This window comes from Papaver somniferum, chromosome 6 (genome assembly GCF_003573695.1).
Source record: "Papaver somniferum cultivar HN1 chromosome 6, ASM357369v1, whole genome shotgun sequence".
NCBI lineage: Eukaryota > Viridiplantae > Streptophyta > Magnoliopsida > Ranunculales > Papaveraceae > Papaver > Papaver somniferum.
The window spans coordinates 96,387,961-96,456,852 of record NC_039363.1 but is presented as its reverse complement, the minus strand read 5'-3'; the positions used below and the strand labels follow the sequence as shown (position 1 = coordinate 96,456,852).

Below are 68,892 nucleotides of genomic sequence, written 5' to 3'. Positions count from 1 at the left end.
GATGAAAGAGATATTCTTACCTTAATCTAAGCTTCTGCATATGGCTTTGTTCTCCACCTAGTTCACAGGTAATGCAACAAACTTTTTGATAGTTCCTAAAATACAATAACATAGGATTTAAACTAGAGTGTCAGGTCAGATCTTAGGCTGTTACTGGTACATTTGAAACAATAAAGATACATTCACCGAGATTTTTCCAATGAGAAATCTCCCGACTGAAACAAATTTAGGAGTTCAATTTTGTACACTTCATTAACGAGTGTACACATAACAAACTTATTTTATTGGTTCATCAAAACAAAGTGTTATCTCATTTTATTAGTTCTGTTTTTATTTTATTGTACACATAACAAATTTATTTTATTGGTTCATTAAAACCAAGTGTTATCTTATTTTATTAATTTAATTTTGTTTTATTTTAATTTAAGTTAAATCGAAAACAGTTAATAATATCTGATCTTATCCTGAATCGCGTTTAAAATCTTAGAAAACAACAAGATTTAATTTAAATCTAAATTATATGCATCTAGGATTTTAAGAAATAATAGAACTACAAAATACTAGTGAAATCTGTAGTATCTTCTATGTGGTTCCTTAAACCTAAGATGCTAGGACTTCTCATGAATACAAGATAGTCCAGTTGATCCAAAAAACCGTGGCGTGTAGCTATTTTTTAGTCAATTCTAGAACTGAAAATGTATTAGAGATCTCCAGTCAATTATTATGTAAATCGTTACTATTTTAAGAAGAGGAATGATGAATGAGACATGAAATAACATCAAGCGGTTTTTAAATTCTTGATTGAGTTTTAAATTTACCTTATAAGTTACAAAATGTTACAGTTTGAATATCTTGAACGGTTTGGGACCTATAAAATCTATGTGAGGCCTATCACTTTCCTCATCCAACCTAGAGAAGGGGATAAAGGGTGTCTAGATTAGGTAAAAGTATATAGTTACCCTCAAAATTAAAACTCAATCCTAAGCATTATCCTTTTAAATTTGAAACTCTTTCAAAATCAAAACCTACTCAAATCATTTCCTTCACAAACTAAAATTGAAATCTGACTTATCAATCGACTGTGACTATACATCGATCGATTTAAAGGAAATTTCATCATCCGTTTTTTAAAAAAAAAAATTCAAACTAAACATCGTCGATTGCAACTCATTACTCTTAATTATACTTGTGATTGATTTATCCATTCAAGATTGAAAATTACAACAACCTTGGCTTACTGTGTTTGCCCATAATTGGTCGATGTTCATGCCCATATTTACCGATTCCTTTGATAATCAGTCGATATCCATGGACACATCAACTGATTGTCCTGAATGTCGAAAGAAAATTTATCCAGAGTCGAATGAAGTTAATTCCCACATAAACCGATTCTGGTAGTGAAAGAGATAACCAGTTTTCTATGTATTTTTTTTTGCTAGAATCGGTTTATGTAAATGTTCTTATAAACCGATTATATAGCCTTTGATTTCTTAACTTCTAAGCTTGTAATTGGTCCATACAAATATCAACATAAACGATTCTTGTTTGAAAAAATGCTCAATTTTTTGGTATACTTTTTAGCGTAGAATCGGATTACATGAGCATTTGTATGGACCGATTCTTTTAAAGTATTGATTTGTATCGATTTTTGTGTGTGTATCGCGCTTACCAAATGTTACAATAGGTCTACGTGGTTGGTAATATATGCACCAATTCTGGTTGTTCTTCGTGAATTAAAATATCAACCCATAATCGGTATACGAGTGAATGAACATCCACCAATTCTGGGTTGATTTTTTGTCATAAAAAAAATCAAGATTTGTCATGTTTTGATGATAAATTAACGTTAGGTGGTTTAGGGGTTAACTTGATCAAACATCTATTAATCACCCGAATTAACACTAATTAATTAGGGATAATGAGCCATTAAGGAAAATAGTTCGCTAAGAGGTTTTCATTTTGCTTCAAAACATCTTATTTTGTCACGTAGTGATAGGCCCCAAATAGATTTTATAGGCCCTAAATCGTCCAGGTTGAATATTGGCGATGGAATTTGACATTTAGGCGAAAATGAGTCGAATAAGAATAAACTTATAAAGGTTTAAAGATTTGACATTTTGAAAACCCTATAATTAGGCTTTGATTTAGATATCATAACATTTTTTAAAATTTAACTTCAATTTAAAGAAAGGAAAATCCAAAAGTATAAAATGAGATAACCCATTGTTTTGAAGAACCAAAAAGATTGATTTGTTACGTGCACACTCCTTCAAATTTAGTGGGACAAAACTCACCCCTATTTTTCTCTTGGTAAGCCCCTGGGGATGTCTGTATCGGGACATTCTCGGGATATAATTTTGGTGTGTGCGCGTTTGAATTGCAGCTATGAGGTTAAGTTAAACTTCCTAGTCTTAGAGAAAATAGCACAACATATTTGATGAGAGCATACAACAATTGTTTAGCTTCTATTTTGTATTTTCTTGCTTCAAAGCTAATATTTTTTCTTATACACACCATAAAATAAAGGGATCTAGCATCCTCAGACGGTCAACATAAAAGATAATCGATTTTTATATGAAGCCACTATGTCGAAGATAAATGAAAATCTTGGGATTTCTTAGAGAAACTAAGTGGACATGTAAAAATGAATAACTCCAAAGATAGTAGATATCACCCCATAGCTTAAAAGTTGTTCGCAGAACTGGATATACCAAGAGCATAGATTATGTCGGTGTTACACGTAGTTTTTAAAATCTCATGATTTACGATCAACTCTTACGATTCGCTACAAAATTTTCCCGAATGATCTGAATCTTAATTATGAATTGAATCTACTGTGTATCTGCGATTTGCATTATGGCTCGTGCATTTCGTATCTATTTATATGTCATACAAGTCTAAGTCCATGCTTTCCAAGTAATTTTTATTAAAAAAATAAATTTTTGGAGAGATTTTGACTCGTGCGAGAGCATGGTATTCTAAACTTAATCAAGTGCCCAACTACTAATCTGGACATTACATTGTGTTATTTTTTTTCTTCATTATATTCTCATATCTATAATACCAACAACATATATCTAGACTTATTAATCTATAACCCCATTATGTATATGTTTATTTAGAGATTTATCATGTATCATCGATTTACGATTAACCAAACGATTCGATTGGCGATGTGATTCGCGATTAAGAACCTTGATGTTGTGTATGTATACACTTTCTGGCAAATGTATCTAAAACAATTAAGCTTCAATGATAAACCTTTGTCATGACTTAATGGTGTTAAAGTTCCAGCAGAAACTGCAAAAACTTCAGGGTACATGTCAGGTGTAAATGCAATTAAAAATAAGGAAATGACTAAATACAACCTGTAATTGGGTTAAATACAACCCACATAAATATATAATTAGCTAAATACAATACAAATTAATTTTAACAAATTTTTTAAATACAATCCATAGCATGTTGACCGATATAATTGAATATTTTGCCATTTCTTAGTATACGTTGAAAACTAATCTCCTACCTTCATGATCCCAACTTTAGAGTGAGAAAATCACAATATGAGAATCATGTTCCATATATATGAAGTTGCTAACGAAACAACAAAACTAACCAACAGAAGTTTTACCGGAAGAGAAAAAAGTGTGAAGAACAAGTTGTATAATCAATATATAGGTTTTCATGATTTTGAATCATGTTTTTTGATGTTTTTATTCCCTTCCAGGAAAATAAAATTAGATAGATTAGTTAACTGATAATTCATTTAAAGAGTAAAATTTTACAAGATAATATCGTTTTGTTCTAACAGATATCATGTAAAACTATTATAAACCATCTAACAATATAAAAGATATATTTCGTGTTATAGTGATACATGTGATATAACGTATATAAATACAATACATAACTCACACCTCTGCGTGTTCTTAAATTTGAAATTATTTAATGTTATTTACGTTGGAACTTCTAAACAGGAAACAAAACAAATGCAACCATTCTCATACAACAAGGGTAGGCACTCTTATTGAGTCATTTAATCTTCAATGGTTCTTGTACAATAGAAAATGTTATGTAAAGGTAAAACAAATATTGATATTATATCATATATATATATATATATACTCAAGTAAAAGAATTTTCTCTTGCACATTTAAGATAGAGTCCATTATCTTGAGTTGCTTCATCGGTGTGAATACCTTCGCTCTCGATTCATTTAGATCGTAACCCCAAACAACAAATGACTAATTCTGTTTCTGTAACCAACTCACTTATCGACCTCCCGGGTCAATCTTTAGATCAGAGATAAAATATAACAAAGGATATTCCAATTGATTAATTTAAACTACTTTGGCCAAAGATAAAGCCAAGTCAAAGATTATCGACATAATAAATCTTGGTGAACAAGCTTTACCCAAGCAACTTAACAAGAATAAGTAACTAGACAATATGTTAGGTCTTTACACAAGCCTTGTGTTTATCAAGATAAACTTCTTGCTGGATCCAAGAGAATCAAGTGCCCAAGAAGTAACACAAATATTAGAAACCAGAAAAGAAAAGTCTTCAAGTCTTCAATCTTCAAAGTAACCGCTGCACAAAAACACATAATGAAGTCTACTAACGGTGGTTGATCAACAACTCTAACCAGAGATCTTGAATCACGAGAATAGTCAAAACCCCAAACACACTTGAGCGACCATACATCAAAGGAGAATGGCCATAGAATAAACAAGTTTGAACTATCAAGGATAACAATACCATTAGTTCTCTAATAAAATCAATTAATCAAAAAAATCAAACAATAATACGACTTAGTTTCCCAACAACAGTATTACTAAAAGCTTCTTGATCATAAAGAAGACTTTAAACGAAGGAAACGCGAGATGTTTCACCTAATTAGATTGCTCTTATCTCTTAACAAGTTGGCTCCCCACATTATCAATCAAGATGTGTGTCAAAGGATGAGTTTGTAAGAATACAAGCTCTATTATTTATAGTATTATGACCAAGGCTTGATTAGAAGGCAAGGTCCTTAAGATATGTAATGAATCCGAAATTAACAAATACCAACTGTATTGCAACTATTAAACTGACATCTCTCATAGATGACAATCATTATTATCTAGCACATATTCATTTACTTTTACTAGTATAGTAACTAGAGATATGCAAACCCCTGCGAAAGGTAAGCATATATTTTCGATATCTAAATATTGAAAAATCAGATTTAGGATTTTTCCTTGAGTATCAAAGGAAGATACTTGAACATTAAGATGTTAGAGTTTAGCGCATGTTAAGATCACTACGTAGACATTTATTAACATCCTTAGTCTTACCTATGTACATTCCCAGTTTAGGAAAGATCCCTTTTTGGGATTGGTCTTAGAATCGATCCTTGAATCATCTTTTCAACTAGGAAACAAGTTTCGCTAGCATACTTCCTTAAACTGTGTAATTGAAATTATTATCAAATATAATCCTAAGGTATGGATTCACCTGGAAGTTCAACACACCAAATAATAACGAATTACCAAATAATACAATTTCGATAATACAAAGTTCATAGATAAACTACACTTCGTGACTCAATATACTCAAGTTATAAAAATAACTAATATATCATTCCTTGATACTTTGATCATTGTATAATGACCAATTCATCAATCTAAAGTCATTGTAAAAGAACTTCACTTTTTGTGTTATGTTTTCAATGAATATGGACTTGAAATGACAAAAAATAAAAATAAAACAACTCAAGTTTGTGATTACTAACCTCAAAGTAAAGTATGATGTATGAGTTGTTGTCGATATGTCTTCAGGTTCTTCATGAGTAACAAGAGATAGTCTCAAAATTTCTATGTTCCTAGTCTAACCTAACGAAGTTTATTCTAATAATCAAACCAAGCAACTCCGAGTTTTGGAACCAAACTTGACATACTTGGCGGGTTCGACTGAGCAGTGCTCTAACACCTTGTATTTCTGCTGGAAATTTCTTCGTAGGTTCAAAGTGAAGTCTATTTACGTAGCATAAGGTTCATAATAATTATTACCTTTGTTGGAAATTCAGGATCGACACAAGTGGGCGTTCATAAGCAAGAGCCAATACCTGGTAACTATATACTTGTATGATTCATTTGTTAACAAGCTTAAAAGAGAAAGTGAATCCTTCAATTATTCAAGTGCTCCATGTTGGTACATGAAAAATAATATCCCCTATTTGAAAGCCCAGGCCTATCGGATCCTTGGGGACTTGTGGATTAATCTCGAGTCCAAAAAAATACCCATAAGGAAAGAGGATAAAGAGGGTATTGGCCAAAGAGTTAAGGTTAACATATGAAGAAAAAAATGGAAGTTAGGTAAAAAGAAAGTTAGGGATACATGTGTCACTATGAAGTAAGGGAGAGAAGTGAATAAAAGTAAATAAAATGGTACTAAAGAAATGATTTTCTCACTCTTACTACTCTAGGAAAAGGTGTAATTACCGTGAATTGGACCAACATGCTTTTCTCTAGTTTACCCTTAAAATATTTGAAAACTACAACCGGAAACTTGGTTTCTTATCTAGCAAGATGCACCTGACAAATGTTAATGAGGTTCTGGTGGCCGGTGTGTCGCGTAACGAAGATGAAGTAGTAATCAAGGACGTATGAGACAACAATGAAGAGGACTGATGGCGTGCGCCATAGTCACAAACCCGATTGTAAAAGAGAAGGCGGCAGTGGGACTAGAAGTAGTTTCTGGTAAAGTCAAAAAGCAGGTGAACCAAGACGCGATTCGATCAAAACAACATTTACAAAATATGCAGAAAGAACTAAAAGGTTGCATGCATCATCGTCGAGAGCTAAGACATCTGATAAAGAAAGCAGAAGGATTGAAAAGGCTACGACTAAAGTTACTCCCCCGAGAAAAAATTGGAGGCGACGAGGTTTTAATAAAAGAGAATTTCTCGCTCAGAATGTCAGAAGACGCAACCGCTAAGTATTTGGAGGCGAACTATCATCGGGTTAAGAAACAAGACATCTGTAATTATATGGATCCTCCTACTCATCTGAGGTAGCTGACTATCAATATCCTTAAGAATACACTTCATTTAAGTTCAAAACATATAACAGGTGAGGAAACGTGCGAGATAACTTTGGTCGTTTCTTATCCATAATGAACGCTTACTCCTCCAACAAAAGTTTGTGGTTGAGGAACTTCTCAAATCACTCTCAGATAAAACTTTCCCATAGTATGATAATCTAAAGTCGAGAAGCATGGAATCTTGGTCAGCAAGGTCCTGTTATTCTTGAGAACGTTCTACTCAACTAAAATGAATATGTTACCACATCTAGGAAAGTGTACTCAGCAAGTGGGTGAAGAAGTTGGAAAGTACAAAATCTCTCCCTTTAACGTCACTTAGACATTAAAGAAGAAATCTTAGTAAAAAATTGTGTCCGAGGAATGACGATCACACTTAGATGGAATATGGCTAATTTCAAGTTTCAACTTTCGTTGACTTAGAAGAGGCATCATTCCGAAAAACCGACTGTGTTGACATCTTAAATCTTTGGAATATCGAACATGCCTGACAACATTCGCATTAATGCAACATCGACTCATATATTTAAAAATCGGCAACCAAGTAGCACAAATGGGAGAAGGCACCCACGTATCACCCATACCAGTCAAACTCGAGTTGGAGGTTTAGAGGACCAAGGACCTCCATAATAGTAGGATACCTCCCCTCTCCTGCAACAAAGAACATATCATGGGTTACTCGAGAAATATATCGCGAACAATGATGTCATATTTCCACCTCTCGCGACGGATCTTAACAAATTAGATAAAATAATGTCCGATATTACCACTATAATCAGCGAGTAGACCACGCGACACTGGAATACTAATTCCCCAGAAGCATTGATATTTCAACGAAAGTGTTTGCTAGAAAAATCGACAATGGTAATGAACAATCAACGAGAACCTGCTCTATCAGCATCAAGTCATGATGATTTCGCGTGATCCTAAAGAAGAGATGTTGGATACCATGAGAAGAAATAGATGATGAAAAATCCTAAGAAGTAACAAATGGGAGTGTTACATTCGAGAACAAGGAAGGTGTGGCGACCAAATTCGTGCAAACAAAATTCAGCAGTTCTTCAATCCGAAAAGCATCAAAAGGAATAGCGGCAGATACGACAGGGTAACCTTATATCCTAACTCCAAAGCGGTGTGATTATTTTTACTGAGACTGTGTCTTATTGAGGTTCCCAATCTCCTCCCAAATGTGAAAATGTGACCTAAAGCCCAATTTCTCGCAGACGTGCGTTCGGTACTAATTAGGAATCCTTGCGAGAAGAAATCACAGAAGAAGAATGGTTGTCCGTTTTGAAAAAGTAAAAAAGGGACAATGACTATCTGTTCCTTTGGAACAACCATCCATTTTCCATTTCGATCAAATTTAAAAAAATGGACATTCATTAGCCGTTTCCTGACCTTTTTCGGTTTATACTTGATTACGATCATTTTACTTTTTGGGCTTCATTAACACACGTAATAACACTCCCTTACACTGGCTCGGGCGAAATAAAAACATTGTTCCAAGTACAAAGAGCTTGTTGTGGTATACAAGAGAACATTTTTAGGACGCATGATATTCACCAAAAATAATATTTTTGAATGTTTTCATTAATTTTAAAATAGATCATACACCGACTGATTACATATTCTGAATTATATACCTAACTCACTTTTACAGGCGTCGCGGGTGTACTTATCATGTGCAACGATCCTTTAAACCGTTAGGTGACCTTAATGGCCAAGTGATGTTTCGGGAGGGTTTACAAGACGTATATCCACAAAACCTATCATCATGGTGTAGTTGTCCGAATATTCATCTCCATCTTGAGGATCACGATATGATTCTTCCGGATTATGGTCTTGAAGGTTGTCCTTTATAAGTATGTAGCATTTATAATACTTGAATACTTTACTTGTTGTCGCACAATACTTGTGTTTTTTCCTCTCCTTCCTACATGAAGCAAACAAAAATGAAATTAGTATTTCATAAAGAGAATGTTTCAAAAAGATATTTGGTTAATTAAAAACCACCTACAACATCAGCAATCGTAAAACCTCCTGGCGCATTTTGGTAAAGTGGTTTAATTAAATTTTGGTAAAGAGGTTTAATTAAATAAACGTTACCATTGATTCTTGAGTTGATGAAACTCCTCAAAAACTTTTGGACTAACAGTTAAAACCCTGAAGAACAAATCCAATAAAGGAATCAGAGGAAGTAGTAGTTTACAACTTGATTACGATTTCTAGTACTTCCACTACAATAAATAAACTAAAAATGTAGGAAAACTTGAGGAAGAGCACTGCAAAAATTTTGTTCTCCTCTATATCTAGGGATGAACAGAAACCGAACCGTAACCATAAGAACCGAACCGTAACCGCACCGAACCGATAATCCAACGGTCGTTTACGGTTTTAATTTTGATAACCGTTAGATCTTCGGTTCGGTCAATGGTTTTACCATATAACCGAACCGAAACCGCATCGTATAACCGAAATAATATTACCCATTGATATAAGCTGTAATTTTATTAGATTTAAAATACACAGGGATATAATTATTATCAGATTTGGGAAATCCTAGGTTTTGGTCTTCATGATAATGGAATCCTAGGCTTTTAATTTGGGGGTTTTCATGATAATTGCAGGTTTTCAGAGAAATTAATTATTGTTACAGAGTTGTTAGAAAGAAAAACGAAGAAAAGAAAGCTTGAAGGCAGCAGCTAGTAGAATTATTTTTGTTTCTATTTAAACTTTGTTCTTTAGTTTTAAGCTTAAGCTTTTTTTAGAACCTTTATGTTAATTGTATAATGATTGAGTTTGTATGTATGATGAAATGAAGCTTGAATAACTGTAGGAACTTAAAGTTGCAGATTTGAAACTTTTGATTTTTTCTTTTTTAATTTTGGGATTTTGGAACGGTTAAAACCGAAAAAAAAATCCGTAAAAAACCGTATCTAGTCGGTGCGGTTAAAAATCGAACCGCAATCCTAACATTTCGGATACGGTTTCAGAGTTAGTAACCACACTATAAACGGTTAGGTCAACAGTTTTACCCATAACCGCACCGTGTGCAGCCTTATCTATATCTATTTGCAAAAGGAGCAACCATTGTCCGTTTCAAAGAAGATTGACCGGTCAACATAGAGGAAACGAACAATAATTGTCTGTTTACTCCAAAACTTGTAACTATTAACTGTTTTACAAAGAACGAGTAATGGTTTTCTATTTATTTTCTTCCAAATCGTCTATCCATTGCCTGTCTGCAATGGAACTATAGAATCGTCGTAGGGGCTGGACTCTTTCCAAGATGACGTGGAAAGGAAATTGGGGAATGGTTTGAGAAGAGCCACTGGATCCATCTAACAAAGACATTTTCTTCCTGAAAAACATTTTCCCCCGTTATACCTCACAACAATAATTATATTAAAAAACTCTCTCTCTCCTTCCTCTCTCACTCCTTATTCCTCAACAAAGTCATCACTAACAACTCGTCCATGCTCAGTTCAGGTTGATTTTGGACCGGATCTGAGCAGATTTTTTCATTATTTCTTGTTTTCTCAGTGATTTAGTAGTGTTAGCTTAGTTGTTATTATGTTTTCTACTTATCTACACCATTATGGTGGTTTTATCTACTCTTTTGAGGTTTATATTCGCTTTAATGACGGTTCTTGGTTCTTGGGTTGGGTTTTAAGATCAATAGTGATGCTCTCCAACAAAGAAATCTTCATCTTTGTTGTCTCCGACGGCGGAATCTTCATCGGTGATTTCTTTGACGACGGAAGCTTCATTACAAGAGATTTGAGCACATCACTCCTATTTTGGGAGCACATCTTTCTGAAAAAGAAAAACAAACTAAATGGTTGGAATTTAATTCCGGGAAAAACTATTCTTTCTCCCATTTAATCGGATCTTATTCATTGAATGAAAACTTATTCATATTTGTACTTGTCTTACTTCTGTAATCCTTCTCGTTCTCTTGTCGGATTTCTTGGTATTATATCAGTATTGTACTTTTAAGATATGTTATTTTTACTTTGTGTTTTATGATTTTCGATCTTAAACTGATTATAACCTAAAATTTTATAACCTCGAATTTCCATTAATGAAAAAGTTCCTTGTGTATCAAGAAAGTTCCTTGTTTACCGAGACAAGCGTACATGATCTGTAGTTTGACTCGTAGCTTGCTCCTTGCGGGGATGTCGAGCGACCAATGTGTTGTTTGTTTCTGAAGGTGCAGCGGGTTCTTCCGCCCCATTATTCTTTTTAAAAAAAGGGTACCTAACTCAGCTGGTCATCCCTGTTCTCTAAAGTTTCATGCGTTCCAGGAGGTCCCAGGTTCGAGGCCCCAATGGCGTAATATTGTAGAAATTAACATGGAAGGTAAAATTAGTTTTCCTCCCTTGTAACACAATCTCATCCTCCATCAACTTCGGCTCCCCTGGCTAGGTTACCAATGAGGCTCGCTGGTAAGCTAGCACAACAACACGTTCAATTAACATAATAATACGTTGTTAGAGCTTAGCTTGTTAGGCTTCCAACTGGTTATGTAATACTCTTTATCCAACAATAAAAAAATTTTAAAACATTAAAAATAAAAGTTTATTCTGGTTCTAAAGAAAACCAAATATATTAGGAACCATTAACAACCTAAAAGAAAGAGGGGACTAGTCCAGTTTTTTTTTGTATCCTAGTAATATCTCTCTTCTTCTTCTCTTGAGAGCTTCTAAAATGCGGAGATTTTCTTCTTCTTCAAAAACCCAGCTCTGCAATCAAAATTACAAAATCGTATTATCCTCATTCAAACTCATTGACAATCAAAATTCCATTATTAATCCTCTTGCGAACCAATCACACCATTTTCCATCAAAACCCCAACATTTCTCCACTGTTTCTCAAAACCTCGCAAAGGACTCAACTTGGGTTCAAAAGTTTTCAACTTTCTCGACGGATGATAACAATCGAGAGTCCCAAGATTCAATTTTCTTGAAAACAAGCCGAACTTTCAAAAATCGCACAACTCTGATCCATACACTGCAGATGCAGAAACGGTATATAATATTCTAAGGAAATTTCATACTAGAGTTCCAAAATTAGAATTAGGTTTGAATGAATCTAATGCCGTTGTTTGTTCCACATTAGTTGAAAAGGTATTACGTAGATGTAGTGATGCTAGTAACTTAGGGTATAGATTCTTTTCATGTGCATCAAAACAACCTGGCTATACACCTAGTTATGAAGTGTATAAATTTATGATTAAGGTTTTAAGTTAAATGAAACAATTTGGTCCTAATTAAGGTCTTATTGTGCCTCTTCCTTTTTGAAGGATCTTAATTCGACGAAGTATCATGCGCTTACTATTCTTTCAAATAATAATCCATCAACCTCGTATTAACATTCGTTTTGAACCCCATCTCGCGAAAATTATCAGTCCTAGCTATTCCCATGAATATTATCCCCATGACATTGCCATCTTTTTTGGTCGCACAGCTCCCTAATCCGGAGGGTGCCATCCATTTATATTCCCCCTGATTTCCCCTTCAATGAGGTTAACCCTAACATGCATGTGTATCTCCTCCCATCCAGTTATTACGACATTCAGTTGTTTTCGTGATTTCTTATCCCCTTCGCCGATATGGCTTGTGGTTACGAAGTCACACAAATGCAGAAAACCCCCGGGACCTAGTCCATCTTTGAACACCACACTGTATTAAGCCGCTACAGACACTATCCTACTACCAATGAACTTCGGACTGTAACGTAGTTGAGCCCTAATCAATTTCACACTGATCAAGGTACAGTTGCGCTCCTTACGTCTCTGAACCCCAGCAGGATTCTACGCACTTGATTCCCTTAGATGATCTCACCCACAACCAAGAGTTGCTACGACCCAAATTCGAAGACTTGATAAACAAATTTTTGTCACACAGAAAAGTCTATTGGAATAGATAAATTTGTCTCTCAGATAAATACCTACGAGTTTTGTTTCGTCATTTGATAAATCAAGGTGCACAGGAACCAATTGATTAACCAGACCTATATTCCCGAAGAAAAACCTAGTATTATCAATCAGCTCACAATAATATTAATCGTATGGTAGCGAAACAAGATATTGTGGAATCACAAACGATGAGACGAAGATGTTTGTGACTACTTTTAATCTTACCTATCGGAGATAAATCTCAAGTAAATCTTAGCAAAGATAATACTCAATCATGATAGTAAAAGTAAGATTAGAACACGCAACTACACAGAAAATAGTTGGGTCTGGCTTCACAATCCCAATGGAGTCTTAAAGTCGTTAACCTACAGGGTTTCATGAAAAAACCCAAGGTTAAAGGAGAATTGACTCTAGTCGCAACTAGTATCACACAGGAGGTGTGGGGATTAGGTATCACAGTTGCTAGAGTTCTCCCTTATATAGTTTTCAAATCAGGGTTTACAATCTAAGTTACCTTGGTAACAAAGCATTCAATATTCACCGTTAGATGAAAACTTAATTATATTTATGTTAATATCTTTCAACCGTTAGATCGAACTTAAGCTAATATGTTATACACAAATGAAATGTACCCTCATTTAGGTTACCGTACCTAAACGTGTACACCATGTTGGCTCAACAGTAGTTAACCGAGGTTAGCTATATAAACACTCTCATATCAACCTTATTCATCTTAACCATAAATAGTTTAAATGACTCAAATAAAACTAGTTAAAAAGTTGTTCAATTTCTATATTCTCATAGAAGTATAGAAGAACACAATTGAAGCAAAATAGGGTTGATTCACTCGAATCAATTCATGAACAGTATAGCCACGGTTTGCAAAGAATGCATTACTTAATATATAAATGCATTTGTTCATGTCACAACCGATTTTAGAACTTTAACCACTCAAGTATGCAAATGGGTACGCATACTTGAATATCCGGACCAAGTTTGGTTTTCGCCAGTATACGAACGGGTACGCATACCTCCAAACCCAGCAGAATTTTCCGGACATGAACCATACGCCAGTATGCGTACGAGTACGCGTACTTAGGTACCCGGACTTCGCAAACCAACAGGTAGGTATACGGGTATGCATACTATGGTTGCTGGACATGGATCACATATATGCAAGGGTGCATAACATGTCTATAATCCAATGTTGGTTAAGTGTTCTAAACTCTATTTCCATCATTGAAACTTTCTTAGAGGATGATAATAGCCGTTTTTACATACTATTAGCATCAAAGCAATTTTCAAGATATTGAAATAATCATAACGAAACATTCCAAGTCTACACCAAATGATTGTATCACACAAACCATGTAAGATGTTACTAGGCGATTTTCACATGATCATCTTTTGACTTTCGTCAAGAATATAAGATGAACTTGGTTAAAGCAAAACCTTACCAACACATATTTTGAGAAATATGTAAGCGAGTTAAACTCAGCTCGAAATCTCAAATGTGCATAATCGAAAAAAATATAGTAATACGACTTATGTCTCAATATAGGAGATATAGTAGAAATAGACTTTCCAAGTGATAGATGAGTTTTAGTCTCCACATACCTTTTGTTGATGAAGTTCCACAAGCTCTCCTTAGTAGTTCTTCGTCTTCAATTGATGAACGTCGTGAAGTATAATGCTCAATTACACAATCTATCCTAGTCCGAGACATCACTATAAGTAGACTAGAAATCAAGACTTATAGTTTTTATCACTAACATTGACAAACAAGGTTGAGATAGCAACGCTTGCGAGTTCGACCGAGCAGTGCTCTAACATTCCTCTTGTGTCTGTTGTGACCCTACGAAAAATCTCTGATAATATGTGTGATTTTATTGAGAATGTTTTAGGGATACTTTGAGTGGCCATGTAATAGACCCGAATGAGGGGTAAGAAAGATAAGACAAGTGTAGTTCTGCCAGCATGGGATAAGTTGTTTCTTTTCCATCCAGAGAGATTCTCATCAAAATTTTCATTCAAGTAGTTTAAATAAGATACTCTATTACATTGTTGTAATATTTTTATGCCAACATATTTCTCCTCTTACTTCATTCTTGAGACCCCCAGAGTTTGAATGATCTCTTCATCATATGAATCAGGCACACTTTTTCTGAAATTGAAAAAGCGGGGGTACAACAACCGCTCCCAATATTTTGATTAGCAATTTTTGTGGACTAAGTCCAATGTACTTTCTAAAGAATCAACTAGACAGTCAGACTCAATCTAGATAAAAGTATATCAAAGAGTTAATATCTCGATCTCTCGATTTGATCTATACTCAAGCAAATAGAAATCTGCGAGTCTTTATCAAATACTAGAGAGATAACTTGGATGGTACCAAAGACCAATATCCAACCTTTGGTTGGATATTCTAATTGATTGATCCTAACGCACAACCTGTTATATTTCAATTATATAACAAAATATAATGCGGAATAGAAATAACACAGACACCAGAAATTTTGTTAACAAGGAAACCGCAAATGCATAAAACCCCGGGACATAGTCCAGATTGAACACCACATTGTATTAAGCCGCTATAGACACTAGCCTACTACAAACTAACTTCGGTCTGGACTGTAGTTGAACCCTAATCAATCTCATACTGATTCAAGGTACATTTACGCTCCTTACGTCTCTGATCCCAGCAGGATACTACGCACTTGATTCCCTTAGCTGATATCACCCACAACTAAGAGTTGCTACGACCCAAAGTCGAAGACTTTAATAAACAAATTTGTATCACACATAAAAGTCTATGATAATAGATAAATCTGTCTCCCATAGATAAACCTAGAGTTTTTGTTCCGTCTTTTGATAAAATCAAGGTGAACAGTAACTAATTGATAATCCGGACTTATATTCCCGAAGAACATCCTAGTATTATCAATAACCTCACAATAATCTAAATCGTATGGTAGCGAAACTAGATATTGCGGAATCACAAACGATGAGACGAAGATGTTTGTGATTTCTTTTTATCTTGCACTATCGGAGATATAATCTCAAGTCAATAAATCAATTGAACTCGTACGATAAAAAATGGAAAGATCAGATCGCTCAACTACAAGACAAGTAGTTTCGTATGGCTTCACAATCCCAATGAAATCTTTCAGTCGTTAACCTACAGGGTCTCGAGAAGAAACCTAAGGTTAAAGGAGAACCGACTCTAGCAAAACCAACTAGTATTACACAGGAGGTGTGGGGATTAGTTTTTCCAGTTGCTAGATGTCTCCTTTATGTAGTTTTCAAATCAGGGTTTGCAATCTAAGTTACCTTGGTAACAAAGCATTCAATATTCACCGTTAGATGAAAAACCTGATTCAACCAAGCTAATATCTTTCAACCGTTAGATCGAAACTTAGCTTGTCACACACAAATGAAATGTATTCATTTAGGTTTGAGTAACCGTACCTAAACTTGTACACTTAGTTGGTTCACAAATAGTTAACCAATGGTTAGCCATATGAGCTCTTTCATATTAACCGTATTCATCTTTCTCATAACTAGTTCAAATGACTCATAAGAACTAGTTGATAGAGTTGTTCAATTGATTAGGTCTTTATTCATAGACACAATTGAAACAAAATCGGATTGATCCACTTGAATCAATTCATGAACAATATACCTACGGTTTGCAAAGATTGCATTCCTTATAATTTATTGTTTTAAGTTCATGAACTACCGATTTGAGAAATAACCAGCTTGGGTACGCGTACGGGTATGCGTACCTTAGCTACCGGATTTGAGTTGGATTTGGTTTCCAAACTCAGTATAAATTTTAGGGTATGAAAACTTCCGTGGGTACGCGTACGGGTATGCGTACCTAAGGTGACTGGTTTACTAGTTTGCAAACTACAAACTCAGCAGAAATTTTCGGTATGAAAACTTCCGCTGGTATGCGTACTCAACCTGTCTCCTTCACCAATACCGCATGCACACATATGCACGCACTTGGTTTCCGTCACATGGATTTATACACTAATGTGCGAACACACTATATATGCTTATATCTATATATGGTAATCTAAACTCTACATTTCAATCATTGAAACATTCTTCTATAATGTTATAACAATCGTTATTCATGACTATCGTCATCAAAGCTATTTTCAAGATTGAAACGTCATCATGACTTTCGTCATGGGTAAATATGAAAATGGTTAAAGGAAAAGCTTACCAGCATATATTTCGAGAAAAAGATAGGCGAGTAAACTCGGCTCGAAATAGCAAATGTATATGTATGAAAACTATCATACTTATACGACTTTGTCTCAAGAGTAGGAGATATAATAGACTTTTGAGTGATAGATAAGTTCAAGTCTCCACATACCTTTTAGTCGGATGAAGTTCCACCTGTTCCTCGAGTAGTTCTTCGTATCCCTAAGATGATCGCCATGGAGTCTGGAGCTCAACTACACTTAACTATCCTAGACCGAGACTTAGTCATAAGTAAACTAGAAATCAAGACATATAGTTTTGATCACTAATATTAACAAACATGGTTGAGATAACAACACATGTGAGTTCGACCGAGCAACGCTCTAACAGAAATGTATAAAGGATTTTGAGTAATTAACCAACTGACCTTAGGCACTATGGTATTGTTGGATAATGGTGATGACTGCGTTGATTGTGCTTGAATTGGTATTGCCAAAAAGCATTATGTTATCTGCAAACATAATGTGAGAGACGCTTGGAGCCCACTTGTGTATCTTGTATCCACTGTACTCCCTGCACTGATAATGCTTAATAAGTAATGAGAACTAATAATGAAGAGGTAAAGGGATAGTGGGAAACCCTGTCTGATCCCTCTTTCTCTTGTGAAATATCCTTCCGGTTGGCCATTAAACAATATGGAGTAGGATGCAGTTTGAACGCCTCATGATTAAGTTTTGAACATTGTTAGTAATCCCTGTACTGATTAATGCTTTTCTCAAAAATTTCCAATCTAGTCTGTCATATGCCATACTCATGTCAAGCATAAGTGCAAAAGACTCCTGGGAAGTAAATGATGTGTGCATGGAATGAAACAATTCTTTAGCCACAACAATATTGTCGATAATCTTCCTTATTGGAACAAATTTCGATTAATTGTCTTCAATGAGGTCATCAATAAAAGTTCTTAGCCTGTTGGTAATGATTTTTTTGACGATGTGTTAGAGTACATTGCAGAGAGCTATGGGCCTGTGGTCTGCAGTTTTTTCTGCATTCTTCTTCTTAGGGATCAAAGCCAAGTATATATGATTCAGACTTGGAGGAATTGCTGAATATATAAAGCAGTCTTGGATTAAATGGATCATCTCTTGACTTACCACATTCCAGCACTTTTTATAGAAGAGAGCTCGGAATCCATCATGTCCTGGGGATTTTAAAGATCCCATTTTTTTAATGACACTGAAAAATTCATCAGCACTTGGAATAGTGCTAATGGACTATCACTCATTTGGATTGGTCATATTAGAGTTTTCAAGCACAAAAGAGGTGGGTTGAACATCAGGGTCTTTAGTAAACATGTCTTGAAAGTGAGAGATACGATTTTCTTTAATTTTTCCATGATCAGAAATCAATTCGCCGTTATTTTGTTTTAGAGCAATAATCCTATTTCTATTCCTTCTATGGACTACACAGACATGAATACCTGTGTGTTTTCGTCTGTAGCTGGTACCCATTTGGATTTGTTTCATTGATTCCGAAACATTATATCCCTCTTTTCTAGACAAATGATGTGCTGACAGAATTCCTTCTCCTCCTCTCTAATGTCCATCAGGTGAGCAGTGGCCTGCAAGTCAACCAGCTTCTGCTTCGACCTCTCAATCTCTTTTTTAGTGTCTCCAAAAGATTTTTTGCTAATTCTGAAGTTCTTTTCCCAAGTTCTGTAATCTATACACCGTGTTATCTGAAGTATTTTCCATTTGGACTGAATGATTTAGTATTCGAATATGTATTTCGGTTTTCGTTTTGGCGGTCTTCTCATGATGTTGACAAGTATTGGTTATTGATCACTTTCAATTATGGGTAAGTGGAGAACTGCAGCATTAGTGAATAAAAATATCCAATCGGTGTTGCAGAAAGCTCTATCTAGCCTCTCAAAAATGGGTTGTGTTTGCATTGCATTATCTGACTATGTAAGGGCAGGGCCTGCATATCCCAGGTCAATCACGTCTCTGTCTCTAAGCAGATTTCTAAATTTTGTGCATCTTATGTATGAGTTTGGATTACCACCGTGCTTCTCATATTAGTGCATAAGCACATTTAAATCCCCTATCACGCACCAGGGGTCATTGATGGAAGTTATTGTGCTGTTTGTGCTTCTCCAGAAGGTGTCCTTATGAGGATGTGAGGGAGGTCCATAGATACACATGAGAGTCCATTGTGGAATGGACAATTTAGCACCATTGTTGCAATGGATGAGATTTTGGCTTTTGGAGGTTACTATCAAATCTACATTGTCTTGCCATAGTGTTAGAGCATAGCTCGGTTGAACCCACCAAACGTTGGTATATCAAGTTTGGTTGTCATATTTTAGTATCAAAACTCATCTGGAGTCGCTTGATTAAATACTAGAGTCAAATTCGTTTAGGTTAGACTAGAAAGTTTAGGAATGTTGAGACATACAAGTATTACTCCGAAGACCTGAAGAATGAGAAGAAGTAACGACTACAACGACGACATCATCCTTCCACTTGAGGTTAGTATTATTGACTTGATATTATTTGCATTCCTAACGTATCTTTCAAGTCGTGCTATATTGAAAACATAACATGCAAATCTTTATATATTATATAATACTCTAGTGGTGAGACTTGGTCATAATAGTACGATCGAAGTATCAAGGAAAACATATTAAGAAGTATAAACACTTATCTTTTGGAACTTCGTAAATACGACATCGAAATAATCTATTGTATATAGTTATTTGATTATGTGTACATTATATAGGTGTGATTTCATCCTAGAAAACTATGAATCTTTATATGAGTTTAAGGAAGTAGATGTATGAACTTTTCTTTATAATCGAAAGGGAAATCATGATTGGTCTTGTTATTAATTGGATATCTTTTGGATGATCAATGGAAGATGACTATGGTAGAGCATATCTTAACTTTGTTGAGACTTGAGGTATAACCGGTCATAGCCTATATAATACTCATGAGATACATTGGAAATCAAGGTGTAACCGTTCACACGCTACATTGGAATGCAAGTTGTAACTGGTCACAAGTTACTTTGGAAACCAAGGTATAACGGTTCACAAGATGAATTGGGAAGTTAGTTGTAATCGGTCACAAGATACCTTTAGGAAGCAAGGTGTAACCGATCAAAAGATACTTCGGGAAGAAAGGTGTAACCGGTCACAAGCTATTTCATGGAGCAAGGTGTAACCGATTACAACCTGTATTGGGAATCATGTATAAACCGTTCACAAAATATATTTTAAAGTGATGGTTTAATCGGTTCCTTGTACAAAACCAATAACCATGGTTCACATATTTCTTCATGGTGCGTGTGAATTAGGGTTTTGGGTTTGTCAAGATGAGAAGTTCCAGATGTCGTCATATTTGAACATGTATAAACTCTTTCATTTATTGTTAAAAGATATTCCTTGATGCTCAAGGTGATCCCGGGTCCGAAATATTGAAAAGCATTTAATTATGATTTTCATCATATATGTTTTCATTACCAAAAATTAAAGCATATCCTCTGGAAAATCATTAGTTAATGTGCTAGACTAACAATAGAAGTTTTTCTATGAGAGTTTTCGGAAATGTTAGTTGACATTAATTGGAAATAGGAAAACCTAATTTAGGTACTTTAATGCATATCTTGATAATATATTCGGTTTTGGAATTTCCTTGTTGTCCAAACAACCCTAGTCTATAAATACATGAGTTTGCATTTCTTACAAACTATCCTAAGAGCCAGGCAAACTTCATTTCTTGTATTTTCTGGTGGATCCGTCTACTCGGAGAGTAAAGTACCCTAATTAGGTGAAATCTCTTACGACCGCTTGTTTAAAGACTTATGTGGGATCAAGAAGCTCTACGAGTACTGTTGGTGGGAAACTAGATAATTGCAGTATTATTAGTTTTTGATTATTGATTTGATTGACTAACATTTGTTGTAACTTTCACTGCACCTAGTTTGTTTATTCTTGAGAACCTTTTCTTCTGATATAAGGCTCACTCAGACTAGATAAAAGTAGCGACAGGATCTTTAGAATCATCTTCGGATCTAAAAACATCTTGTTATAATCCATTGTTAACATACTACGTTCAATGCGTTATTGATCACAAGATGATTCAAGTGTTGTTGTGAAGGTTATTGAAGGAAATAAAATATTTGAAGACGAAGAAGAATTCTTATTAGTTTTCATATCTTGTGGATTTAGTGCACAAACCTTGATCGGCTGAGATCCAACTAGAACCATTCTATCTTTGATAGACTTGATTGATTAGTTGCCTGAGATCGACATCGCTTTATAGTTTCTCTTTGAGATCTATATTGATTGATTGCGAATCCATAGTTTGATTATTTCGGTAATCAAAAGATAGATTAATCTAACCAGACAAAGGAGTTTAATAGATTAAACAGAAGAGCCTTTGTCAATAACTCACATATCTTCTAGCAAGATTTTTTAGAGTGCTTACCAAACAGGTTCTTCCTTTGTTGTTTGGAATACGATCCAAAATACTTGTTATTCACGTGCGTGACTCTAGAAGTCGAAGGCGCAGGGATACTGAAAAAACTAAGTAGCTAGGGGTAGTCTGCTTGGTCTCAACATCGACTTAATTCTGAGAGTATTCAAAATTGGACTAGGTCCCGGGTTTTTCCGCATTTGCGGTTTCCTCGTTAAAAAAATCTTGCTGTGTCATTTACTTTGTTTTCAGCATTATATTTGTTATTATAATTAAGTAAACTACACATATATGCTAACACTGTAACACTTGATATTGATCCTATAGAGTTTCAGTTTTTACCGTTCCTATTATCAAGTGCACACTTTGTTGTTGTATCGTCTCGATCTTGTATCCATAGTCAATCACACAAGTGATCTTGTTCTTGTATTGTATCGACTCTGTCCATAGACGATCACATTCGGTAAAGGAATTATATATGGACAATTAAAAGATTGTGGTGTATTTGAGTACCCTCGTCTTTTCATATAGGATTGCAAGACCTTCACTTATGCCATTTGCATCAACAAAATCATAATGACGGAAGTTGAGGGAGCTACATACTCTTCTGCTATTGTTTTAATTAAGCCTAGTTTCTGATAAAAACATAATGAAAGGTTTGAAGCTACATAAGAATGAGTTTAATGACATAAACTTTCGTCTCATTCCCTAAACCACGACAGTTCCAAGATTGTACTAACATTTTCTTTGCGACTTTTCCAGGAAAGTCGCCGTAGCCTTTTGTGAAATGTTATAGTGCTGCTTTTGTTGTGGATCACAATCCATTGGATCAGAATGTCTTTTGTTACCACCTAGTTGGGGAAATGTTAACTCTGATTCTTGGTGTTGCATAGTTCTTGCTTGTCTCTTCCAATGTTTCATAGTCTTTGAATTCTCCTTCACAACATTAATGGGTTTGGTGAGTGGTTATGGTGGTGTTGAGTGAACCATGTTCTTAGCATGGGTGGTAAGGTTGTGGGTTGGCAATTAAATTGAGTTATCAGGTAATGTGGCAACGAGGTGCAATGTAGGGTTTGGTTCAGGGTTATTGAAGAGTGAATATGGATTTTTGCTAGAACTGGCTGTGATGGGTATAGGGTTGTTTGTGGGATGAGGAATCGGTGGTGTTTGATGGGGAAGGGGGTTGGGTGTTTGGATTTTTATCGGGTTGGTTGTAGCTGAGGTGGGAAGGATATTTTAAATATTACCTCCAATTTTGCTAGGAATAGCGTTCTGCACGGTTGTAGATCGTGTCAACGAAATTTTTCCAATTAAATGTTGATTGGAATTACTGGGAAAGTTTCCGAATTTGTAGAAGATGTTGTTCCAGGATTGGGTTTTGGGTAGGATTTTCCAGATGTAGAGACGACTCAGTTTAAGGAAATATTTGAGTTGTTCTTGATCAGGGTTTGACTTACTGGATTCGTAGACTCGGGATCAGGGTTTCCTCCATGGCTGGTTTCTGAGGATTCATGGTGATTTCTGGTTGATGGGATTTTTTGTGGTTGTTTCGGTTTGAAATTGTCATTGATTTCTTCAGTAAGTCTAGCTACTGACTTGTCTTTCATTTTTTCCATGAAAGTTTCTGGAGAGATAAATCCCAGCTTCTCGCATTATTTTGATAACTCCGAACACTACTTCATAATATGGCCAAATCTTCCACAAAAGAAACATACCTTTGGAAGTATTTCCGATCTGAAAGAAACCGTGCATTTCTTTTTTGATGGTAAAAGGAATGTCATTTCCTGCTTCAGTGGTTTTGTTGTGTCGATTTTGACTCTTACTCTTGCAAGACTACTCCATTTTGCTTGTTCTTCATCTTGGATGGGATACGGGTCTCCCACTTTTGAAGCCACAAACTCCACCATTTTTATTGTTTGAGATCTCGTAGGTAACCCATGAATTTGAAGGTAAAATCTGCATGCTTGAGTTCATAGTCTTGTGGGAGTTTATCTGGATCACATATTTCTAAGAAAACCAGATCCTCATTGAGAGCCCACGGTGATCGAATAATCATTGTGTTAAAATCACAGCCTAACTCAAAATGGATCAGATAGATGGCTTTGCCGAAACTTGGAATCTCCAAATTTCCTGATGGCCTCCATGATCTTTGTAGCATATTAAAAAGGATGTTTAAACCATTTCCCTCCTTGTTATAGTTGTGATTACCAGAGAATATTTATGCTCACATGCCTGCTCAGTTAGATCTTCTGTGATTTCATAAACATGGTCATCTTCTTTGAATCGTGACCCCATTCTTGTCGTGAGATCATTGCACTCTGAGTTGGATGTTTTCGCCGATGATGATTCCATTGAGGTGACTGTAATATTCAAAGAGGGATATATGAGACAAAATGGAGCTAGAGAAGAAAGCCGCAGATGACTAATTAACCTGCAAAATCACAAACTTTAAAGGATTGTTAGAGCAAAGGAAAAGAAAATAAGAATAAAAGAGATAATTAGTTTTGGAAAAAATCATCATGTTGATGAAAAACAATCATCCTAGGAGATGAGAGAGAAAATTGTCCTTGTCATGAGACAAAAAATAGAAAGAATCTGTCGTTTATATTTTATATCGTAAGTTTTACTTATGACTAAAGTTTGCTTCATGATACAAAATCACGATCCTTTTTTATCTTAAATCTATCCGGTAATCTAGAGAATTTCATGTCCTGAATTAAAAATCTGTTTAAGAAAGGGGAAAGATCCGATGACATAGTTACACTGACATGTTAGAAATAATGGTGTCGCCATGTTATTAAAATCTTAGCTTCAAATGACATGATGACACCATTTTTTGTACAAGATCCAAACGACGATGAATTTGAAGCTAAGATTTTGGTGACATGTTCCTCATATAAAACACTATATTCCCACCAAAAATGAGAGTACTCCGAAATACAAAACTTCACCATCCCAAATTTTAATTTCAACCGTTAATCTTCAAAAATTTTAATATTCAAAATGGCAGATGGTGGTCTCATACATCTCGAAATACTCTCATTTTTTGTTGGAGTGCAGAGATGCTCTCGGAATGGTGATTAATGTACATTTGATTGGAGTGCAGAGGTGCTCACCGAATGGTGATTAATGTACATTTGAATGTAGATGGTGGTGTTATACATCTCACAATGTTCTCGGGATGGTGATATTCAAAATGGTAGATAACGTAATCATCATGAATTAGGCCAGTTGTCCAGGAGCCTGACTCTCGAATAGGAGGTCAGCGAATCGAGTCTCCGTTCATGAGTTTGGAGATCTCGTGAAATACTCTTTCCTATTTAGTTTAAGTTTCATAATGTATCTTCTTTCCTATTTAAAAATAAAATAAAACGGTAGACGTGATTTAGAAAAAATATAAATCAACAGGGGGGCTGAACAGTTACTGACTCATAATCTGCTCGTCTGACTCGTGTACTAATTGACCTCACGTGAGCTCTTTCCAGATCAGGGTCGGACTCGAACAAACGTGCTCAAACCAAATACAGTAGATGTGAAAACATCAACAGAGTCAGCGTCGGACGTAGGGAAAAGAAAAAGGTGAACTTTCTGTGAATAGTGATTCCGTTTTATGAGTTAGAAAAATATTTGGTTCTCGTCTGTCTCTGTGTCTGTGAGGTTTACAGAGTTCTAAAAAGTATTAGGAGAAAATGGTTTCAGAACAAGACGAAGAAAAAGAGAAAGAAAGAAGAAAGAATAGATATGAACGATCTTCTTCATCAAATTCATGGCCCAATAAAAATGTATCTCATAAAGAAGAAGAAGGAATGAGGGTTTGGGGAATTCTATTGTTTGGTCTTATTGGCGCCACCGCCACCACTTTAGCTGTAAGTTGTTTCATTTCTACTCTAAATTCATATAATTGGGGCTCTAAATCTTGTATCTAATTCGGGGAATTCAGAGTTTTTTAACCGAATCGGAACATTTTCTTTCTTAATTTAGCGATACTGTGTTGTTCAATTTTAGTTTGAATTGCTCAGCTAGGTCTAAAGGGTTAAAGTTTTCACCTTTTTGATTAAAAGGTGTTTCTAGTGGATTTTTTTTTGCCCCTTTTTGAGTTTGAGCTTCACCAATTCATAAATATAACCCTCTGCTTGAATGCATTATGATTTTCATATACGAGATTTTTTTGAGTAAGTTTGTAATTGATTGTTTGTGCAGGTTGGACAATTGAGGTACACTATTAATTGGATATATTCCCAGGTAAATAAATATGTTGTTGCTTGCTTTTATGTAATTTAGGTCAGAACATTGTGGTTCCTTTCATGCTCTTTAAGAGTCAGTAGTCAGACTCGAAGCTCATCTAGGTGGTTATCTGTAGCTGATTAATGTACATTCAGTACTTGCGCTACGCTTTTATACCTCTTTTCATACACTGAGATTGATGCCTATTAATCTAAGTGGTTGGAAGGCTTCTTCGACTATCATCTAGTGGGATTGCTTGCTTGAAATTCTTCTAAAACTTCTGACAACTTTAGTAGTGGTGCCTACTTAATTGGAAACCTGTTTGAATGTCTCTTCCAAAGCTATCAGAATCAATAGGCTGCATGTCTTAATCTGTTATGGTTAACTTGCTGTTTCCAGAAGTTGTAGTGTAGCTAATGTATTTTTGATGTCTCTACAAAAGTTTGGCAGGACGCCGGCATCATGGAAAGGCACGTCGAACGGTTCGTATAGTTCAAGTTTCAAGGAGGAAGCACGTAGAAGATATCAGCAACGGATGCAGGAGGAATTAGAAGAAGAAATTGAGAGAGTGGTGAGCTTGACTTTTGTTCTCCCATTTTCTGAGTTACATTCAACTTCTATTATTTACAAGTACACCAACATGGTGCATCACCTTGCAGATCCCTCTTTCCATAGCAATAATTGTCATAAATATCTTGAACCATCATGTGAAAGAACTACTTCCGGAATAGTGTGAATGAGAACTGCAGCCAAGAAATTTTCTTTTAGGAAGGAACTATTGACATCTTGGGTCAAGCTGCTTTGCGGACACACTTTAACTTTTGCTTGATATACATATGCTTCGTATTGAATTGAAATATTGAAAAACTTACTGAGATTATCAAAAGAAAAGAAAATTTCCTCTTGCGTATGTCTAACATGGTAATTTCTTTTCTAGTCATGTAACACTAAACATATCAAATGTTGTACTGCATCAAGTCTTGACGGTTCCGTTCTGCATCTATAACAGCTTCTTTGTGCAAATATGGGCAACATAGTGATGTCTATCAGTTTTTATACAATTTAAATGTTCTGTCGGCCTCCACAGTTTTGGGCCTGTGGTAGCATCCATATTAGGCCATTACCATTATGCCATTATATAAAATCCGTGCAGTAACCATTGGTTTGTGGTTGAGGTTTAATTTGTTTTTGGATTCCTGCATAATAAATTTTAGCCCTCCTTGTGTGGTTAACAATGTATATTTGCATTCTTACAGTTTTTCCTCATTACCTAGTTCGTCGACCGTTGTGCAGGAACGTATAAGGCGTATGCAGAGTGTATTTAACAGAGAGAGGAATAAACATAGGAGGGGCTATGAAAGGTGGAGGGAGAACGAGACAGAGCCAGGTGCATATCATCAGCACTTCCAGCGTGAAGATTGGTATTGGAAAACCAGTACATCTCACAAAGCTGAAAACTCCAATGCTAGAGCTGCTCCAAGGGAGCCTGGAAGTTATATGTTATCTCATCACTACTCAATTTTGGGCCTGGATAGGTAAGATCCTTGCCTTTAAATAAAAGTATTAGTTAAATACCAAGACTTTATATTCATAATCCAGGTTGCAAAAATTATGTCTGCCTGAAAAGGTTAGTAAAATGAACTGTTGCATCTACACCTGGCATGCAATGTGATATTGGTCATGGGTCCAGTCCATGCGTAAACTTTCTGAAACCTTGGGAACATTACATGTACTGTGATTTTTTTTTTTTGCAATTTCTGCTGGCACTCTTAAACACATAACATCTCAAGTCGTGACAAAGGTTTACATTGAAGTTTATGTTTCTATATACAATTGCAAGAAAGTGTGTATATACACGGTGCCAAGATGATCTATATTCTTGGTATATCCAGTTGCTAATGGCTTTTTAGCTCTGAGGTGATATCTATATCTTTGGAGTTGGTCATTTCTATCTGTCCACTTGGCTCCTCTAAGAAAGCCCAAGGTTTTCAGTTTTCTCCGAAACAGTGACTTTCGTACATAAATCTTATTCGTTTTGTATGCATGGCCTTCTAAGGAGACTATATCCCTTCATGTTATTGGGAGTCCGGAGCAAAAATATTAGTTTAGAAGCAAGCAAATACAAATATAGAAGCTAAACAATTGTGTCAGCCTCTCATCAAATATTTTAGCTGAAATTCAAATATACCAATAACAGTTTAAGATCTGACTTGACAGATTAGTTCAAATCCTATGTTCTCGTATTTAGATTGTCATAACTAATAAAGTGAAAGTAAATGTAATTAGATGTTGCTTTTCTTTCTTTAACATGCACATCTTTTGAATTATTAAAATAATTTGCTGCCTTATCTGTGCACTAGGTGGAGGACAAAGCCATATACAGAAGCTGAAATTAAGGTAAGAATGGCTCTTTCACCTTTCAGCTAGTGAAACTTGTGAAATTATTAGATTCTCTATCAATGGGACTCGTAATTATGGTTATGCACATGCTGTGTTTGCGATGTATTTGCACATGCTTTCGACCAACTTACCATGGCTTTTCTGAAATTGATTTGTTAGTTTGCCGCTTATAAATTAGATATGTTCAGGAAACCAATCGAGAACCAAGGAAGACCAAATCTTTAAATAAGTTTCACGAAATTACGATGGAGAGACGGATTTATCGCATCAGGGATATTTAGCTTATACAACAACAACCAAGCCTTTAGTCCCAAACAAGTTGGGGTAGGCTAGAAATGAAACCCATGTCACAGTTCCAAAGCCAAATACAGAAAATATGGGTTTCATTTGAGCCTGAAATTCAGTCGTCGGCTCTCCACGCCTATCACGATCCCCCTCCTTTATCCTGGCATGGGACAGGCTATGCAGAAAAGACTACATAGGCGGAGTTGATACTTAAGCTTATAACAGTGCAAAAACATGTGAGAAATGAGAGTGTTTCTTGCTAGCTCATTATTTTTATTGGAATCTTTTTCTTGTGTAGTTACATGTTTGGGTCAGACTTCTTTGAGGGCCTTGATGCTTTTACCTCTTGCCCTTGGTACATATATGAACACATTTAATGCTGTTGGCTTATGTATAACCCTTTTAACCAGTGTTTTGGGTTCAGGGTTTAGGTTAGTACTCACTTCGAGAATACCAGTAGGTCATTGCACCAGACATGGACAAAATCAGACTCAAATAGAATTTGACAATCCCTTGGTAATGAATTGGAATCTACCTCTTGTTTGCATGTCACGTGACAAGAGTTTGTGCTAATTAAAAAACATCGTATGGGATAGAGGTGATTTGGCCTGTTTTAGGTGTCTCTGTGACTGCAATTCTCTTATAACAGCCTCCCTGACATTACAGCATTGTAAACTTGTTCTGCTATTACATATGAGATTGCTAATAATATTGTTGAAGTTATTGCTCTAGTTTCTGCTTTTCTTATCGCCATCTGATTCGAAGGCAACTTCTCTGTGGGTTTTCTGCAGACAGCTTTTAGAGCAAAAGCAAAGCAGTTCCACCCTGATCAGAACCAGGAAAATAAAGGTGAGGGCACAGCAATTTTGCATTGAGTTATGTTAGAAACATAATTGATATATGAAAGGAAAGAGAGATGAGAGTGAGAGAGCAGAGATTGTAAAGATTGTAACGTTCTGGTGCTGTGGTTCATTGTGTTGATTATTTCTTAATTGTGTTTCTTTTTTATTTGGCTGCAGATGCCGCTGAGGCAAAGTTTAAAGAGGTGATGTCATCTTACGAGGCCATTAAATCAGAAAGGAAGAATGGGCAGTGCTGATGGAATAATTACTGCGAGATCTGATTATTCCCGAATGCCTTGTACATAAATGCAACAGCGCACTCTGACAATTCCAACACAGGTTAGATTATGAGTTTTTCCGGCAATAGAATTTTGGAACATTTGAGTTCTGAGAGTGTTGTATTCTTTTCATAAAAGGCTGGCATATGAGATCAACTTTAGGGTCTACTATAGGCAAAAGTTGCTTCTTGTGGATAGTGGATCATGCATCAATGTATCCATGCATGCCCTGTAATATATGTAACTTCGATTTCAATAATAGAACATTAGAAAGCAGAATCTAAATCTCCTCAGCTCTCAAAGAGAAATGAATATGAAGGTGTTCCACAGATTGTTAAACAATTCTCATTTTCAAATCATATACAATGAAACCCACGGTAAATATTGCAGACAGTACATGAAACACTCATCTGGATCTCAGTAACTGACATTTATGTGTACTAGGTTGATGTGAATTTTGCAGTGACCAATCAGATTATACCAGAACTGCCAAACTAATGTCACCTAAAATCTTTTCTACTGATTAAGGTACATATAGCATTCAAGCATTTCATGAAAAATAAAAGCCTGGAATTACAGGTATTTTTCCAACAAAGTGACTGTTCCTAAATAGAGTATCGTTCCTGCATCTGGTGCTGCACTACTGTCTCGATCAACTTTATCACGAGCTGGAGCGCTGAGCAGTGCAGATGAGGTCACAAGGTTTTCGGACCACAGGATCTAGCCACATCCAGAATTTGATGTATTGGGTAGTTGCCAGTGCTAAATACATCCTGCACACACTCCCTTTCTGATGAGAGAACAAGGGGTCAAATTTTGTTTTTGCTTTTACCTTCCGTCTGAATTAAAGAACACCAGCTTGGGGTCGACCTTGACGAGGACCCCACTGACGTTTCCGTGCCCTCCTTTTCCTTCCATCACCATCAGTTTTGGCCTTCAGCTTTTCTTTCAAATCTCTCTCCCCCCTTCTCTTATACATCTTGAAAGTCATCCCTCTATCTTCAGCCATTTTCCTAACCTTCTGGGTGATCTCTGCAGCAATCTCTCTGTTGTACAGTTTGTTCAAACCTCGTATAAGCTTCGCAAAGGTGTCTGGTTGTGGCATGACACCAGCGTCCATCATATCTAAACAGTACGAACAAGCTTCCTTCACATGCCCATTTACAAACAAAGCATGTATCCAAATAGTCCACGCAGGTACATTAAGATCACACCCTTTACCCAAAATACAACTCCATATATCCTTTGCCATTTCTATCTTCTGCGCTCTCAACAAAGGATTCAGAAGCTCTTTCAGGGTTCCATAATGAGGAGAAGAAAAAAGTCCTCTTCCAACCATCTCTTTGAAATAGCCACAAGCTTCAACCAAACAATTTTGACTTATAAACCCATGAATCATTATAGTGAAACTATCAAGTCCTGGACTAAGCCCATTCACTTCCATTTCATTCCAAGCTCGAACACTCTCATCTATCTCCCCCAACTTACACGCTAACCGAATCAAAGTGTTATAAGTACTAAGATCAGGAGCAATCCCAATCTTCTTCATCTCCTTTACAAGTTCAAAACACTCTTCCAATTCTTCTTTCTTTTCATGAGCCAACAAAATATGTAAATACGTCATCTGATTAGGTTAACCTTCCTTCAACATACTATCTAAAAGCTCATAACTCTTTTCAATCTTCCCCCATTTGCAAAACCCACTTATCAAAGTAGTATACGTAACAACATCAGCATTACAACCACATTTCTTCATCTCAACAAATACCAACATGGCTTCATCCATTCTCTCTTTACCACAAAGAGCCTGAATCAAAATAGTATACGAATTAGCATTAGGCTCACACCCCTTTCTCTTCATTTCACCGATAAGATCAAACGCATCTTGCATTTTCCCCGCCATCGCATACCCACTAAGAAGATTATTATAGACCACTAAATCCGGTTCAAAACCAGCTTCTCTCATTTGAACCAAAACAAACTTAGCTTCCATCAACTTCCCCAATTTACACCACCCATACAACAACGACGTAAAATGTCTAATATCAGGTTTAAACCTAACTCTCATATCTTCAAACAACGAAGCAGCTTCTTTAACATTACCATTTTTACACAATGCATCCAACAAACAACCAAAAACATAGTCATCAGGTTCACAACCATACTTAGGCATTTCATCAAGTACTTGAATCGCTTTCGCCACCATTCGCGAAGACGCAAATCTTCTCATCAACACAATAAATGCATCACTAGTAAGCAAATGAGGATTATCCCTCCTCATTTCATCAATTAAAGCCCAAACAGCACCAAATTGTTTCATTTTACTTAAAACCTTAATCATAGATTTATATGCTTCATAACTAGGTGTATAACCAGGTTGTTTTGATGCCCATGAAAAGAATCTATAACCTAAATTACCAGCATCACCACATCTACGTAATACCTTTTCAACTAATGTGGAGCAAACAACAACATTAGATTCATTCAAAGCTAGTTCTAGTTTTGGTACTCTAGTATGAAATTTCCTTAGAATATTATATACCGTTTCTGCATCTGCACTGTATGAATCAGAGTTGTGCGATTTTTGAAAGTTTGGCTTGTTTTCAAGAAAACTGAATCTTGGGGTCTCTCGATTGTTATCATCCGACGAAAAAGTTGAGTCTTTACTGAGGTTTTGAGAAGAAGTGGAGAAATGTTGGGGTTTTGATGGTGATGAAAAATGGTGGGATTGGTATGCAGGAGGGTTAGGAATGAGATTTTGATTGTCAATTAGACTGAATGAGGATAATATGAGTTTGTAACTTTGATTACAGAGATGGATTTTTGAAGAAGACGACGAAAGTCTCTGCATTTTAGAAGCTCAGGGGGGAAGAGGAGCTGCTACTAGGATACCAAAGAAACTGGACTCGGCCTCTTTCTTCCAGGTTGTTAATGGTTCTTAGTGATTTTGGTTCTCTTTGGAACCCGGATTAGTTTATTCATTTTACTCCTCATATTTTAAAGAATACTTATTGGGAGGGCTAGTGGGACAATTGCCCCGACTTATGGTTCAACAAGCCCGTGAATCTAGTCGATTGTCTCATAGAACTGCTCCCAGAACTGTCTTAGGATGGATGTCTCCACAACCAGTTCATGTATCTTTTAGCTCTGAATTTATGGAAGTTTTAGTCAACCCACCGGTTACTGAACTTGTCAGCGAGAATGTCATGGTAGAGGATACTAAAGTTCATTGCTCCAAGAAAAAAGAGAAAGTTGTTATCATTCAGGATACTTTTTCAACTCTGGATGATAACTCCATCTAAAGAAAACTCAATATGGGTCCTTTCACCAGCAGATCTTCAGTCCTGAAAGTTCATGAAGTGGGTCAAATTAAAAATCAGGTTGTGGCTTCTATAGGGAATGAATTTCATATCTAAGCCAACGTCTCCAATACCTACTATTTCTGAGCAACAACGGTTTAATCATTCTTCTAATCCAAAATCTTCTACTAAAAGGTTCAGGATTGCAGCTATACCATCTTGTCCTCCTTCTTTTCTAGAGAAAATTTATGTTTCATTAGCATATGAACATGATGCTCTCACTAATCTAAAGAGAAAGTTTAACCCTCGTGTCGATGGAAGAAAACGCACCCGGGCTGCTAAATCTGCTTTGGTTAGTATTGTTGTTGTCCCCACAGAAAATCAAGGATCTCTAGAACCTGATTATAATATCCTGTGCCCACCAATAATAGTTTTGAGAACCTTCCCGCAATCATTGAGCCTAACCAACATGATCATTATCATCAAATTGTTAACTCATATGGTCATTTTCATGAACTAGCTGGCCAATCCTTAGCAGATCATAATATTCGCAATAATTCTCTTCATGAGGCTGTTCATTTGGGTTTGAATGCGACACAAGGAAGTCAATCAAGTGGTGATGCTACTGGTTCTCAGCCTAATGATAGTGTTATTCCTACCAATTAGGTTACTCCTTCTTCAAATCTTCTTGTTTCTGATAACTCCTCTAGTCCTAATGCTGCTGCTACTACCCCGTTAAACCATGTTAATTATGCCAACTTGCTTTGCGGGAATGCCAGAGATTTAAGTAAAAAATCTTCTACTAAAGAATTGCCTATTCTCCTGAAGAATTTGAAGCCGTATATAGTGTTTCTTTCTGAAACTAAAATGAAAAACGATACAGCTGCTAGAAAAATAAAAAATCTAGCATTCCCATGTGCTTTCAATGTTCTCTGTATTAGTAGAAGCGATGGCCTGGTGTTATCTTAAAAACATGAATCAGATCTCAATATCATCACATTCAACTCAAGAGGCATCGATGTTACCACCAATGATATTACTCATTCCAAACTCTCTGTCACATACACCTTATCTACGGTGAACCAAACCAAACTCTTAAGAGTGCTTTTTGGGCTAACCAGAAAAACCTTCCTCTTATCCCTTGTAAAGATCATGCTTTCTTTGTAAGAGACTTTAATTCCCTTTTGGGTCATGGCGATAGGAGTGGAGGTCTTGATCTGAATGATAATGATTTCTTAAATCTTATACTTCTTTTTTGCTTTTTGATTTGCATGATCCAGGATATTCAGTAACCTAGATTTACTCAGTCTAATATGCAAAGTGGTCCTGGTTTGATTCTTGAGAGACTTGATAGATGTTTAATTAATCATTACGCTGAAATTTTGTTTCCTAATCGATGTGTTGATAATTTACCTAGGGATTCTTATGATCATTGTTCCATGCATATAGGTTTTAATTTTGATGGAGACTGTATGCCTAAACCCTTCAATTTCATGGTTATGTAGATAACAAACCCCACTTGTAGAGACATCATAGATAATTCCTGGTTTATTCATGTGGTTGGATCAACTGCATATAAACTGAAAGGTAAATTGCTTAATACCAAGAAAGATTTAAGAAAATGGAAGAAAAACTCTTATGGTAATATTCAAAACAATATATATACCACTAGAGAGGATCTTAAATAAATCGAGACCTTTTATCATTTTAATATTATCCATGTCTCAAGATTTAAATCTATACTAAATTACTTGTATTCTTTGTGAAAAAACGAGGGTACCCAAATACACCACAATCTTTTAATTTATCAACCTATAAGTCCTTTACCAAGTGTGATCGTCTATAGACAGAGTCGAGACAATACAACAATTTCGGTACACACTTTGTGTGATCGTATATGGATACAAGATCGAAATAATACAACAACAAGATAACTTGTATGGTTGACAATGGATTCAAGATCGAGACAATACGAAAACTAAGTGTTCACTTGATAATAGGTACAATATTTAACCGAAACTCTATATGATCAATATCAAGTGATATTGAATTAACGTACAAGTGCAATTTTCATTAATTATAATAAAAAAATTATAGTGCGGAATAATAAAATAAATGACACAACAAGATTTCGTTAACGAGGAAACCGCAAATGCAGAAAAACCCCGGGACCTAGTCCAGTTTTGAATACTCTTAGAATTAAGTTGTTATACAAAATCTAATACTAACTTCGTATAGTTGAGACCAAGTACACTGCCCCTAGCTATTTAGTTTCCTCAGTATCCCTGCGCCTTCGACTTCGAGAGTCACACACGTGAATATCAAGTCCTTTGGATTGTATTCCAAACAACAAAGGAATAATTTGTTTGGTAGCCACTCTAGTCAATCTTTGCTGAAAGAGATATTGTTTGAGTTGTTGACAAAGGCTCTTCCGTTTAAACTAATAAACTCCTTTGTATGGTTAGATCAATCTAAACTTTGATTACCGAATAACCAAACTCTAGATTTGCAATCAGTCAATATATATAGATCTCAAAGAGAAACTATAAGGTGATGCCGATGTCACGTAACTAGTTAATCAATTCTATCAAAGACAAACACGATTCTAGTTATATCCCAGCCGACCAAGTTTTGTGCACTAAATCCACAAGATACGAAAACTAATAAGAATTCTTCTCCGTCTTCAAATCTTCTATTACCTTCAATACCTGCACAACAAAACTTGAATCCTCTTGTGATCAATCACGCACATAAGAGAGTCTGTTAACAATGGATTATCATAAGATGTCTTTAGATCCGAAGATGGTTTTAAAGATCCCGTCAATACTTTGATCTAGTTTGAGTGAGCCTTATATCATAAGAGAAGGTTTTCAAGAATAAACAAACTAGGTGCAATCAAAGTTTCAGCTGCCGTTAGTCAATCAAATCGATAATCAAAAACTACAATAATAATGCAATTATCTAGTTTCCCACCAACAGTACTCGTAGAACTTCTTGATCTCACAGAAGTATTTAAACGAGTGGTCATAAGAGATTTCTCCTAATTAGGGTGCTTTCCCCTCCAAATAGACAGCTCCACCAGAAACAACAATAATGAAGTTTGCCCGGCTCTTAGGATAGTTTGCAACAAATGCAAACTCAAGTATTTATACACCAAGGTTGTTTGGACAACAAGGAAATTCCAAAACCGAAAATATTCTCAAGATATTCACATTAAGGTACCTAATTTCGGTTTTCCTATTTCCTATTAATTACCAAACCATATTTCTGAAAACTCTCATAGAAAACTTCTATTATTAGTCTAGCACATTAACTAATAATATTTTCCATAAAATATGCTTTAATTGCTGGTAATTAAAACATATATGATGAAAATCATTATTAAATGCTTTTCACTTTTTCGGTATGGGATCACCTTGAGTATCAGGAATATCTTTGAACAATTAATGATAAGAGTTATGTACATGTTCAAATAATGTCGACACCTAGAAGCTTCTCATCTTAGCAAACTCATAGCCCTAATTCACACACATCATGAAGAAACATGTGAACCATGGAATATTGGTTTTGCTCCTTGGGATCGGTTGTACCAACATCATAATGTAATCGGTTACACCTTGTTCCACAAAGTAGCTTGTGACCAGTTACACCTTCCTTCCAAAGTAGCTTATGACCGGTTACACCTTGCTTCCCAAAGGTATCTTGTGACCGATTACAACTAACTTTCTAATTCATCTTGTGACCGGTTATACCTTGGATTCCAAAGTAACTTGTAACCGTTCACAACTTGCATTCCAATATAGCTTACGATCGGTTACACCTTGATTTCCAATGTAACTTGTGACTGATTACAACTAGCTATATATCATAGGCTATGACCGGTTATACCACAACTCTCAACCAAAGTTAAGAGTGGTTCTACCTTGTCATCTTATATTGCTCATTCAAAAGATATTCAATAAAGAACCTGACCAATCATGATTTCCTTTTCAATTATGAAAGAAGTTCATACATGTACTTCCTTTAAACAAATGTTATAAAACATTGTTTCCTAGGGTGAAATCATACCCATATCTTACACATAATCAAGAGACTATATACAAAGATTAAGTTGATATCGTGTTTACGAAGTTCCAAAATATAGGCGTTTATACTTTGTAATTCAATAGATTCCTTGACACTTTGATCATAATGTTATGACCAAGTCTAACCACTAGAGTATTATTTATATACAGCTTCGCACGTTATGTTGTCAATATAATCCGACTTGAAAGATACATTAGGAATGGAACCAAGATCAAGTCAATATTACTAACCTCAAGAGGAAGGATGTTGTAGTCGTTGCAGTCATTACTTATTTACTTTCTTTGGGTCTTCGGAGTAGTACTTGTAAGTCTCAACATTCCTAGACGATCTAGTCTAACCTAAACGAAATTAACTCTAGTATTTAATCAAGCGAATCTGGATGAGTTTTGATACTAAAATATGACAACCAACCTTGACATACCAACGCTTGGTGGGTTTAACCAACCTATGCTCTAACACTTTGGAAGAGCTCTACTAGAAGGACAAGTGCAGAGAGGTTTGGTTATTAGAAGGAGATAAAATTACTCCATGTTTCCACAGGGTCACTCTTTACAAAAGAAAAAGAAACGCTATCAGCTTGATAAAAAATAACTGTGGAGATATCCTTAGAAGTGGTATTGGTACCTCCTTCGTTGATTACTTCAAAAAACTCTACTCTTCCATTCCTCAATCTTTCCAAGAAGAAGTCCTTCCTGATCTTCCTTCCAGATTCTCCTTGAATGACAATAATATTTTAAACATAATTCTTTTCAAGTAGGGGAAACAAATCTCCAGGACCCAGATGATTTCACAGGTCTTTTTTTTTTAATCAAAAGCATTGGGATATTTTTGGGGACTCTGTCATTGATATGACGCAAACTTGTAGAACCGGACATGTGGCAAACTTCCTTAATCACATTAACATTGCACTTATCCTCAAAACTCCTATAGCGATGTGCCCTGGTCGGATGCGGAACGGTGATGAGCTGGTTCGCCGATCGACTCGGTGTGCGGACCGACACTGATTGAGGCGGCATCCTAATCCAGGGATGTAGTCTTGCCTGCAGAGACGTCATCGCCTAGATCGTGATGGGAAGCATGTGCCTCACGGCGTTCCTCTGGCAACAACGTTCTCCTGGCGTCAGCCTGTGGGTTCCCCATTCGACCCGTCTTGAAACATGGACCAAGGAGTCTGACATGTGTACGATTCCACGAGCGAGTAAAACCCGTAAGGCGCAAGGAAGATGACTGGATGGATCCCCTTGTGGGTTGCACCACCGACCGACCTAGATCTTGTGAAGGGTTCGAGTGAGAGCATACCTGTTGGGACCCAAAAAATGGTGAAGCCTGAGTGGGGCGAAGCCAGAGGAAACTCTAGTGGAGGATCGCAGCGATACTGACGTGCAAATAATTTTCCTGACTTGGGTATAGGGGTGAAAGACTAATCGAACCGTATAGTAGCTGGTTACCATAGGTTTATGTAAATTTTCCTATACATTTTTTTCTAAAACTCTTTCAAAAACCTCTCATCGATAGGTTGATTTCTCAAAATCAAAGCGCCTTTGTCCCTAAGAGAAGCATTGCAGATAATATCCTCCTTTCTAATGATGTGGTTTTTACAGTGAACCATTATCATGAAAAAGAAGGTTTAATTGTTATTAAACTTGATATGTCCAAAGCTTATGGCAAGCTTGAATGGAATATTTTTGAGAAAGTCCCCAAGAAGATCGGTTTATGTGAACACTGGATTTCTCTAATAATCCAATGTTTGGCCACTATCTCTTATTCTGTTTTACTCAATGGTATCAACACTGGTATGATAAAAACTAAAAGAGGCCTTAGGCAATGAGATCTTTTATCCCTCTGCCTTTATATTTTGTGTTCAGCAGCTTTAGGCAAGGAGATCTTTTATCCCTCTACCTTTATATTCTATGTTCTGAAGCTTTATCTGCTTATATTGATAAACTTACTAGATTACATCTAGTGCAATGAATTAAGGTGTGTAGGAATGATCCTCCGATTACTCATTTGATGTTTGATGATGATTATTTAATTACTTTTCTCAAAAGCTATTTTTCAAGACTTTATTACCATGAAATACTATCTACAAAAATATTGTTCGCTTCTGGTTAGGAAATCAACTTTAATGAGTCTGGAATCCTATTTACCAAGGATTTGCCTCCTCTTTTGACTAAGCAGCTTTCTTTTAGCCTTAGTATTAGCTCCCTAGATCCGGAAAAAAAAAACTTGGGCACTCTCATTGGTTTCCAGAATTCTTAAATCCAGACTCAAATGAGTATCTTGTCATATGTTGATGCTAGTACTACATTGGTTTCATAAAATTTCATCTCAAGCTGCCAAAACCTCTCTAGTTAAACATATTGGTCAAGCGATTCCTATTTACCAAATGGAAGCCTTTCTCATTCCTAAAGCTTTTTGTAGGAAATTAGACTCCCATCTTTGTAAGTTCTGGGGGGAGGAAACTCTAGACTCCAAAGATAGAAAACTCCACTTGTTTGGTTGGGATACTCTATGCTCTCCTAAGAGTGAAAGGGGTCTGGGTTTAGAAAAGCTGAGTTAAATAATCTTGATATGCTAGCTAGAAATGCTTGGAAACTTGTTGAAAATCATAACTCTCTTTTAGAACCATTCTTAAAGCTATAAATTTTCCTAATAATATCTTTTTGAATACTAAGTGCCCTTCTACTTGATTTTGGATTTGGAGATGTCTCCATACCATTAAGGAGCTCATAAAACCTTTCATTTCTTAGATAGTGGGTGATGGTCAGTTTTTTGATCTTTGGTGTGATAATTGGATTCCTACCTTAGGTTATGACAAACCTAATCCTCTTGTATTCCTTCCCCCATCTTAAAAGTGTCCTATTTCATTGACCATAAAACTAGATCTTGGAATGTTTCTAGATTGAATAGCCGTTTTGACAATGCTTTTGTAGATAAGTTTATTACCATTCCCTTAAGCCAGTTGTGCACTCCTGATATGAAGGATTGAAAGATTTCAAAGAATAGTAGACCTTCCCCTAGCAACACTCTTTGGAAGTGTATATGGAAACTCAGAGCCCCACACCGCATTCAGTCTTTCATGTGGGAATCTGCTAGAAATGCCTTGCCCACTAGAACTGTCCCACAAACTAGAATGCCCATTGACACTATAATTTTGTCTTAGATGTATTTCTTGCAATGAAACTATTATGCATGCTTTGGTTTTATTCCCTTTTGCTACCTCTGTCTGGTTTTCTTATGCTCTTTGTTTAACAATTCAAAACTTTCATAACTCTACTTTCCTTGAATGGCTTGATTACTGGATTGTTAATGCTACTACCTCTCTTTCTGACAAATTAAAAAAAAAAATCCTGCTATTACGTGGTCTATCTGGAATAATCGAAACAATTTTTTTTTAACACGAAAAAAGAGAATCCTTCTATTGTTATTGTTAGATCTAGAGCTAGAGGCATGATTGTTTCAAGAAATTCCACTATACACAGTCACCCTATTCTAATGTCATTGGTGCTGATACATGAAAGACTCTGGTTGGATCAAAGGCATTACTAATGGTGCTTTCGATCATGTCTATTTGGGTAATGGTGTCGGCTATATAATGTGTGAATCTTTAGGCAGACCATCTTTTAGTGTTGCTATTTGAAAACACTAGGGGTACCAAAATACACCACCAATTTTTTCTTAAGCAACCTGTATGGACAAAACCTAAATACAATTCTGATAGTTCAACTTAATGAATCTCAATCGAGGAATAATATTCAGAGTTATATCTCTTTCTCTCACAATCAGAAAGTTTACAGAACCAAATCAGTGAACCTGATTTACATGTGAGAGTTTTTGGACGATCTCAAAAATCAATCAAGTCGTATCCAGCAAGCAAGGATAGATGTATCTACTTTGATTAATTTACGTACAGCCTGTGATATTTCAATTATAAAGATAAACAATATAATGTGGAAAAAGAAATAACACAGACACCAAAAATTTTGTTAACGAGGAAACTGCAGGTGCTGAAAAACCCCGGGACCTAGTCCATATTTGAATACCAAACTGTATTAAACCGTTAAAGACACTAGCCTACTTCCGGTTAACTTCGTACTGGAATGTAGTTGAGACCCAATTACACCCTCACAACAATTCAGTTACAGTCGCGCTCCTTACGTCTCTTGAATCTCAGCAGGACTCCGCGCAAATGATTCCCTTAGCTGACGTCCTTTACAGCCTAAGAGTTGCTTCAACTCAATTGAAGACTTTAAACCAATCTTCCTCCCACAGATAATCCTATATGTGTGATTTTATTCGATAAAAACAGACAAAGTCTAACTAACCTCAAAATCCGGACTTAAGTTTCCCGAAGAGCATCCTAGATTATTATTCACCTCACAAGTATTAAACCCGTGGAATCACAAAGTCTGAGATGAAGAGAACTTTACAATTTCTATCTATCTTGTTCAAGTGAGCAGCTCAACAATCGAACAAGATCGGGATACACTGACTATCATGATAAAAGATAGTCTGACATAGCTTCACGAATCCGTATGAATTCTTTTTAGTCGCTAAACTCTAGAAGGGTTTTAAGAAGAGGATGATTCTAGTTTATAACTAGGACACACAATAAGTAGTGTCGGGATTCAAAGATCCCAGTTGCTTGAGGTTCGCCTTTTATAGACTTTCAAAATATAGGTTACTTTAGGTTTAAGCTAAGACAGCTTTGAAACCAACCAAACAATATCCACCGTTAGATGAATCTTTGAAATGCAATTGACATATCTAGATATACACTATAGTTAGGATGAACAAAACCGAACCGTGTATAAAGACATTGTTCATGGACGGTTAGCCGATTGAACTATAAGCTTAATCATTTTCATATAACACTTAAGAATTTAAGTTTGAATCAGAACCATAAGTTATAATACGATCAATTGTGTTCATATGATGTTCTTATATATTTATTCAAATGCTATTTATCTCACAGAAATAATTTTATGTGCATCTGGAAATATTCGACAGGTAAAGTATGTGTACCAGGTGCGTGTACCAAACCTTGTTCGTGATTATATTTGTCTTGGTACATGTACCGGGTATGTGTACTCTTAAGACAAATATAAGACCTGGAACTTACAGAACTTTTCTGGTTCGCATACCAGGTATGTATACCACACTGGTTTCAAAACCAACAATTCTTTTTCGGTATGCATACTAGGTATGCGTACCATTCCAGGTACACGAGTTCATAGACTTTTTGTGGTATGGATACCGGGTATGCGTACCACTAAGTCACTATCGGCATACAACTACTTCGGTACGTGTACTGAGTACATGGACTACGGTCTGGACCTATAACAGTTTACCCCAGTATATGAAATGGTATGCATACTGTCATGTATCCAGAATTACAACAGTTCTATATTTCTCTCTAAATCAGTTCGAAACATCCTCGAATAACATCAATGACATATATCACTGTTCCAGCCTATTTTCCAATGATAATCTTGAATCACGATTTATATTATGAACAATAAATTGTTCTTAACCGAAATTCATCAAGTATGAACAAATATTTATTAAGCTTAGTCTTATATATATTTCGAGAACTAATTACCAAGATGAACTTGACTCGAAATTCTTGATATGCTTGCAATAGTCTAATTAGTTATGCGACAACGTATCATAGATAGAGGGATGAATATAACTTGAGAAATAGGTGGTTAAGTCTTCACTTACCTTTTGTTAAAGAAGTTCTCCAAAAGCTTCGGTTGATCTTCGACTTCAAACGGCAGAACCCAGTGATATCCGATTCTGAACTACATACTTCTATCCTAATCCGAGACTTAACTTATTGTAAACTAGAAATCAAGATACAGTTTTGAAAACTAAATTTGACCACAAGCTTGAGATAGCAACACTTGTAAGTTCGACCGAGAAATGCTCTAACACAACCACCTTTGAAGTCTATTCTCCATAGTAAGCAGAAACCATGGCCATATGGAAATCTTTGAAGAAAGCAACGGAACAACAAATTACTCGCTTCATCGTGGAAAGTGATGAAAAAATTCTAATTGACCATTTCTCCCGAGAATTTTTTTGAAGACAATCAACGGACGAGTGCTTTATTTAAAGATATTTCTCTGTTTAGTTCTAGTCTTGTAGCTTGCATATTTTATTTTCAACCAAGAACATGTAACAATTTAGATCACTCTAAGGATAACTCTGATACTTGCTTTTGGTTTAGACCTCTAATTTGGATCATGCCAATTGTTGATCAGGCAGACCTCTAGCCTTTCTTTAGGCCGTTGTTTATAAAATAAAAAAAAAGGAAAAAAGAAATAAAGAAGAAATTACCCCCACTTATTAACTAGCTTCTAAAGTTCATTTATACTTTCTTTCAGATTACATGCTTCTCGAGTTGTTTTTTTGAATTTGATTTTCAGACTGTTGTTGAAAATTGTTTCCTTGATAAGAAAGATTAACACATACACAACGAGTTGCGCAAATTTTAAACTACATTAATCCTTTGAGGGTAATTAGATGTTCTTTCTTTGATGCACATGATTGATAAGCTGAAGGCTTTGTGTATTGATAATTTCATACTCCCTCCGTCCCACTATTGAGTGACATAGTTTAAGTTTGCACAAATTTTAACGCAAGCAAGGAGAAAGAGTATCTTTAAACACTTTTTGCAATTATACCCTTATGGATAATAAATAGTGAAATTTCGAAATAATTTATCTCTCAAACTACACCGTGGATGTTCGCAAACTTCATACCATTGAAAAGCATTTTAAAACACCTACGTAATGAATATAAACATCCTATCAAATTATGCATATTTCTTATATTTTTAAAATCAATTAAAAGAGTAATTTTAGAAATATCTCCTTGTTTAATGATATAGGTCACTTAATAGTAGGACAAAATCTAAAATTAAATAAGTCACTTATTAGTGGGACGGAGGGAGTATTACTCTTAGAACAAGGACTATGGGGATTGATCAAATTAGGTCATACTTTGATAACATGTGGGACCTATATGACCCTACACCGATCGAGTGTTTTATGGAAACGAAATCTTTTGAATGTTAATCTAAGATCTGGGATTATGGGATTTTTTTTCTTGGGTTCTATAGTTTGGTTTTGTTTTAGTTTGGACGGCCAACAATATGCCGCATAGGCTCTTGACAATCTATCTCAGGGTGGCTTTTTCACTCCATCAGATAAACTCTCACCCATTTTGAAAAGGATAGATAGACAATAAATAGTCTATCTCATAACCCTTGCTCTTAGGAAATGTTGTTAGCAAAATGGGACAATACTGACATTCTTAAGACTGCGCTCAGGCTACGATATATAATATATTTAGAAATTAGAAGAAGTTTACTATGTCAGAACAGGCTCAAATCTAGTTCAGAATAACAAAAACACATTATAATCTCAAAAAACTAGAGCAACAAAAATAATAGTAGACAACTCCATGCTTCGCTTTCCACTTCTTCACAATAATGATGTACTATACTTTTCTGAATCTGAACATGAATCCTCATCCGGATAGTAGGCCAAAGTACGATCATCCTCGAGATGCAATGAATCCCATCTACCTTCACATATGAAGGTATTCGGAGACTCGGAGATCCTTCTCACTGTATCAGTCCAGTCTCGTTTTTCCATGTTAACATAGTACTTCACATTCACAAAGTTCAGACGTCTTTTTATGCCAGGGAGAAATTCTAAGCCGATTGAGCGGATTTCAAGCACTGCACGCTTGAAGTCTTTAAATACGACTGTCATATGAACCATTTCAGGCTCAAGGACAGCCAGGTTAACAATTTCGATGTCGTGTAATGATACCACAGAGAAAGGTTCTGCTCCCATCTCAACAAATGCAGAATAAGTCACGGCAAAGATGGCTGGTCTACCCGTGAGAAAAACTCCATGAAATTTGTACTCATCTAGCGCCTCAAAATATACAGGTGTGATCGGTACTTCCCCCTGTAAGTCAACAAAGTTTTTTTTAACTTTGTGGACAAAGTTCTTCAACTCTTCACCACCATGGCCTCCAGACTCGTCATAAAAATAGAATTGGATATCCTTGGTTGTTCTTTCCTCCACCATGATGGGGTGCTCCAAGTGGAAGTGCAAGAGAGGCCCCTGACAGAAACACCTGTCCACATTTGCATTCTTGATGACCATATGAAAATTCGGGGCTGTCTATGTGAAACCATTTAGTTGTGCCTCAAGGGTACCAGGACCTCTTTCTCCAGGATTGTGTAAGACGACATTAGTTGACCTCATAATAACCCTTTGATTTTCCTGCATCTGCAGCTCCACAGGAACTATCCGGCCGAAAATCGGAGTCGAACACTCTGCTATACTAGACTGTCCGTCAGAACTATCTGCCGAACTAGACTGACCCTTATTCAAAAATCTCCTGGTGAGGTATCTCCTAAACCGGTGAGCGAGTCTTGCCTGATGAATCATACAGTCCTCCACATTGTTAATCTCCGTAAATTTTATCCTTGGCGGAAAGGTTATACTTGAGGTGGGATTTCCAGTTTGCTCCGAGGATTCAGGTACCTCCTCCATTGAATAGATATAGATGCATCAAAATCTATGTCTGGAATGGAAATGAAAGAATGCAGAAAAATACAGAAATGAAAGAATGCAGAAAACTACTTCTGCACTTGGTAGAAAAACCGCAGAAACTTTCAAATAGAAAAATAATACGACTTAGAAGCGATGCTGTTAGGGTTCTAAACCTTTACACTGGAGATAAGCTAGCAAAAAAACTCAGAAAAAAAACATAAAGCCCTTTGAACTGGGACGAGCAGCCTCTGCCTTTGAGAATTTACGTAACAACTTCTTAATATTGATTAACTGATAAGTTACAAGCTTAGGGTCGAGCTATATATAGCTGAACAAACTTGATAAGCAAGCAAACTAACTAAAGAAACTTATTAAACTAGGAAACTGAATGCTAACTTAAAGAAAACAAATACCAAACAAATAAGCTAAGTGTAATAGAGGAAATAGGGGTTGGCACCGCAACATCCCACCCTGCCTAAAACAAGGCTTGTCCTCAAGCCTCTACCTGTGGAAAGCGTGCCACAAGATCATAAGCATCTTCCCAAGTTGCATCATCTCTGGAATGACCCTTCCATTTGATCAACCACTTTGTAGCAGCTATGTTTCCCTTCTTATACATCTGCCTGTCCAAAATTTCTTCTGGCTCCCATTTATCATAATCAATAATGTCAGGCAATGAGGCTTCAACAGCAGAAGTAGTTCCTAACTTCAGTTTTAACTGAAATACATGAAAAACTGGATGTATTCTACTAGTGCTTGGCAAGTCCAGGTTATATGCCACAGTTCCAGTTCTCTCAAGAACTTTAAATGTGCCATAAAAATGGGGTGATAGCTTTGAAAAAGACTGATTAAAAACTGTTATCTGTCTGTAAAGTTGGAGACGTAGATAAAAAAAATCACCAAATGAAAACTGTTGGTCAGTTCTATGGGAGTCAGCATATTTCGTCATTCGATCCTGTACAACAGAAAAATGAGACTTTAACAACTTGATTGGGTGATCTCTGACACGTAAGTTCAAATCCACATCATGCATAGGGGTTGATCCAGGTAAATAAGCTGAAATTATTGGTGGAGGGCGGCTATAAAGAGCTTCATATGGAGTCATTTTAATGGCAGAGTGATAGCTGGTGTTATACCACCACTCGGCCCAAGCTAACCACTTAAACCAATCTTTTGGTTTCATTCCTGCAAAACATCATTGATAACACTCCAGCGTACGATTTGTCACTTCTGTTTGGCCATCACTTTGCGGATGATAAGCTGAAGTCTTGCATAGTTGTGTTCCCTGCATTGTAAAATAAGCTTCCCAGAAATTACTCATGAATATAGGGTCCCTATCACTTGTGATGGTCTTTGGCATTCCATGTAGACGCACTACCTTGCGCAGAAATACATCAGCTATGGTGCTTGCATAATATGGATGAGATAATGCAACAAAGTGCGCATATTTGGTGAGATGATCAACAACTACCAAGATGAAAGTCTTACCATGAGAAAGTGGAAAGCCGTCTATGAAATCCATAGAGATGTCAATCCAAACATCAGAAGGTATTGGAAGAGGACTTAAAAGGCCAGGAGGAGCCACAACTTCTGTCTTATTACGTTGACAAGTCTCACAATGTAAAATATATTCCTTAATTGAATGTTTCATGCCAGACCAGTGAAAATTGTGCTGCAGTCGCTTGAAAGTTCTCAAATAACCAGAGTGACCACCCAATGGAGTAGAATGAAAATCATGGAGAAGTTTTTTACACCATTCTGAAGAAGAAACAACCACAATTCCTCCTTTGTAACGCATCATACCATTTACGTAAGAATAATGACGTTTACTATTAGGGTTGAGTTGCAACTGATCAATTAATGCACGTAAAGTTGGATCATCATGACATTCCGCAATAATGTCATATACGCCAGAGAAAATGGGTGCAGTTATTGCCAATAATTGTGGATTAACAAGTCGAGACAAGGCATCTGCATCTTTGTTTGTTGAGCCACTGCAATAAATGATTTCATAATCATATCCCAATAATTTTGAAACCCACTTCTGTTGTTCAATGGAAGAGACGTTGCTCCAAAAAGTATTTCAAACTTATATGATTTTTATAAATCTTGAAATTTCGACCAAGCAAATAGGGCCTCCACTTATTTACTGCAGAGACAATATCAAGCATTTCTTTGTCATAAACAAATAAGTTGAGATTCTTACCAGATAAGGGCTTACTGTAAAAAGCTACAGGTCGTGCAGATTGCATTAATACAACACCAATACCACCACCAGAAGCATCACACTCTAGATAGAATTCTTTTGAAAAATCAGGTAGTATAAGAACAGACATAATAGTTAAAGCATGTTATAGTGATTTGAAAGCAGCAGTTGCTTCTTCTGTCCACTTAAATGCATCCTTCTTAAGAAGTTGAGTTAAAGGAGCACTAAGTTTCCAAAAATCCTTCACAAAGTTTCTATAATAGCCAGCCAAGCCTAGAAAACCTCTAAGTTCTTTGACTGTTGAAGGAATCTTCCAAGAAAGAACGCATTCTATCTTCTCTGGTTCGACGGAAACACCATTAGACGAAATTACATAGCCTAGATAACCAACATACTTTTTTGCAAAAGTACATTTGGATTCCTTAACAAATAATTTATGATGTCTTAAGATCTCAACCTCCATCTCTAGAAGTTGAATATGAGTATCATAATCCTTACTATATATCAGAATATCATCGAAGAAAACCAACACAAACTTGCGTAAGTAAGGCCTGAATATTTCATTCATTAAACTCTGAAAAGTTGCTGGTGCATTGGACAATCCAAAGGGCATGACCAAAAATTCATAATGGCCATCATGCGTACGGAAAGCTGTCTTTAGAATGTCGGCTTCATGAACGCGAATCTGGTAATAACCCGATCGTAAATCCAGCTTGGTAAAGAAATATGCACCATACAATTCATCCATTAATTCATCTACAACTTGGATTGGATAACGATCTTTGATGGTTATCTTATTAAGAAATAGGCCTAATAATGCATATTTCTAGATCTTTTTTCCGTCTTTTATCACATCTTTAATGCCTTCATGTTCTATTTTGCGACAAATCTTGTATCATGAGCACATCTTCTTTAATGGGTAATTTTGTCGAAACAATCTCTTTTTGTGTTGTGTTTTAGGTGGTTAAATAAATGGTGAACAAGAGATGAACGATATTGTAAAGGGAGCGTAAGAGAAATTGGCAATGTCGCACCGCTACACAAGGGAGCTGTTAGCTGAGCATGTGCAGAACTGAACTTATCAAGTCAATGGAACAAATATTTGGGGTCAAGAATTATAAATAATATCAAATTTGATCAATGGTTAGAAGTGCTCAATCCATATTTGAAGACAAGATGGTCAACAGATTCATCCCTGAACATCTAAGCAAGGTACACTGGTCTAACACCCAAGTATTCCCCTCTCATTCCCAAAACCAGAAAAGAACCCATCTTCTCAAACCATCGACACCACCTCCCTCGTTACTGTCAAACTCATACCACCACCATCTCTCTATCATGCACATACTTCTTGTTCAGTAGCAATCTTCCCCTCAATGTACTTCCAGTGCGAAACTCATACCACCTAGCTTCCCTATCTCTGATGCCAAATCACCCAATTCAAGGTACCATATATTGAGTTACAAGAAAGAGAAATCTGAAATTGCGATTGAAGAGAAGATTTTTGTACGAAGTTTTTTTGAAGACTCCCTCAATTGCATCATGTATGTGACGTTAATGGAGTGGTTGGAGGTTGTGGAGTACATCTGAGTTGTATCTTTTGGTGAGTGATGACATCTCAAATCCCTATTTCAATCCCTAATTTCAGTTGTACTGATGAAGATATTAAAAACCCAATTTAGGGTGACGCTGATGTATAAATAGGAGTTGTCTTTGTGTATTGAAGGAGGATGAGGAGAAGGGTTATAGGTAGAAATCAGCTGTAAATTATCTTCTCCAAAACTGTTCTTGTAGAAATCAGTTGAAGAAAGAAATTTGCATGAATGAGTTTATCCATCTTTGAATTTCATATGTCTCCTGTTTTTGCTATGTTCTAAGTTTATAAGCTAGGGTTTAGATGAAGCCCTTAATTTAACTCTAGGATATTTGTGCTGATGTTATTGTTCTTGTTGTGCTTGAATGAGTAAGGATAGATTTAATCTTGTGTTACAACATATTACTTTCACCTTGTTTGTTATGCAACCTAGGTAGTCAGAATAATTCTATGTTGTACTTCAACTTGTGCCTAATTGATTGTTGTTAATCTGTGATTAGTTGTGCTGTAATAAGAAAGTTAATGCTAGGGATTAATACCTTAGTTGATGTTAAATCATCCATTTGAAGATAGCCTTGGATATGCGGCAGACTCGAATCTTCCACGCTGTCTACTATAAGGAACAAGAATAGTTTCATTAGCCGAATAATTTGGTATAGGTTAAGTGGTGAAGTCAATTTCCCTAGTTCCTTCTTATCAAGTGTTTAATCTCTTATTTCATTTACATTTCTGTTCTTTAGTTTAAATCTCATAAAAATCAATTATCTCGTCGTATCGACAACTCCCTGTTTGATCTAAATCAGTATAGCAAGACCTGAATTTAATTACACACCAACCTAGTCTCTGTGGGTTCGACCTGTATTTTCCCTGTTTTACATAGTAGACACTGTGTACTTGCAGTTTAATATTGTAGGCATCTTCTAATCCTACCAGTAGTCTACACACATGCGCCACGAACCGTCTTTCTTTCGAACAATAAGAATAGGTGAAGAAAGGACTAGAACTAGGACGTATAAACCCAGCTTGTTGCAGTTCATCTACGATTTTTCAATTTCATCTTTCTGAAAGTGTGGATACCTGCATGGACGTACATTCACAGGTCCAGTTTCTGGTAGTAAAGAAATTTTATGATCTTGAACACGTTCTGGAGGCAGTGATGTTGGAGTAGAAAAAATATCACTGAAATTTGATAGCAGTTGTTGAATTCCAGGCGACAATGATTGTTTGGCGGTAAAAGTATTTAGTGTAACTAGTTCTAACAGAAATCCATAATTCTCAGTAGATAATAAACGTTGCATGGGAGATACGTCCATAATCATTATAGATGATGATTGATTGCCAGTTAATGTTATGATAGTGTCTTGAATGCTGAATTGCATTGTCAATTTTCCGAAATCCCAAGTAATATCTCCCAATGTTCGCAGCCATTGGATTCCCAAAACCGCATCACAACCACTAATATCTAATAGATGGAAATCAATATGAAAAAATGTACCTTGCAAGTTGATAGGGATAGTGCAAATACCCTTAGTTTCAAGATGACCACCATTACCCACTGTTACACGTAAAGCGTCAGTAGTAGAAGAAACCACAAAGCCACATTTCTTAGCTATGCTAGGATGCAAAAAGTTATGCGTAGATACTGAATCCAAAAGAATTGTGAGGGGTCTAGCTTTTGCATATCCAGTAATTCGCATTGTATTAGGAAATGTAGAGCCTAAAAGTGAGTTCAAAGAAATAGCTGGGGATGATTCCTGAGTAGGAGGATCCTCATGAATTTGTTGGTCATCTGTGATATCCTCAACTTCAAAAACATCTTCAACAGAAGTAGGATGCATCTCCAAAAGAAAATAGTTTGGCTTATTAGAGCAAACATGACCAGATTTAAAAGGAGCATCACAATTGAAACAAATACCTTTCTCGCGTTTTCTTTCATCTCTTCCCATGTAAGCTTCTTATAACCTGGAGGAAGTGTCAGCTTCTTGATTGGAGTGGTAGAGGTTGATGCGTCACTTCGAAGTGGAGGCGTACGATAAGGTTGGCGTGTATTAAACTTATTAACTGTTGCATAAGCTTCCTCTTGATGGATTGCCTTAGTAAAGGATTCATTCAAAGTTTGTGGTGCAAGCAATTTAACCACGCTACCAATATGAGGTTTGAGAGAACGAATAAAACAACTTGTCAAGTAATCATCTGGAAAATCAACAAAATTCAATAACCTCTCAAAAACAGGTATTGCTCCCTTACTGTACCTACTTGATTAATTGTACTTATAGCCAGACGAGCATCGACAAACTTTTCAGGTGCAAAACGTGCACGAAGATGAGCAAAAAACTCCAACCATGTCACAATGGTGACTTTAGTTTGCTTCCAACGATACCACACATTAGCATCGCCCTTCAGACTAGAAGCATCAATAGTGATTTTGAGAGCATCATCAGCTTGGTGGACACTAAAATACTTATCAGCAGTAAAGATCCATCCATCAAGATCATCTCCATCAAAAGTAGGGAACTTTAGATTGATTGTATTGGATCTGGCAGGGATTGGTTGACCACCAGTTGGGGGTGGAGGTGGAGGAGCATCATGGCCATTATTTTGATTCAGCTGAGGCATATAATCAGAAAAAACTGAACGAAGTGAAGCAGCAAGTTGGGTATTGATAGTGGTGGTAGTTTGAGTTAGCTGTGTGGTGAGAGCAGATGTTATTGTTGTGGTAAGAGCGGTTGTTAGAACTATGTTGTTCTCTTTGAGTTCCTGCTTACGAGCAACTCTTTCTTCCTCCCGTTGATGGCGCTTATCAACTGCCTTGGTTTTGTTACTCTCTTGTTCCTCAAGCTTTTGTGTTGCCATGGCCTTGATGAAGTCATCAACTGTTTTAGCCAGGCTAGTCACGCTCTCGTTTACTGACTTAAGGTTCTCTGTATAATCATGACCCATTGTATTATAGAAAAAAAAATTTGGGTGAAAATTGAATGTGAAGACCTGCTCTGATCCAGGTGTTAGGGTTCTAAACCTTTACACTGGAGATAAGATAGCAAAAGAACTCAAAAACAAGGATAAAGCCCTTTAAACTGGGACGAGCAGCCTCTGCCTTTGAGAATTTACGTAACAACTTTTTAATATTGATTAACTGATAAGTTACAAGCTTAGGGTCGAGCTATATATAGCTGAACAAACTTGATAAGCAAGCAAACTAACTAAAGAAACTTGTTAAACTAGGAAACTGAATGCTAACTGTGTAAGGAAAACAAATATCAAACAAATAAGCTAAGTGTAATAGAGGAAATAGGAGTTCGCACCGCAACAGATGCGCAGGAAAGCAAAGAGAATTCTCTTATATAATGCTGAAGAAAGACATCCTTTCCTTATTCGGTCTTTGTAAAGAGAACTTATTACCCGTTTTACTACTTTCCTAACTTCCTTCAATCTACCATCTATTGGTTTCCAAATATTTTTCTTATTTCCTTTTTCAAATTCCAACTCCAGTTGATCAAGGAATTAGGGTTCTAAACAACTAGGACATGGCCATACCCCTGTACAAGACAAACTCCACGTAGAGGACTAGTAGTCCTGGACTACCATCTGCAAAGCTAAAAGCTTAGATAAAAACTTCTAAAGCCAGAAAAAACATCAATATATTTTCGATAAAAGAGAAACTCAAAACATAAAACCAGTTTATAGCTTACATTTCCTTGTTTGTACAGATGTAACAAACTAGAAAAGAAACCCACTAGGATGGTAAATGGATAAAGTTTCATAAATCATCTGGTAATTTAAAATACTTTGAAAGCTCAGATGCTCATTGCTGGTAAACAAAAATCATTCCTAAGACTTCTGGTGGTTGACAACGTGAAATTTCCTCCCAGCATCAACAGCTTCCCTGAACAAGTTAACAATACAGGATCGAATGAGGATGGCTAGTATGCTCATTCACGATATAACATGTCAGGGTGGAAGTATCCTGCTTCTCTCGTGATGTATTTAAAATAATACAGAACTATACATTCTTTAAACACAACTACCAAATTCATCACCAGATAATAAAGGCCGAGGTAAACAGTGGATCATGGTAATAACCTGAAAGCAATTGGAAGCTCCTTGCTGTCAGGATCTAGTTGAACACCTACGTAGAAAGCGTTTTCCGCTTCCTCAAACCTCTGCATTTCAGCTAGGATTTATCAACCATTCAAATTGATAGAAAGAAAATCGAAGGTAATTAAAATGAATATACCGATACCTGCAACAGATGGGATGCTGCATCTTCCCTGTAACGAGCTTTATGCCAGTCTGGACTTAGCTCTTTGCAAGCCTTGGCATCTGTTAAGGCATGTTCCAGTTGTCCGAATCGAATATAAAAAAGGCTTCTGTTAGAGAATAGGGAAGCATCACTTGGGTTGATAGCCTGCAGTTGAACAAATTGAATAGTCAAAGCCATTTAGTGAGATTTCAAGAAAAGTGCTTCTAGAGAAGAAAACCTGTGACCCTGATCATCGTAAAAAACAGATAAGTTGATTTCGAAAATTGTATTTAACGAGATTTAGGGGTGAAAGTGACTCGAATAAACACTTAATGAGCAAATATCATTTTCAATTTAGGGTACTCAAGACAAAATCTAAATAATCATATTATTTAACTCAAGATACAAATTTATTAATTGTGTGAAAACTTTACCTGTTTATAAGCATCTACTGCCATGAATATCGTCTCTCTCGAAAGCTTTTTTGCCTCTTGAGCTTGAGATTTCTTCTTTACCTTGAGTGTAGCCTGAATAAAATGTGAAAAACATGTAAAACGCATAAAACAAAGATGAAATTTACATGTGATGCAGGCTGATAAACTTATTGGTCATATTGAAAATCACGTGTGAATAAAACATGGATGCAATACGAAACACTGCTGTTCAAAGATAATATATTACACATTAGATGTTTTATGTCCTAAAAGTTCATCACCTACCTACTGTAGCTATGGTCCAAAGCTTGATTTTCAGTTAATAACATTTCTTGAAAGTATAAGTGAATGATGCTACATATGACATGATCCAACGATTGTGGGAAGGAATAAAAACTACCTACCCACCTAACTACTATTGGACACTTCATGGACAGGTCATGCTGGTCTTTAACTATTTAACCTTACCTAGACTAGCATCAACCTTGAGGTTTAAGCTAGTCTTTAATGCATGACTAAACCATAAACATGCCTTAAACAAACCATAATGCTTACGTCTTTCAACTTAATATAAACAAGGATTACATTAATATGGAGATTTGCTACGCAAAACACAATATGCTAACATCTAAAACTATGAGGGAAAAGAAAATGAAGCAATTGCCTTACCTAATCAGTGAGGCTGGGATCAGCTCCAGCTTTTATCAACCAGCCGATAACATCAAAAATCTCCAATTTCAGCAGCGATGGGCAAAAGAGATGCTCCACTGGCTCAAATATTTCGATTATCCCCTGCCCGAATAGATATAAAGGCAAAAGTCAGTCCTCAATCAAAAATCAATAGGCATACAGAGAATAACACAAGAGCTTATCAAAATTATTACACCAAACAATCTAATACAGAGTGCTGCATCTCCTCCACTCTGGTTAAATGTTGATGCCATCAGGTTTAGACGTCATCTAAACATATCTAGCTTGTTCTTAGTAATCATTTGGATTTAACATCTGGACAGAGCAGGAGTCAAGGATTTTGACCAGCATCAACTGGTTGCGTGAGTTTGCATTAAGAACTCTCATCCCAGAAATCATTGTGCTATTTTTTCAATATTATTACCGGGTTTGCTCCATTTCTGGTGTAAGGGACAAGGAACCCACCTCCAGATTGGCACGAATATAGTCTATGAAACTTATTAGAAAATAAAGACTTTTACAATGTAATGACAGAAAAGTATAGTTTGTATAAAATAAGCTTGAAATACAGTAGCTTATACAGGCAGCTGCTTACTAGCTTTTGAAAAGAAAAAAGAAAAAACTACTAAAAGAAATTCACAGCTATAGCAAAGTATACTGTAATATCATACTGGAACACCGCTGCCACGGTGAGGAGGGACAACCGAAGAAAAACGAAATATTCTTTTACATAACAGTGTCATTAGGCTACAATTAATATGCATCCAATTTTTGATGATTTACATCAATTTCTCTCATGTATCATGCATTCTTTGTGGTGGTTTGCATAATGGTTACTATGCTTTAAATTTTAAAAGGATAAACAACACCGAATTTTTCATAAAAACTTTAAATTTGATACTGTTGTTTGTACTCATTGTGTAGATTATTTTAATACATTTCTAACGGGATAAAATTTGTAAAATTCCGAGACACGGATTTTAAGATGTGTTATATTTAAGTTTGTTTGCCAATTATACCCCTAAAAATAAGATACACAAAGAGTTATAGTAATTGGACTAAAAGGGAGGGACATTTTAGGTTTTTAAAGTCCCAAAGACTACCACCAAACCATTTCCAATCTTTTCATGAAATTGAACATTTGTGTTAGGTTTCAATTTACAAAAAAGTGACCATAAAAAGAACTCCCTCCCTAAGGGCCCTTCAGTAGGTCGGCCCAATTATGTGTGTGCCTATAAACAAAATAACGGTGACGAAGCAATTTGATTTATTGAGAATATAAACCCAACATCTGCAAACCAAATTTTTTGACACAATTGGGTGCACAAGGGTATTTGACTTGCCTTACCTTAACTAACAGCTTCCAACATGGTAAAGCTCCAGCTGCTACAGCGCACAGAAGAGAAGTAATACCATCATCAGTTTCCGCATTGGGCTGTGTAGGTAACAAAACAGATGAAGATCAAGCTAACGAACCGAAAATTTCAATGACAAAATGCAAGCAGCGATAACCTCAATGTCCATAAATAAGAGAACTATTTACGAAAATTGATTAGCAAATATATATACTATATAGGGTTATCATGTATCACAGAACGGTTTATAATTTCTTCCAGACTACTATGGGCTTTGTCTACCCAGCTCAGAGAAAACATCTTGCCGTTGATAAAGGTTAAAAAGATTAGACATCAGACAAAACGTCATTGCACAAGGAATAGAATACCTTGGAATTTAATAAATGATTTCACTAAATACTATTGCTTCAAAGTGAACGAAGAGGCGAAAAAATATAATACAGACTGGGAACTCCTAGGCATAATTAACGTTTAAATGGCGAAAAAAAAGGAAAACGTTGAAACTTGCTACATGCCAGAATATAGTATGAAAATGGTATAAAGAATTAAGGATAAAATACATTAGCATAGTGTTCTAGTAAGATTTTCACGGCATCTGGTTGTCCATGACCAGCAGCCCAAATGAGTGGTGTACCAGCATCACCTTGAGAATTGACCTCAACCAATTTGGAGAGCAAGAGGTTGAGCTGCTCAGTGTTCCCTGCACAAATTGTCAATATTCTGACCAGTTAGCATGAATTACTAGCGTGCTTAGGTGTTACATCTTAAACCTTCCATCAACTCCAAGTTCTTTTCTCTACAATTGAATTGAATAGCAGGTGTGGTGCCTTTCTTGCATAAAGTTTGTGTAAGGATCATTTCTAACTACTTACACATTTCTAAAACTGTTCTACACTATTATTCATAGTATCTATTTTGTAGGTAGTCTTACAGTGTCCTGTTTGGTTGCACTTACTACGATGTACTGTATGCTTCTTGAACAAGGTCCTCTACACAAAGTCGCTTCTTTTCAGGCCATCCTGGGGGACGACGAAACTTCGGTGGTCGTACAACTCTACTGCCTCCCTCCATTACATTTTACCAGGGATTGGATGTACCACTTCTGAATACTTCAATCAGTAATTGGCAACAGTAAAATATGGCTCACAAAATTCGTACATCTTTCCTACAGAAAAGAGGAGCTGTGATGGCGTGTGAGCAGGGTAAACCATAAAATTGCCAATCACGACATGAGCAACAACGGGTCCCAATACTAACAATGCCGGATCGTTCGCTAGATAGAACCTCGTCTGATCGAAGTACTTGACAGGGAGATGCACGATTAACAGCTTCTGCAATATGGTTGTCCGCAGAGGGGGAAAGTACGATCATCCAAGCCAAACTCTTTGATCACTGCTCGCCATACTCTTCTATCAAGTTACTAAGAATGGGTTTCATGACATGGTTCACAACCATACTTAGGCATTTCATCAAGTACCTTTCGCCACCATTCGCGAAGACGCAAATCTTCTCATCAACACAATAAAATCGTCAGAAGTAAGCAAATGAGGATTATCCCCGTAGGTACACAAAATAGGCTCGCCACGTGGTCACACAGGAAGGCACGAAATAGGTCTGAAGAATCTCACTCAAGGATCTTGCATCATTCCCAAGAACCCCAATCATTGACTTGTCAAATCAAAAGTCAGAATCATCTCGTCATTGATTAACGACACGAAGTAAGAAGACCTGTACATAAGGAAGCATCCCAAAACGAAATAACTCGCTTAAAGAACCTAAAACACGAAAGATCAATTGGAGTACCCAACAAGATACCGATCACGAAGACGAAGTAAGATTGCTTGGTCGAAAAGATAACCTGCGAAGTCAGTAAATTATTGAAAAAGAAAAGAGACAGCTGTCCTGACAAGTTTCCAGAAGCGTCGGTGAAAGAAGGGGAGAAACTTTATGGAGAATGGTCTGGGAGAGATAAAAGTCTTACCCACGAGAATACAGTGACATTGGACGAAGTAAAATGAGCTGTTTTCCATTAAGGTTGCATGGTCTATAAATAGAGGTCCTTGTGCAATGTAAGGGGGGTCGAACTTTTGGGGTAGGAGTAGTCTTGCTTAGAGTGTGGTATTAGAGTTTCCTTGTATCCAAAACTTGTACTTTCATTACCTTGAGTGGTTGATCAATAAAGAATTTCTTATCCAAGTTATCTATTATGTCTTAGATCTTGTTTATTTCCTATTTGGGTGTACTACTGGATTTCCAGTAGTTACATTTTGACGTCCAGAAACAGGGACTTAGATTGGGGATCCGTCCTCATCTAAGAGTTTGAGAAAAGTTGAAATTGTTTTGAAATCATAGAAGCTATAGATCTTGGCGAATTGTCTTTTGGAAGTTAAGGTTTTGTAGATCTCGAACGGTTTATTCGTGACCAGGATTGGAAATCTAGGAGAGGGAGTAATCTTTGGGTGTTGCATCATATGATTGGCTAGGATTGAGAAGCAGGGGTTGATTTGGAGATAGCGAATCAAGGACTAGTTGATGGCCATGACGACGGACTGAGAGAGGCACTTGATAGGAACGAGGAGAAGCGAACGTTTGGAGGAGAAAAGAGGAGGAAGAATGGAAAGGAGAGAAATATCGATCGCAGGAGAAAGGCAAGGCATGAACCAACGGCGGAACGGAGAGGCCAGTGAAGACGACTTTAGGGAGGGTTCGATGCACACTTCTGACACGGACACCACTACAGGAGAAGAAATGACCCGTGAAGAGATGGAGGAAAATATTGGTGAAGAACATATGATGTTGGAACAGCTTAGGGAGACACTTCTCCTCGAGGGGGAAAGAGATCGGGATTTAGCGGAACAACAAACTAGGCTGATGAGACAAAACACGATGTTAACGATAGAAAATCGCCAACTCAATGAGGAAAGAGCAGTTGATATCACAGACTCTGAAGCGATAACGATATCGTCGGAAGAAGATGAACGACGACAAATGAGATATGCTTACGAGGACGATGGAGGAAAACGAAAAATGAGACAACAAAGAGAAAGCAGCGAAGAAAGTGATCTAAGAAAAGCGTTGGAGATAACGAGATGGGAAAATCAAATACGAAGATATGAAGACGAAAGGAGACGATAAGAGGAAAGGAGGAACGAAGATGAAAGGAGGCGAGAGGAGGAAAGGCAGCACGATGTAAACCGGAGATACGAAGAAGAAGTAAGGCGTCGGGAAGGAAGGCTTAGCGTGATGAGAGGCAATCATCAAGAAGAATATGGAAGAAACCTGAATCAAGAGGTCATGAACGAATTGCAGGATATGGGGACATTGATAAACAATTATCGACGAGGTGGAAGGGTGCAGTTGGCAGAGGCGATAGAGGAAGCTGACAAATCTCCATTCACCTACGAGATAATGTCTGCGGACATTCCTGAGAAATGTGTACTACCAACCTTTGCAAGCATATTCAGCGGGTCAGAAAGTGTTGTGCAGCATTAAAAACTACACTATTTCATTGATGCAATGGGGACGAAATGATGCGGTACTCTATAGGTATTTCCATGCGAGCTTAACCGGAGAAGCGTTGGCTTGGTTCCATGGGCTACCATAAAGGTCGATCTCGTCATTCAAAGACCTGCAGAGGATATTCTTGAAAACCTACATAAGTAACAACATGCTAAGGCCGGGAATTGAGACCCTGTTTAACCTAAGGAGAAGACCGGCTGAGAGTCTGCGAGGACTGGTAACAAGATGGATGATAGTATGTAGCGAACTTGCAGGAAGAGTTGATGAGAAGAATTTCATCCTAGCCTTCGTGAATGCCCTAATCCCGACCGACCTTCTGTACACCCAAATATTCATAATCCGGAACTCATTGACAATGAATGAATTAAGGGAGTACCAAGAGGAATACATAGCATTGAAGGAGAAGCAGAGGAAAGTCAGCGAAGTAACACCGATCTCGGCGAAGGAAGGAAATTCAATTCTATTACCAAGGAAAGTCCATGTCGTGGAGGAGGATCCGAAATATGAAAAAGGGGAACCTTCTACCCCAATCCCTGCGAAACTAGTAGATCTGTCAAGCGGAGATCAGGAATGGATTGATCAACAAATATATGAGGAGTCAAGACGAAGGAATTATGAGCCGGGAAGTCATAACAACAGATGTCAGCAAAGAAACAATCAAGGACCAAGATTTAGAGAGCGAAGACCGAGTGCATCAGCTTTTGAAGATGTAAAACTTCCTAGACTCAATACAACTGCGGAAAAGGTATGGGGAGCGATAATATTAACGGAGGAGATACCACCTCCCCCCAATTTGGGAAGAGAACCACCTTTGGGGGGATAGGAGTCATGAGTTCTGCAGGTATCATCGTTTTCATGGACATCACACGAATGATTGTCGGAACATCCGTAGAATTATACTTCGCCTAGTTGAACTGGGAAAACTCGCACATTTCCTGGAGAATTATGTGCCTCCACCCCCACCCCCACCTCGTGAAATCAAAAAGTATACCGAATTGAAATAGATCGGGGAACCCAAAAACTGAATTGTAATTCGATAATACATTCAGCTAAGAGCATAAAAAATTTTCATGATAACATACTCAAGAGAGTGCATAAGAGGGACTTCGAAGGAAATGAGATATTCAGCATCGCAAAGAAGAAGCCATTATAAGAGTGGGAAAAGAGAGAAATAACGTTCTCAGTAAAGGACACACCTAAAGGAGGAGCTTCACACACAGACCCATTGGTCATAACATTGAACTTTGGGAAATACTCAAAGTGGGAAGAATACCATGGCAAGAAAAGAAAATTTTGGGAAATAGATAGAATCCTGGTAGATACGGGGAGCTCGATTGACATACTCTTTTACCATGCGTTTAGAACCATGGGGTACAAGGATTCTAAACCTGTGCCATCAACATACAACATATATGGGTTTAACGGAGTCGCATCAAAGCCAAAGGGAAAACTAGTTGTAAAAATTTCCGTGGGCGAGTTGGAAACAAAAGTTACAGTCTGCGTGATATACACTCACTCGCCTTATAATGCTCTCAAAGGCCGGCCATGGATACATGGGATAAAAGGAGTTGCGTCGACATATCATCAAGCCATACGATTCCCCATGCCAAGTGTGGTAGGAGAGATCAAAGGGGATCTAAAGGATGCGAGAGAATGTAATGAAAAGGATGTCCATAACTATGATGAGAAACAATGAAGAAAGATAGAACAAAAGAAGAAGGTGTGCGAAGCAAAAAGGGCAGAGCAACTGATGGTATTCACGATTGGAGTAAGCGAAGGGCAAAATACGCCCCAAATGGGCATAGAAGAGGTAGATAAAACTTTGGATGCCAACAAAAGGAACACAAGTTGACTCCGTAGAGGGAAGGTTAGATTGTAATAAAGCAAAGTGGGAAGACGAAGAAAGGGAAAAAGCAGAAGGAAGCGAAGCAACACAAAATGAGAAAGAAACTCCTCTCGTTAAGAAAAAACAAACCCCGCGAGGTGAATAGAAGGAAAATGTTACCAAACACAAAAGGGTATCGATACCAGAGACGGAGGGAAACGACGAAGGTAAGAAAGTACGAAGTTCAAGGAGCGGGCCGAAATACAATTGCGAAGAAGATAAGGAGATGGAACGGTTAAAGGAAGAACTCTACCAAGAAAGGCGAAGGAAGGAAGACCTGATAAGGGAGAGGATAAGACTAGAAAGACAAAATGAGAAACTCATAATTAAGAACAATCACCTGAAAGGAAAACAAGCGGAGCACGACACCCAAAGAGGAGAAAACGCTTCAAGAAGAAATTTAGAAGCTGAAGAGCATCAAGAATATTAGCGAAAAGCGAAGGGACGGGGAGAGCGAGATGAACGGGAATATCTAAAAAGATCCATAGAAAATAGCAAGAGGGAATTCAGAGAAAAGGAGTATCAGACACAACAATTGATGATGACCGGTAAGCGAGGAGCAACAAGCAATGTCCGGACAACTGGAAGAACATCTGGATTGCAGGGGAGGCTAGAAATGATGAACAAGTATGCAAGAAGTAAGCCCTGCAAACCAGAAATTGCGGTATTATTCTCGTTAAAACAAAGGGAAAATGAGAGCTTACAAAGTCTTGTGGCGAGATGGGATACGATTTGCGGAGAGCTGAAAGGAAGGTTGTCAGAAGAAGATTTAATGCGCTCGTTCATCTATGCGCTATCAACAAGGCACCCTTTATTCTCGGAATTGTTCAGGGTCAGGAACGAAGTAGGGATGAAGGAGCTGAAGAGGTATCAGTCTGAACACATTCTCATAGAAGAAGAATACTAATAACCAAGGAAGTATCGTGGAAACAAGAAGATTGTACTTATTTTAATGAATTTATCATTTAAGCAATGTATCAGATTTACAAAGTGATGGCAATGATATTTCAGAATTTTGATGAATAAATTCAAGGATATGAATTCTCATGTTTATGAAGCAATCAAAACAAAGTAAACCACAACCCAGACAAGATAAGACCTCGCATTAGGAGGCAAATAAGACCCACGAAGTAAACAGTTTCTAGGGAAACTTAAAACCTTCGCCTAGGAAGGCTGGGAATCCACAACGTGCACCCTAGTTCGCACAAGAAGTGCAAGAGGCAATACCTAACGCACTTCGTGAACAACTCTCAGAGAAATAAGCTAGGGGCAATGATAATACATTTCCGCTGAGGGTCCCTTTTATGATGGCCTTCGGTAAGGGGTGAAAAAATATGACCAAGGCGCCGATGTATTCGGTTGAGCTGCGGGTGCCTGCGATGTCTGGAGCATTACCGGCCATGTCCGTATGGAAATTCTTGGCTACGATGCACTCGATCCCAAAGAAATCCCACTTAGGGTGTGACTTCGTAACCACAAGCCATATCGGCGAAGGGGATAAGAAGTCACGAAAACAACTGAATGTCGTAATAACTGGATGGGAGGAGACCAACATGCATGTTAGGGTTAACCTCCTTGAAGGGGCAACTGGGGGAATATAAAGGGATAACACCCTCCGGATTAGGAAGTTGTGTGACCATAAAAGACGGCAATGTCATGGGTCTAATATTCATGAGAATAGCTAGGCCTGTCACATTGTCGCTAGATGGGGTTCAAAATGAATATTAAGACGAGGTTGATGGATTATTATTTGAAAGAATAGTAAGCGCCTGATACTTCATCAGATTACGATACTTCAAAAAGGACGAGGCACAATAAGACCTTAATCTGGAGGCGCAATAAGACCTCGAAAAGAAAAATATGAATAAGAGACAAAAGTGAAACCACTACCAGTTATAACCCAGAGAAGCACTAGAGGAAATCAGAAGCAACATCATCATGAAGTATGTTAAATAATCAAGGAAAAGCAACATAACACAGGGGAGAAAGGTTCCAACAGAAAAAGACAAGGACGACGCAAGAGGCAAAGTTCATGCGAAATAAAAAAAGCATTACTTCGCCTAACTTCACATATCAGTTAATCCATTTCGTGCCGCGGAAATGCACAAAAGAATAAGAGGCAAGTATATACTTTATGTATTGTTAAGTATCTCCTCGGCCAGTATATACTTGACGAAATGGTTAGGGAAGGTGCGATATATTACTGAAAAATAGCAATATCAAGATATTTAACGAAAGTACACTACTTAAAAAACATCCAGAAATATATAAATGGATTCAAGATGTTTTGCCCCACAAGCTTGGGAGCGCCCAGACAGTGAAATCGTTTCCAAAATAACTAGGTTGAAACTTAAAATATGAAAGAAGATAAGCTAAGATTGATGTTGAAGAGGGATGCCATCAATGACCGTTATCTCAGGGACATTCCCACTGGCCCTGCCAAGATTAGCACCAGTATCTGCATTAGAATTTGAGGGTTGTCCCGGAAAACTTGTAGAAGCAAAAACATTTGCGGGCTTTTCATCTTCGACTTTAGCCCCTTTGGTCTTATAATCCTCGTACCTTCAAAAAATCCCTCTTCTTCGCTTGAGATGATTCTGTCGTCGACGGGCTGCTCGTCGTCATAAAAAATCTCTAGAGGAAAGGTGGGATGAGGAATACCGTGCTCGTCGCAGAAATTGTGGAAGAGAGACATCAAATAGTTCTGAGTATTCCTACGAGATAATTTCGCCACTTTCGCAGAATCCTCCATCATAACGTCGATATCAGCATTCAAATCCTTAATATCTTCTCTAAGGCGAGAAGCTTCGTTGCGAGACTCATCCCTTTCATGAGAGAGGTGAAGGACTTGATTCTTGTAGCGTTCTTCAGATTCTGCAAAGATGAAATTAAATTTTATCAGAAACCTAAAATTTGATTCGACCACAATTACACGTAGCACCTAGAACTACCTTCCATTTGTAAGATAGTAGTGTTCAGAGTCTCTTGGATATCAGAATACAAATGATCAAGTCTGGAGACTTCTAGATTCGACTCTCGGAGCTGAGTGCATAAATCATGATAAGAATCATCCCAACCTTTACCATGACCGGAATTTGAAGTATCTTTGTTAGGATGAATGACGAGGGTACCCTGGTTCTTACGAAGGTCCACAGATTTGACTTGAGAAGAAGACTTAATGGACTTTGAGCGCGAGGAGATCTCTAGCTGAGCCTGGAGATATTCCACCCTTTTTTTCAAACAAACGATCTCCTCATTCAAACCATTAAGGACGTTGCGATATTTGTGAAGATCAACCACAAGCTGATTCTTCCTTTTACTTGTGCGTTCCTTATCCTCTTCCAATTTCTTAATCAAAGATAATGACGAGGAGTGAAGATTCCTTGAAGTGGTGAGAGAATTATTCACTCGCTGGAGCTCTAGCCTGAGGCGTTCATTCTCGTCATGAAGATGAAAATTCAATTCCTCGTTGCGAGAATCGACAGACAGACGATCCACTTGCGAGAAAAAAGTTTCGACTTTCTTATTTAAAATCTCATTTTCAGTCACATAGAAATCATTCTGATTCGAGAGGTTCAGGTTTTAAGCAAGAACGTCTTCAAGTGAGGCAGACGCTTCGGAAGCATCCATTTGTCGTTTCATACATTGAGCTTGACGAAATACGAAATAAGAAAATAACAGACATGAAGAGAAAGGCAAGAGATGGATCTACAAGGGGAAGAACTTACTCTGAAGCTTCTCCATCTTCTTCTCTTGATTGCTAGAGTATTATTTATCTTCGTTAAGCTCCTCCGTCAAGGCCTTGATTTGAGCATCATCCTTCTTTATTTTCTCGTGAACAAGTCGAATCTCCACTAAACTAGCCATGTGGCGGTTGACTTCCTGCGAATCGACAAATCGGAACTTAAAACGGATCTCGAAATGCTATGAAGATGGAGTTAGAAATGTATAAAGGGCTCACCAGGTTCATTAAAGCAACATGTTGTTGGAGAGTCAAGTTCATGGAAGCATTCAGCAGCACATATGAATCCTGAGAGAGAAAGTCGTCGGCACTAAAAGTCACCAAAGATTCAAGGGCACGAGACCTCGTGGAAGGATCTTCATGAGCCTTGTGATAAATACCTTGCAGAAACTTCATGTCTGGATCGTAGAGAGGATTAGACATCACAGACGAAATCTTTTCTTTCCCCTTGTTACAAGGGGGAGGTTCCTTTGGGGATTCCCCGAGTTGCATGACCAAAGGAGGAGGAACGGGAATATCAGCAATTTTGGGAGAAGTAGTTGTATGAGGGAGAGAAAACTGGTGCTTTGGAGGAGCATGACGAGTTGGAGGAACAACAGAACTCCTAATTGTTGTCAAACCAGCCAAGTCCAAGGTTCTACGCTGCCTTTTAGGCTCGCCAGAAGAGGGGGCATGGGAGGCACCAATCTGCGAAGTAACGAGTTCAAAACGATTAGGGGATGACAGGACTAATACACTAAATGGCAACTTTCAGCGAGTTAAAGATACCTGAACTGAAGGGTAAGGCGGAGTATGATGATCACATCTTTTTCGTCCCTTAGTTGGATCAGAAGCAGGCTGCTTAACAAGGGGAATATCATCCTGCGAAGAGTAAGGGGTTAGAATCTAAGATTACATCGCAGAAAAGAAGGTAACGTGCGAAGTGGATACCTGTGTAGGGGCAGGAGATTCAATAGTAACATCCCTTTCCTTGCGATCCTTGAGGAGACCAGTAGCAGGCATTTTGTACTGAGTAAAAGAGAAAATAAATGTGAGAACGTACAAATCTCAAAGAAGGATGGAGGTCTAAGAGACAAAACAATACCTCAGCTGGCAGAGACCATCGAAACTTCCAGGGATCGCATCCGGAGAGATAACAATACTTTGGTAGAGGACCCTTGCGAGGAATCCCTTTCTCATCAATACCCCAGACTAAGGGCCCCCTACCACCAGATGAAACATCATCCAATCCTCATCACAAGAAGAGCGAAGTAGGTCATCCCGCCCTGGTTTGAGAGGATCCACGTCTAAAAGGAGAGCGTTGGACGGGTCAGAGATGGTGTCTAGATGAGATCAATACCACATTCCTGATACTTTCTCGTGCTTGTAAACCTAGCAGAATAGTTAGACGTGAAGGAGTCTACATTATAGTCACGAGAATCGTACTCCTCAGCCGCCAGCGGAACCTGGGAAATGCCATTCCCTGAGCGAATCGTAAATTCGTTGGAGATGTGAATTGCGTTGCCGGAAAGCTGGAAAACTCCACACTGAAGTTTGTTCATAATCTCGAGGAAGACAGGGTTAGAGGGGTTGTAGAGGGGAAAAGATAACCCGGCACTCAACTGACCAACGGTGACGATCATCTTGTCAGCAGACCAAATATCGGACTGAATCCATCTATAATTCAGTTCCATGTCTTGAGTTGCAGAGATAGGAGTATTTATAGAAGAATCGACGGCGGGAGTCAAAGTTAAACCTACCTATGAAAGTCGGCTTGAAATTCCTCAAGGGTTTTGAGCGGAATAGGTGTTGAAACTTTCTTGGAAACCATGAAGACAAAAGAAAAGCGAGAACATTTGAAAGCAAAGAAGGATAACAACAATGGTGGAAGAAGAGGAAGGAGCAGTAAAGGCGTGAGTAAATAAGAAGAGGAAGAAGAAACTCAAAACCGGGTTAAAACGAGATATTTATAATATAAAGAAGGTAACCGGTAAAAGAAGGTTCTCGACACGTTCGAGGAATTCTAACCGGTAGTAGCCGGTTAACGAGAGAACGTGGCCATGTGGAAGCAAAAGGGTGGAGAACGTGGCGGCCAAGAAATTTCGAAACGGTTCTTATTCCGTTTTCGTATGACTCGAACAGAATAAGAAAAGGCAAAATGTAAGTACACAAAATAGGCTCTCCACATGGTCGCACATGAAGGCACGAAATAGGTCTGAATTATCTCACTCAAGGATCTTGCATCATTATCAAGAACCCAATCAGTGACTTGTCAAATCAAAAGTCAGAATCATCTCATCATTGATTAACGAGACGAAGTAAGAAAACTTGTACTGAAGGAAGAATCCCAAAAAAAATATCTCTCTTAAAGAACCTAAAACACGAAAGACCAATTGGAGTACCCAACAAGATACCGATCAGGAAGACGAAGTAAGATTGCTTGGCCGAAAAGATAACCTGCGAAGTCAGTAAATTATTGAGCAAGAAAAGAGACAGCTGTCCCGACAAGTTCCCAGAAGCGTCAGCGAAAGAAGGGGAGAAACTTTATGGAAAATGGTCTGGGCGAGAAAAAAGTCTTACCCATGAGAATACGGTGACATTGGACGAAGTAAAATGAGTTGTTTTCCATTAGGGTTGGATGGTTTATAAATATAGGCCCTTGTGCAATGTAAGGAGGCGTCAAACTTTTGGGGTAGGAGTAGTCTTTCTTAGAGTGTGGGATTAGGGTTTCCTTGTATCTAAAACTTGTACTTTCATTACCTTGAGTGGTTGATCAATAAAGAATTTCTTATCCAAGTTATCTATTATGTCTTAGATCTTGTTTATTTCCTATTTGGGTGTACTACTGGATTTCCAGTAGTCGTCCAGAAACAGGGACTTAGATTGGGGATTCGTCCTCATCTAAGAGTTTGAGAAAAGTTGAAATTGTTTTAAAATCATAGAAGGTATAGATCTTGGCGAATTTTCTTTTGCAAGTTAGGGTTTTGTATATCTCGAACGGTTTATTCGTAACCAGGATTGAAGATCTAGGAGAGGGAGTAATCTTTGGGTGTTGCATCGTAAGATTGCCTAGGATTGAGAAGCAGGGGTTGATTTGGAGATAGCGAATCAAGGACTAGCTGATGGCCAAGACGACGGACTGAGCGACGCACTTGATAGCAATGAGGAGAAGCAAACGTTTGGAGGAGAAAAGAAGAAGAAGAATGGAAAGGGGAGAAATATCAATCGCAAGAGAAAGGAAAGGCATGAACCAACGGCGGAACGGAGAGGCCAGTGAAGATGACTTTAGGGAGGGTTCGATGCACACTTCTGACACGGACACCACTGCAGGAGAAGAAATGACCCGTGAAGAGATGGAGGAGAATATCGGTGAAGAACATATGATGTTGGAACAGCTAAGGGAGACACTTCGCCTCGAGACCGGGATTTAACGGAACAACAAACTAGGCTGATGAGACAAAACGTGATGTTAACGATAGAAAATAGCCAGCTCAATGAGGAAAGAGCAGATGACATCACAAACTCTGAAGCGATAACGATATCGTCGGAAGAAGATGAACGA

The 68,892-nt window shown here is 37.2% G+C and overlaps 5 protein-coding genes across 5 annotated transcripts; 1 reads left to right on the top strand and 4 right to left on the bottom strand.

Annotated features, from left to right (window-relative positions):
• The first annotated feature begins 25,271 nt into the window (after positions 1-25,271).
• On the top strand, positions 25,272-30,064 carry LOC113288490. The gene is made up of 7 exons (XM_026537538.1): positions 25,272-25,559; positions 25,894-25,935; positions 26,360-26,488; positions 27,211-27,452; positions 28,278-28,314; positions 29,394-29,451; positions 29,622-30,064. Exons 1-7 carry the CDS (start codon positions 25,383-25,385, stop codon positions 29,699-29,701), a joined length of 765 nt encoding a protein of 254 aa, XP_026393323.1. The 5' UTR covers positions 25,272-25,382; the 3' UTR covers positions 29,702-30,064.
• Positions 30,065-30,173: 109 nt separating this feature from the next.
• On the bottom strand, positions 30,174-32,623 carry LOC113288489 (putative pentatricopeptide repeat-containing protein At5g65820). Its single transcript, XM_026537536.1, has one exon. It carries the CDS (start codon positions 32,571-32,573, stop codon positions 31,356-31,358), a length of 1,218 nt encoding a protein of 405 aa, XP_026393321.1. The 5' UTR covers positions 32,574-32,623; the 3' UTR covers positions 30,174-31,355.
• On the bottom strand, positions 30,567-31,346 carry LOC113291159 (pentatricopeptide repeat-containing protein At3g49730-like). Its single transcript, XM_026540724.1, has one exon. The coding sequence runs from the start codon at positions 31,344-31,346 to the stop codon at positions 30,567-30,569; it is 780 nt and encodes a 259-aa protein (XP_026396509.1).
• A 17,900-nt stretch (positions 32,624-50,523) lies between the features above and the next one.
• On the bottom strand, positions 50,524-52,426 carry LOC113291158. Its single transcript, XM_026540722.1, has 3 exons — positions 51,739-52,426; positions 51,402-51,679; positions 50,524-51,324 (listed from the first exon to the last, which is right to left on the bottom strand). Exons 1-3 carry the CDS (start codon positions 52,424-52,426, stop codon positions 50,524-50,526), a joined length of 1,767 nt encoding a protein of 588 aa, XP_026396507.1.
• Positions 52,427-53,314: 888 nt separating this feature from the next.
• Positions 53,315-57,276, bottom strand: LOC113291157. The gene is made up of 7 exons (XM_026540721.1): positions 57,171-57,276; positions 56,766-56,905; positions 56,199-56,285; positions 54,161-54,253; positions 53,727-53,891; positions 53,567-53,646; positions 53,315-53,369 (listed from the first exon to the last, which is right to left on the bottom strand). Exons 1-7 carry the CDS (start codon positions 57,274-57,276, stop codon positions 53,315-53,317), a joined length of 726 nt encoding a protein of 241 aa, XP_026396506.1.
• Between the last annotated feature and the right edge of the window lie 11,616 nt (positions 57,277-68,892).

Bases quoted from the DNA above. Each gene is read 5' to 3' on its own strand.
- LOC113288490 (XM_026537538.1), top strand. From the start codon at position 25,383: ATGGTTTCAGAACAAGACGAAGAAAAAGAGAAAGAAAGAAGAAAGAAT. The intron at 25,936-26,359 runs GTAAATAAATAT...TCTCTACAAAAG, and splicing joins TTAATTGGATATATTCCCAG to TTTGGCAGGACGCCGGCATC. The intron at 28,315-29,393 runs GTAAGAATGGCT...GGTTTTCTGCAG, and splicing joins ATACAGAAGCTGAAATTAAG to ACAGCTTTTAGAGCAAAAGC.
- LOC113291159 (XM_026540724.1), bottom strand. From the start codon at position 31,346: ATGACGTATTTACATATTTTGTTGGCTCATGAAAAGAAAGAAGAATTG.
- LOC113288489 (XM_026537536.1), bottom strand. From the start codon at position 32,573: ATGCAGAGACTTTCGTCGTCTTCTTCAAAAATCCATCTCTGTAATCAA.
- LOC113291158 (XM_026540722.1), bottom strand. From the start codon at position 52,426: ATGGGTCATGATTATACAGAGAACCTTAAGTCAGTAAACGAGAGCGTG. The intron at 51,680-51,738 runs GTACAGTAAGGG...TTGATTTTCCAG, and splicing joins AAGTACAATTAATCAAGTAG to ATGATTACTTGACAAGTTGT. The intron at 51,325-51,401 runs GTATTTGTTTCA...TTTCTTTTGGAG, and splicing joins TGAAAGAAAACGCGAGAAAG to ATGCATCCTACTTCTGTTGA.
- LOC113291157 (XM_026540721.1), bottom strand. From the start codon at position 57,276: ATGGAGGGAGGCAGTAGAGTTGTACGACCACCGAAGTTTCGTCGTCCC. The intron at 53,892-54,160 runs GTAAAGTTTTCA...GTTCAACTGCAG, and splicing joins CAGTAGATGCTTATAAACAG to GCTATCAACCCAAGTGATGC. The intron at 53,370-53,566 runs GTTATTACCATG...TAACTTGTTCAG, and splicing joins GAGCTTCCAATTGCTTTCAG to GGAAGCTGTTGATGCTGGGA.